Genomic DNA, 72,089 nt, shown 5'->3' on the forward strand with positions numbered 1-72,089 from the left:
ATGCATTTAGATGAACAAAACAAGAGTGCCTGCTCAGGATTTCTTAACAGATAAGACATAAATTATCTGTTTTAAATGATTCCCAAGAATGGCTTGCTGGATCATATCAATGTCATCCGAGTCAAGAATTTGTAGAAAAATCCAAGCAACCGGCAGATGCTGGGTTACTAGTCACTGATTTACCATGAGTCTAACATTTCCACACCACTGTTCCTTAACATCATAATCTTGTGAACTATAATGAAAGCATTTTGTTTCCAAACACACTACAGCTTCATGAGGTTGTAGACATGTAGACATGTTGGCTGTGACCCAGGCTTTGCAAGGACACACTTTCTCCGGCTTTCTGGCTGCAGGTTCTTGACCATGGTGGCTGGTGCCCACTGAGACTGGCAGGGCAGAAGGCAGAGAGACCAATGTGGGTGGAGGCAGAACCAATGATAGGCAGAGCCACCTCCCAATTGGTTGTAAGTAAGAAGGCAGACATGCGGGGACAGGCTGAGGGCAGGCTGAGGTTGGTGCACAGTGCCCCATTTGCCCTTATGAACCAGCCCCCACTGGTTCTTGTCCATTGGAGGCTGCTTTCTCAAGCTCCTGAGATAGCCTGTCAGTTAGGCTTATTTTGGTCAGCAATGACTCAAAAACTCAATTGCATATGCTCAACAAATTGTGTGGCCCTCTTGATCAGAGGCTTTGCCCTCACCATATCCTGTATATTTGAAACTGTGGTCTGGCAACTATACATTTGGCATTGGTAGCTTCTTAGATGAATGAGGAGTGTAGCCTGTTAAAATGCACTTTCCTTGCATATGCATAAAAAAAGAAATTGGAATTAGGTCCACATTTCCAATGACTGCCAACACATTCTGTGGATTAATTCCCACTAAACCTAATTGTTGGGCTGTTTCAAACTCATCTAGCACCATTCACACAAAGTACAATACGAGAACCTTTGCCAAGACCCTTTCAAATTTGGGCCGTTCCCCAAAAAATATCTATTGTGGTGCCTTGGACAGCAAAGTATATCCAACATCCATCCCCCTGAGCTATTTTGGCTTATTTTGTTTGGCTTGGCAAGGCTAAAGTATAAATCATGAATCAGGAGAAAACTTGCCAATCTGTATTTGGAGGAAGCCATAATGGTAGGCAGTAAAACTTGTTGTTTGTCACTGCTCGTTCACTGAAAATGAATTTGTTCCTATGGTAACTGGTATTCCCATGTCCAATAGGATTAAGGTGCTGATGCAACATGACAATTAAGGACGTGAACAATGTTAAGGACATAAAACCAAGTGTGTATGTTACAGGATGGGACATAAAAAAGAAGATGTTATTACAATAATGGGAGACAAAGTAGACACCTTAATATTTTCTCTGTAAAAGTAGCAGCGACTGGTATACTCAAAATTTGTTCCCTGGGAAGATCAAGAATACATTTTACTTGGCCTGTCAACACACAGAACATTGTTTCAAAATGATGACAACTGACTGTCCCTTTGCATAATAACAGCCAAGTTATTTTAGGACAGCTTTCCCCAGTCTGGTGTCCTTCCAAACCGCCTGGTGTTTCTGGACTATGACTGACATCAATCCTGACCAATGGCAATGCTGGGTGGGAATAATGGGGACCTGGGAGTCCAAAATATATGGAGCATTCCAGGTGGAGAAAGACTGTTCAAAGCAGAGTTCCTGCAACTCATTTCATGTCACTTATGAAACAATTGTTGACAAGATGCAGTTTTCAGGTGGTGTCGTGCACATTAGTAATGAGATCCCTATTAAAAGACTTTAAACATTTCTCACTTTCAGTTGCGCCAATGGTAAAAAGCAGGCCTAGGTAAGCACGGCCACCCCAGGCATGAATTGGCAACGTGTTTAGTCACACTTTTTCAAGAGAGTGCCATTTTGGCACTACATATATGTTGCTGCCTTCTCAAGGACTACCTTGAGTGTGGGGTGGTGGTAACACCATCTACAGTGGTACCTCGGGTTGCAGACACTTCAGGTTACAGATGCTTCAGGTTACAGACTCCCCAGAAATAGTACCTCGAGTTAAGAACTTTGCTTCAGGATGAGAACAGAAATTGTGTGGTGGCAGCGGGAGGCCCCATTAGCTAAAGTGGCCCTTCAGGTTAAGAACAGTTTCAGGTTAAGAACGGACCTCCAGAACGAATTAAGTTCTTAACCTGAGGTACCACTGTATAAGATCTCTTTAAGATTCTACATATGTGGCAATTAGGAAAGGAACTGGCTCACATTTCCATGCTTTCAAAAAGGTGGTTTACACATGCCCATGCCCTTCACACCCAACGCAAAACACATAGACATTGTACTCGGGTATCTTTGTGGCGTGAGAAACTGCCCACAATCTCTGGAAAACTCATTAAAATGGTTGCTCATGTTCCTCTCCAACTAAAAAGGAAAACTCTGTTTACTGCCAAGATTAGGTTGTTAGAAATGTCAGTGTTTTTGATTACTTGTAAGTTTTTGTAGTGTAAAAGTAAATTGCAGTAACTGCATAAATTCAAGGAGCTTTTCGTTTGGAGCACTGAAATTTTATCACAGGCCATTTACCTTCCTATCATCATTCCTGTATATGGAAATGGTTGAAAAAGATACAGTATGTTAATGAATCCTGCCAACTTTCAGCTCTTCTCTTTGTTTGTCCCAGCCTTCGCTATGCCAGCTTTACAATCACCTCCTGCCAGATTTGAGCTTTGAAAATTAACATATTTTGTATATGACATATGTTTGAAATTAGCAGGAAATGCAGCCAAGAGCTAGAAATTAACCACAAAAAAGTTTTTATCAAACATTTGGGAGACAGAAAAGAATTTTGTTGGCTTCAAACATTAGGACACACTATTGTCTATTAAATTAATTCAATATGTATCACTTAGAAACTGACAGCATAATGTTGCCTGCCTGCCCGCCTGCATCTGTTCCTCTATTTAAGATAAAATTATACATTTGTGTGCATGAGAGCTCTCTGTGGGTGTACACACACACACACACACACACACACACACACACACACACCATGCCTGGTGCATCTTTTCCATTTCTCTAATTACACGTGCCACATCTTAGGAACTGTCTCTTCTTGGTATAAAGTCGTTTTGCAATAGTGATTCAGGTCTTGCTGCCCACCATGGTTGGATCATTCATGAGGCAAGCTGAGACAATTGTCTTCAGCAGTGGGTGGGGGAGAGAATGGTGAGTTGAGCCTTGCACCTCCTTGCCTGGGATTTGTCCACAGATCTTCATGGTATTCAATTCATAGTTCATAATCAAATTTTCAAATGAATGTTAATGCATCATCCTAAGCCTGCACTATTGACAATGGGGAGAAAATAAGTGCCAAGTGGAAAGGATTTTTGTTTTTTCCCCCTAAAACGAATATTAAAATGCAACATCCTTTTTAATAATATTGGGGGTGAGGGTGCAAACCCCTTACACATCCAGACTTGGAAGACGGGAACCGTCCTTTGTGGAAAGATCAGAGCACAATTTAGTGTGTGATACTGGCACGAATAAGTGCTGACAAGGGAATTCTCTGAATCCTCCTAGCACCTGAAATTTAAGCAGCATGTTTAGCAACAAATATATTTCTTTCCCTCCCAGAAGTATATAGCCACTCACTTTTCATTTTTGCTAATGTATCGCAGTGCTTGCTAATACATTATGCAAACTGTAGTTTACTTCCTGAACTTAAATGGCAAACTGATTTTTTGGCTTCCATTCATTCAGCTCCCTTTGCAGCTTAGGGAAACTCATCTTTTCACACGGAGCCTCAGTCTGGGCAAATGCGACCACAACAGTTGCGACACACGTGCTGTGCATGATTCATTCGCCCAGAGCCTACTTCAAATCGTTATAATTTCAGCATTACATCACGCCTGTCATTTCTGAAGCCTGTTTTCCTTTCTGGTTTTTCCTGCTCTTACCCTCAGCCAGCCTGCTCAAATATGCTGGGATGCCTATGTTTTGATGCTCTGATTCCTGTCTTGCTATTACAGTAGATTCAAGATGGGTCTTGGGCAAGGTATGAAAAGCAGAATAAAATTACAGCTGATGATGGCCCAGATTCATAAACAAGAATATTATTTACTCCTGCCCCAATATAGTTCATACTGAAATTATTTAAATTTCTGATTCAGATGCTGCACTAAAATAGTGACAACCAGCTGAGGTTTTGCCAGAAATGAATAGTTATGTGCTCATTCTATGCTATGTCAGCCATGGAACGTCTCCAGCAGCTTACAGTGAGGTCCATAAAACTGCAAAGTGTAAGTATGTGCAGATCTACATCAAATATCATTGAGTCTCACAGTCTGAAATTCAGTAAAAACGGACTTTCTTTTCCAGCATAGCTGTGAGGAGTCAACTGGAAGCTTTCAATTTAACCACAAGTTATTATTTTGACCCAAGCCGGAACTGTTGTTAATATTCACTATGGTTTAAGAAAATAAGCCAAGACAAACCATAGTTTGAAGCTGGCTTGCATCCCTAAACCATAATTGAGACTGACCACAGTTTGTCTGGTTTGGGGTATAATGAGGCCAGTTGACATGCCTGAGGCTCATTCACATATTGCAAAGCCATAGTTTAGTGTTATACCTAAATGAAGCCAATCTGGTGATTTCCTTCAGCTAAAGGAGATTTACAGAGTCTCACACATAGGAGTCAATTCATTAGAGTAATTTAATTGTTGCTATTATAAAGGACACATGAAGAGGTAAAAAATTATGGGACCATATGGCTTAACACAGCCCGTATCACTGATGTGTCTCGCAGCCACACCCTCCCACAGTTCATCCATTTGGTGTGCATGAGAAGGGTCTCCACATGTATAGTAATGCACATGTGCAAAGCTCTTCCACACAGAGGGGATCCTGAGCCAGTCAGGTATGTGGATAGAGCCCCTTCTCATGTGCATTGACTGCATGGGTGGTGGGGAACATGAGTGTCTGGTGTGTTGGTGGGAGATGGGCCCCTCTCACACATTATTTGATTGCATGAGAGGATCATCTGCACTGGCTTTCACTGAACAAAATTCAAAATGTCCTAAACATGGACACCACTGAGAATGAGCTATAGACTATGGTGCAAGCCACACCAAAGCCTCCTTCATTTGTGAGACATTGCTGTGCTGGTATTTTCCTCAAATGCAATCGCCGCTTCGGGGAGCTACAAGACTGTATCTCAGGCATAGGCAAACTCGGCCCTCCAGATATTTTGGGACTACGACTCCCATCATCCTTAGCTAACAGGCCAGTGGTCAGGGATGATGGGAGTTGAAGTCTCAAAACATCTGGAGGGCCGAGTTTGCCTATGCCTGCTATATCTCCTTGTTTATAATGCAGTTTCATACTGCAAGCCATTGGGAAATGCAGTAAAGAGTGGGAGGTTCTTAAATCATATGTGTTGTCTTATCTTTCTTGATCTTGCAATGCTGTGCTACACATCCCTGCAATTAGTTGCAAATTGGGATGCTGGTGGGGGGATGTTTGAATGGTCAATTCCTTTCTTTGATTTAAGTGAACATATGCCCACCTGCGCAGTCATTTGCAGGTTAGTGTGCCTTCACCCCCTTTTTCCTTAAAACTGAACACATAACTATTATATAGTAAATACACATTAAATAAAGCTAATTGAAATCTCTGCCTTGTACTTAATAGTAGGGTATTGGTTGGAGTTGGACAGAGAGTGGTGTGTTACAGTGTTCTTTTACTCACTTTTTGCAACTGCACCAGCTAGATGATGCATGGTCAAAGACTGTTGCACATTAATCGCGACTCACCACAATTTGCAGAGCAGGCAGTATTTTCAATGTGTGATGTATGACCATACAGAACTGTGCAGAATAGGATGCATTTTAAAGGGGACACACATTGCCCAAACAAGGAAGGAAGAAATCACCGATATCCCTCCAGCTCCATTTTGAAAAATGAAGGTTTCAGGGAAAGAACCCTCCTGCTAGGTGGCTATCCAGTTGTTGACAATAAAATGGAGGATCAAACTTCATTCCCACAGACTCACTCCCACTCATAACAATATGCCATAGTTATTATAGCACATGGTTGGTTCACATGAAAATCACAACAGTGCAAGGACAATAAAATAAATAAAATGAGACCAAAAAAACCAAGCGCTAAAGGGCTAGAACTAGTAGCATTACTACATGTTGGGACCTGCACCATGTGACTCATGTTTGCCTTTAAAGAACAGTCTACCTAATTCACATTTCCCCAAACAATACGAGAACTAAAACAGTAATCCTTTAAAATTTGCACTTCTCCGAATTTTTCAATGCACTTTTCTAGCATTTTGTCTACAAAAATGCATATACAGGGATAAAGTTGGCATAAAAATGCATAAATTAGTGAAAACAACATACAAAAATGCATTATATTACGGGAAATTCCTTTGCAAAAATGTATAATTAGACCAAATAACATACAAAACATAAGAAACTCATATTAATATCCTGGTGAATTTTCATGAGGACTTTTTTAAAAATTGCAAACTGATGTGAAAATGTGGAGAACTGACCTTAAGATTGGAAAGATGAGAAACAGAGAAAAACCAAAATGGGCAGATTCTCTCATCCTTACTGATGAGCAAGAAATAGGCTGCAGTACCATAAAATAATGCTAATGTTGATCAGTATCATCAGCTTGTCCCAGAATGTCTTGGCTAAGGAGCAAATCTTGGCCAAGAAAGAGAAGCCAAGGAAACATTTTCTGCTGTACAGGTTACCGTAGCTCACAGAATCAAACCATAGGTGAATTGTCTATAGTTAAATGCATTGTGGTCTAGGATAAATGGCAATAATAGGGAGGTGCAATGGAAAAATTACAGCTGAGGAAGTCAAAGTGATTAGTAATTTAAGCAGTTTGGGAAGAGGAGTGGCATCTTCCAGGAAAAGCATTTTCAGCAGAATCATTCACTCACTGGCAGAGGTAGCTCCTTCTTAGAAATACCTTTCTTCCTAAAAAAGTGACATTTCTTGGAACAGTTTCAAAATGTGATGGATCAACACCAGTGCAATGGTAGAGCATGCTGATATTTAATGGCTACAGAGATTCTTTTTAGTGCCACCACTTCCCTAGCCAGAGAATCCTTTAGCCTGAGTGGAAGAATTTCTAATAAAATTAAGTTACAGATAGCTTACATGAATGTAGAGGCTTCTTTCTTTTATAAACCATTGACATTAGTGCCCTCTAATCTGGCATTTTTCCCAGCTCGAAAGCTGCTAATAGCACTTTATTTCTTTTGCTATTCCATTTTTTTTTTGTTCATAATATCTAGCACACTGATGTGTGGGGAAAACATTGTCCTATAAAAATGTCCTGATCTTATCTTAGCTAATGAATTAAATCTAGGGGTCACTGTGAGAATGCCATATTTAATAGAGGTCTTAAAGCACTGCACTAAATAAATACCTTTCATCTTGGTAACCCTATGACCTAAATTTTTAATTGCTGGAATAAGCGGCTTCTGCTTTAAATGGATTCGGCAGAGATGTGAAGCTGTTGTTAGGTTACTTAGTACAAACGCTCACTGATGTGCAGACTGGAAGATCCTGGGTGCATGCATAATCAATAATGCATCTTGCAAGTCTGGCAGAGTTCAATTGCCATATCTATTAGACCTTGACTTCTAGTATCGTCCTTTAAAATAATTAGCCAGCCTTTCTGGGGCAAAATGTATGGTACATTAACAAAGTGGTGGCATAGCATGTAAAAGCTGTTTACCACCGCGCCTCCAGAACCGTGACCCAATGGTCCATTGTTACTCATTGCTACTTGTAATTCCATGTTCGGGGTGGGGGCAGGATGAAGAAATTGCAAAGTTTTCACTGCTAGTATTTTCTCCATATTATATTATTATTCATTTCATTTTATGAATCACTTCCCATGGAGCATCCCAAAGCAATTTCACAATACAATAAAAAGTAAAACAGTTGCATATATAAAAACAATTGAAAATCGCTGCATATATAGAAGCAATTAAAAGAATTACTTATATACAAACAACATCAGTTACTCAAGAGTTGTGGTGTGATATTTTATTTCCTTAAAATGTTTATCTCCCATCAATGGTTACCAGCAACTGTTCAGCAAACTTGAGCAGGCCCATAAATCATCAGGTGTCTTCCCAATATGGTGGGATTATTGTCTTTCAATAGTAATCATTTGAAGATTTTCAGCACAAATCTAAAATCACCATATGCAAATGTTATATAAATCAATGCCCACCTTTGTCCTCCCTTCCGGTGTTGAAAATTCTCTATTTGTGACACTGGCCACCCAGTATCTAAATCCCAAACAGTACTATACTACTAATTAGCCTGGGATTGTGACGATCTAGAACAGCTCACTAACGGGGAAAGGGACTGCGCATGCCTGATATACACATGACCATTAGCTATGCTCCAGCTTGCACACATTTAGTAAGGCCCTGAACCTGTACAGTTGGATGTGCTTAGGAGCACTTTGCACAACTGGGAACCTCAGCACAAACAGGGTTCCACTGGAACACAGAGACCTGATGTTGAAGTGATGAAGCATGGCCTACAAATTAGAGGAATAAAATAACACAACTAAAAAAATAAATATAAAAAGCAATGTAAAACAATTAAGCAAAAAGGAACCAATATAAAACCAGAGTGAAACATTGATGCAGAAACCCATTTAAACCAGCAGCAAGTTGAGTACTCAGTAATGAGTCTCAGCTTGACAGCACAGCTAAACACAGATAAAAATAATTAACTTTCAAGCCGTTAATGATGGAGCCAAATATTTACATACGTTCCACAAATATGAGGCCACCAACAAGAAGACCCTGCCTCTAGTGCCTGACAATATCATGGATCTTCATTCTGGGCTGTGTACAGGGCCTCTGAGTGAGGCTGACCTTAAGGCGCAGACAGGTTCATATTGCTGCAAGCAGTTCTTCAAATAACCTGCCCCCAAACCATTTTGCTTTTTAGCCCATGGAAGGTCTGTGGTTTGTATTAAACTTAATTTGATGCCCAGAGTAGATACACTGAAATTAGTTCATTTCCATTCATTTCAGTTCTGGAAATTAATGGAAATTATGTAATTTGTGTGCACACCGAAGAGCGTGTACATACTTCAAATTATTTTGAACCTTTTCAGCACCAAAGATGTCTTGCTGTAACCTCTGAGTCTTGCACAAACAGAAATCAAGGCAGAAGTTTCTTTGTGGAACAGAAAGGTAATTTTCCAACTGGACTTATATGGTGTACCACCAACAGCATTATCAAACCAGCTGTAGTGTGTGCAGAGCTTCTCATTTTTATTCATGTACGCCAACCTCCTGAAAATATAGCAGAAACAGAATGTAAAAATAAGTTAATGCTCAAAGCCAAACCTGCTAAAATTAGTTAACCAAATTACATTAAACTCTCCATCTGCTTGTTACAGTATCCTGACAACGACAGCAGCAAAGCAAATTTGCTGACTGGTTTATTGAGTGTGCCACTTGTTCAAAATAGAAAATTAAAACAAAGTTCTCCCCTGCAGTACATATTATTTGTACCCTAATGCTACATTTATACAAATACTGTTTTCTTGGAATGGCTGCATATTTATTCATCGTGTTTTTTCCCCCAAGCTGACTTCTAAAGCTTCCCCTACTCCCCACAGTAATGCAGCAATTATCATTTTAATCATAATAATTTATGTTGTTTATCGTGAACAACTATGAAACACAGCTTTCTTTCTATTTTACCTTTGGGCCCCATCAACTGATGCTGAGAAATTTCATTTCCCAAGCTGAATAGACCATCGCACCTTTATTTGTACTAAAAGCTCTGGCAAAAAAAGGGGGGGAGCATTTCCTCATATACCTACAGAAAAATCTTACAAGAGTGAAACCATGAGAGAGAGAGCAGCATTCTTAGAGATTCTGCTAGCTTTATATTTAAGCATTAAGGCTGTAAATCTAGTCAAACTGAGCTGGCGGTTTGAAGTTAATGGGACTTACTTTTGAGTAGGCCTGCACATGCGACACTGTAATGTTGAATACATTAATCCTCATATTGTTTAAATAACCCTGGAAGACAATAGCCTGGATCCAGAAATGATCAAACACAATACGTGGTTGCGTGCAACTAGTGTCATGCTCTGCACCAGGCCTGGCCAAACTTGGCCTCCAGCTGTTTTGGGACTACAATTCCCATCATCCCTGACCACTGGTCCTGTTAGCTAGGGATGATGGGAGTTGTATTCCCAAAACAGCTAGAGGGCCAAGTTTGGCCATGCCTGCTCTACACAATTACTCATTGTCACTTATATAAATTGATATTCCTGTTTGTACAGAGGTGCTTCCACATTTATCCAGTGTAGGGTTGCTGTAGGTTACATTGCATTCGTCTTTGCTTGCCTGGACTGTAGATGGTTTGCTGAACTTATCCACAGGCAGCGACAGCCAATGCTGGAATGCATGCAGTCAAGGTAGAACTTAAGATTTGCTCCTTTCCTCCTAGTATATAAGGGCAGGTGGAAATAAGCATGCACACAAAGTCCTTAGCACTTGGGCAAAGCAGGTACTGGATTGAGAAATCTCTCCTGGCTTCATGATCCACAGTCTGCTAGTAATAATAATAATTTATATACTTCCATTCATTCAAAGATCTCAGGGCGGTTCACAGGATAAAAATACAGGATAAAAGCAAAAAACAAATATTTAAACCTGGGAAAAACAAAAAACCCCTCTTCCATAAACACTTTTAAAAGGCCGTAGAATATTAATCAGCCAAAGGCCTGGCTGAGGAAGAACATTTTTGCCTGGCTCCTAAAGATGTATAATGAAGATGCCAGGGAACCCTCCCCAGGGAGAGCATTCCCCAAACAGGGAGCCACTGCAGAAAAGGCCCATTCTCATTTTTGCCACCCTCCGGACCTTACATGGAGGAGGCCCATGAAGAAGGGCCTCAGATTATGATCACAGGCTATGGTTCAGTTTATTTGGGGAGAGGTAGTCCTTGAGGTATTGTGGCACACTAATAAATACATGCCAACAAAGGTCTATATAGTTAAACCTATGGTTTTCCCAATAGTGATGTATGAAAGTGAGAGGTGGACCATAAAGAAGGCTGATCACTGAAGAATTGATGCTTTTGAATTATGGTCTGGAGGAGACTCTTGAGAGTCCCATGGACTGCAAGAAGATCAAACTTATCCATTCTGAAGGAAAGCAGCCCTGAATGCTGACTGGAAGGACAGATCCTGAAGCTGAGGCTTCAATACTTTGGCCACCTCATGAGAAGAGAAGACTCCCTGGAAAAGACCCTGATGTTGGGAAAGATGGAGGGCACAAGGAGAAGGGGACGACAGAGGACGAGATGGTTGGATAGCGTTCTTAAAGCTACCAGCATGAGTTTGACCAAACTGCGGGAGGCAGTGGAAGACAGAAGTGCCTGGAGTGCTCTGGTTCATGGGGTCATGAAGAGTCGGACACAACTAAATGATTAAACAACAACAACAACAAACAAACAAACAAATACATATTTTCAATTATTTCTGCTGGATTTGGGTTCATTGGGCATGTGAAGTGGCTCTATATGCAAGTTGTTGTTGTTTAGTCGTTTAGTCGTGTCCGACTCTTCTTGACCCCATGGACCAGAGAACGCCAGGCACCTCTGTCCTCCACTGCCTCCCGCAGTTTGGTCAAACTCATGCTGGTAACCTCGAAAACACTATCCAACCATCTCGTCCTCTGTCGCCCCCTTCTCCTTGTGCCCTCCATCTTTCCCAACATCAGGGTCTTCTCCAGGGAGTCTTCTCTTCTCATGAGGTGGCCAAAGTACTGGAGCCTCAGCTTCACAATCTGTCCTTCCAGTGAGCACTCAGGGTTGATTTCCTTCAGTATGGAGAGGTTTGATCTTCTTGCAGTCCATGGGACTCTCAAGAGTCTCTTCCAGCACCATAATTCAAAAGCATCAATTCTTCGGCGATCAGCCTTCTTTATGGCTCTCACTTCCATACATCACTACTGGGAAAACCATAGCTTTAACTATACAAACCTTTGTTGGCAAGGTGATGTCTCTACTTCTCAAGATGCTGTCTAGGCCTGTCATTGCTCTTCTCCCAAGAAGCAGGCGTCTTTTAATTTCGTGGCTGCTGTCACCATCTGCAGTGATCATTGAGCCCAAGAAAGTGAAATCTCTCACTACCTCCATTTCTTCCCCTTCTATTTGCCAGGAGGTGATGGGACCAGTGGCCATGATCTTCGTTTTTTTGATGTTGAGCTTCAGACCATATTTTGCGCTCTCCTCTTTCACCCTCATTAAAAGGTTCTTTAATTCCTCCTCACTTTCTGCCATCAAGGTTGTGTCATCTGCATATCTGAGGTTGTTGATATTTCTTCCGGCAATCTTAATTCCGGCTAGGGATTTATCCAGCCCAGCCTTTCGCATGATGAATTCTGCATATAAGTTAAGTAAGCAGGGAGACAAAATACAGCCTTGTCGTACTCCTTTCCCAATTTTGAACCAATCAGTTGTTCTATATCCAGTTCTAACTGTAGCTTCTTGTCCCACATAGAGATTTCTCAGGAGACAGATGAGGTGATCTGGCACTCCCATTTCTTTAAGAACTTGCCATAGTTTGCCGTGGTCGACACAGTCAAAGGCTTTTGCATAGTCAATGAAGCAGAAGTAGATGTCTTTCTGGAACTCTCTAGCTTTCTCCATAATCCAGCGCATGTTTGCAATTTGGTCTCTGGTTCCTCTGCCTCTTCTAAATCCAGCTTGCACTTCTGGGAGTTCTCGCTCCACATACTGCTTGAGCCTTCCTTGTAGAATTTTAAGCATAACCTTGCTAGCGTGTGAAGTGAGTGCAATTGTGCGGTAGTTGGAGCATTCTTTGGCACTGCCCTTCTTTGGGATTGGGATGTAGACTGACCTTCTCCAATCTTCTGGCCACTGCTGAGTTTTCCAAACTTGCTGGCATATTGAGTGTAGCACCTTAATAGCATCATCTTTTAAAATTTTAAATAGTTCAGCTGGAATACCATCACTTCCACTGGCCTTGTTATTTGCAGTGCTTTCTAAGGCCCATTTGACTTCACTCTCCAGGATGTCTGGCTCAAGGTCAGCAACCCCACTACCTGGGGTATACGGGACATCCATTTCTTTCTGGTATAATTCCTCTGTGTATTCTTGCCACCTCTTCTTGATGTCTTCTGCTTCTGTTAGGTCCTTTCCACTTTTGTTCTTTATTATGGAAATCTTTGTACGAAATGTTCCTTTCATATCTCCAATTTTCTTGAACAGATCTCTGGTTCTTCCCATTCTATTGCTTTCTTCTATTTCTTTGCATTGCTCGTTTAAGAAGGTCTTCTTTTCTCTCCTTGCTATTCTTTGGAAATCTGCATTCAATTTCCTGTATCTTTCACCATCTCCCTCGCATTTTGCTTGCCTTCTCTCCCCTGCTATTTGTAAGGCCTCATTGGACAGCCACTTTGCTTTCTTGCATTTCCTTTTCATTGGGATGGTTTTCGTTGCTGCCTCCTGTATAATTTACGAGCCTCCATCCATAGATCTTCAGGCACTCTGTCCACCAAATCTAAATCCTTAAACCTGTTCCTCACTTTCACTGTGAATTCATAAGGGATTTGACTTAGATTGTATCTTACCGGCCCAGTGGTTTTTCCTACTTTCTTCAGTTTAAGCTTGAATTTTGCTATAAGAAGCTGATGATCTGAGCCACAGTCAGCTCCAGGTCTTGTTTCTGCTGACTGTATAGAGCTTCTCCATCTTTGGCTGCAGAGAATATAATCAATCTGATTTCAATGCTGCCCATCTGGTGATGTCCATGTGTAGAGTCGTCTTTTGTGTTGTTGGAAAAGCGTGTTTGTGATGACCAGCTTGTTCTCTTGACAGAACTCTATTAGCCTTTGCCCTGCTTCGTTTTGATCTCCAAGGCCAAATGTGCCAGTTGTTCCTTTTATCTCTTGCCTCCCTACTTTAGCATTCCAATCCCCTATGATGAGAAGAACATCCTTCTTTGGTGTCACTTCTATAAGGTGTTGTAAGTCTTCATAGAATTGGTCAATTTCAGTTTCTTCAGCACCAGTAGTTGGTGCATAAACTTGGATTACTGTGATGTTAAAAGGTCTGCCTTGGATTCGTATCGAGATCATTCTATCATTTTTGAGATTGCATCCCAGTACAGCCTTTGCCACTCTTTTGTTGACTATGAGGGCCACTCCATTTCTTTTACGGGTTTCTTGCCCACAGTAGTAGATACGATGGTCATCCGAACTGAATTCACCCATTCCCGTCCATTTTAGTTCACTGATGCCCAGGATGTCAATATTTATTCTTGCGATCTCATTTTTGACCACCTCCAACTTACCCAGGTTCATGGTTCTTACATTCCAGGTTCCTATGCAATATTTTTCTTTACAGCATTGGACTTTCCTTTCGCTTCCAGGCATATCCGCAACTGAGCGTCCTTTCGGCTTTGGCCCAGCTGCTTCATCAGCTCTGGATCTACTTGTACTTGCCCTCCGCTCTTCCTCAGTAGCATGTTGGACGCCTTCCGACCTGAGGGGCTCATCTTCCAGCGTCATAACTTTTATATGCCTGTTGTCTTTGTCCATGGAGTTTTCTTGGCAGGGATACTGGAGTGGCTTGCCCGTTCCTCCTCCAGGTGGATCACGTTTGGTCAAAACTCTCCACTATGACCTGTTCATCTTGGGTGCCCTGCTCGGCATAGTTCATAGCTTCTCTGAGTTCTTCAAGCCCCTTCGCCATGGCAAGGCAGTGATCCATGAAGGGGCTATATGCAAGTAGATACATGCATATGGGCACTTCTATTGGGGGTGGGGGGAATCCTGGCCGCATCATACACATAAGATGTCAAAGAGAAAAATAACTATCAAACTTTTAAAGGCAGCCCTGTTTAGGGAAGCTTTTAATGTTTAATAGGTTATTGTATTTTAGTGTTTTGTTGGAAGCCGCCCAGAGTGGCTGGGGGGACCCAGCCATATGGGCGGGGTATAAATGATAAATTATTATTATTATTATTATTATTATTATTATTTAAGAGCACTTCACAGAACCGACACAATTACAGTGGGGTGGTGGTAGTTAGGGATATACACAATAGGGTTTGTGTGGACCTCTCAGTTAATTGCCTGTTTATCAGTCAATGGCTAAGCCAATTCTTTCAGCAACATATACTTCCATGGGAGTATATTATAGAGCAGCTTTTTGTAACCTAGTGCTCTCCAGATGTTTTGGACTACAACTCCCATAAGACCAAACCAGAATGGCTGTGCTGACTGGAGCTGAAGACTTAAACACAGAAATTGTAAGAGTTCCATTTCTATTGTGTAACCCTGAAGACAACAACAAAGTATTGAGTAGATGAGTTTAATATAATATATAATAAGTGCACCCTGAGAATCTTGTTGAAGAGGATTAGTCTTCAGGAGGGAAGAGGACCCTGATCTCTTCCCCTCTCTTACCTCAGCACATAATGATCAGCTACAGACCACTAATGAAGTTTATGAGGATTATTGCCTATAATCCCTAGTGTAAAATTAGTTTGGTAAGCAGTTATCAATTTCCTTTGGAAAAGACCCATAGCTTTGTGGTAAAGTCTCACACACCAAAGGTTGGTTTCTCCAGACAGGGATGGTGGGGAAAAACCTCTCTTCTGAAACCACAGAGATTTGCTGCCTATCAGTGCAGACATGAACAAGCTAGGTGGTTCTTTGGTCTGACTTGGCATAAGGCCAGAGTTCCAAAACTGTGGGTTTCATGGTTTGCCTGTTAAGAACAGTGGCTGTCAACAGTGGGCTCAGGATATTAAATGTTCATGTTGATTTTTTCAGGGCTTCTCTTAATTTTTATTGCTTCTTTTATTTCTTGTATGGTATTTATTCATGATTGTGTTCAATATTGTATTTTATGGAATTCAAATTGTAAAGCAAAAAATTACAATATTAAAAAATAAAAGAAGCACTAAATATATAATTAAAAACCATACAGCATTTACCCATTACAATTGCTACAACAGGCAGAAAAATCATGAAGTCTTGGCCCTCCAAGACTCTTGACAATTTTCAAGTGGTCCATGGTGGATGGGAGTTTGGGAACCACTGGCGTAAGTTATCTTCCTATAATGTTCCTAATTGTCTAGCTAGCTTTCCATAGCAGGATGTTGCATTGACATGAAACTACAAATTGGTGCTGATATGGTACTCCTTGTATATAATTTGGTAGGGGGGGAAATCCAGTATGCATCTGCACAAGGGGTTTATTTTGCTCATATGGGATCTGTTTTGACTCAAGACTGCAATTATCCCTTGCTTATTTGGATGACAGCATTGGGAATGGAAGCAGAAGATAAAGACATTTTCCAGAGGAAGGTAGTTTCTAGCTGCAAAGGCAAAGAATTTTGTGGTACTGCACCAAATTGATTACGGCGTTAAGCTTTTGTGGGCTGCAGTCCACTTTATCAGATGCATGAAGTGGCCTCCTCAGTTGCAGGTGTGTGTGAATCTTCTGCTGAAAATAGCCTCATCCCACTAAAGCTGGCATTTACCCTCCCTGGTAAAACTTATGGACATATAGAGCTATTCTGGGAACTGTTGGGAGGATCAAGAGAAAAAACCATGAAGTTCCAAGAATCATATGTGGTTTCCCTTGTCTGTTGGAGAAGTATGCTGAAAGAGCCACAAATTATTATTCCAAAACCAAAGTGGGATTGCAAGTTACATTACGGGCTTCCACAAAATAATATACAATTCCATCTTAGTGCTTGTCAGAAAGCATACACACATACAAAATGGTTTCTAAAATGTTTTTAAATACCTTGCTCAGATTTTGGTTGGGTAACAGGCAATTTCATACATAATTGCGTATTATAAGGTATTGGCCAAAATCCAAAGATTCACAAAACAAAATCTGAATGCCCTTATGGTTTCTTGAACAAGCTCTATGACATAAAGCAAACTGCTTTTGAAACTTTCAAAAGTTGCCATTCAAAGGGGATTGGGGAATCCATAATTCTACTGGGCATGTCCTAGCTGACCTCAAGCAACTCTTTGGATCTCTGCCATTGATTATAATCTAGATGGAGTTACTGTAGGTATAACTAAAACCACCGAGACCAATGCACTTAGTGAGCTGAATTCTGTGCAGTGATTGTGATGACTGAATATATATCAACAGTCATAAAATCCTCATTCCTTGCAAACCATGGGAAATGTGCTTTTGTAAGAAAATGTCTTCATACAACCTGTATATTTTATGTACAAACAAGGTTTTGAGGGTATGTGTGTGGCTATATTCTGTTTCAATTTCAAACTGAGTGCAGCTGCAGTAAATTTAGTTGTGTTAGAATATGCAGTGGGCCTCTTTCCTTCTAAAGAAAAGTACTGCCTGATCCTAACCATATTTAGTTGGAAGCAACTTGTATTAATTTCAGCAACATTTAAATCCCAATTAAGTACAGTCAGAACTGTAGCCTTAATTTTACATTTGGACAGAGTTCTTTTTGGAGTAGCTTTATGGCAAAACAGGTCGTGTCCAACGTCATGCCACCTGCATAAACAACTTTCTCCGTACGGCTTGCCCTGAAAGATCTTTCCCAGGCTCCACAGAGGAGAACAATGTTGCTGTTTCCTGTCCAGTACAATAAAAACCAATACAGAACCAAGGAGTAAAACTCAAGGTGATAGTTTAAGCTGGACACTTATTACAAAATCTTGGAAAGATTTTTTTGCAGAAAACAAGTTTGTGGATATGCATTTAATATTGGCAAGCTAATAATATAGAAATCCCTGCACTGCTATTTCTGCTTCAAATTGTATCAACAATTACATAGAACATAGAAACGAACAATTGCCATCCAGTAATACTTAAACAACAGCCAGTACTTCCTGTCTTACATTGTCTTGCAGTTATTTCCTACCAAAATAGAACTAAGCATTGCCATTGTTCCAAAAATGACAAACCCTCAACTGTTTGAGAAGACCTAAATCTTTTTTTTGTTTAGTGTAAATTTCTTCCTCTACAGTAGTCACCAAATTTCCCTCATCCATTATCCCATCACTGAAGCTGCCAATTATTCCAATAGTTTAGAAAAAGTATATAAGTAGCAGTTAATATGTTTCATACTAAGTTCTAGTGCTTTAAATTTTTTTTGAAAAATCAGAAAAGAAATAGTTTTTGGTTTAATATAATGTACTAATGGCTTGTATCAAATGTAGCACTAAATCACTCATTTTGTCACTCATTTCTACTAGCACAATGCAACTTTCCCCATCTCTCCTCTTCTCCCTCCCACCTCTAAATCTGTTCTGGGGTTTCTCCCAGCCCTTTGGAGCATATATGGGGAGGGGGAAAGTTCCTTTGTGCAAGCATAAATCCTCATGGAACAAGAGCAGTGGATGGCACCTGTATACAGGTAACTCTCAGCTTACATGGGTTATTTTCCGGATATAATGCCTAAAGCCATGATTGTGTATAGTCAAAATACACTGGGTTCAATGGTGGGTGAGATTACCAGAGTCTTTTTTCCTGGATGCCTACCTCCTTTCTGCTCCCTATGTAATGTTTTAAAAAACTTGTTTGCCAAGCACGTAAAGCTGAATGTACACAAGTTACATGTACATAAGACGCGAGCTACCTGTATTTTAGAAATTGGACCTACAACAAAATGTTGTGCTGTGCCTCCTATGTGCTGCAACGCTCATGTTCTCCATACCCTAGTCTCCTTTCTGCATTGCTCCTCCTTACACCACCTTCTCCTGCCTCTTTGCTTCCTCTTCCCACATAAACAACTGTTTTCTCATTAATTGTTGGCAAAGTGTTTCATAGAATCATAGACTTGGAACGGACCATGAGCGTCATCTAGTCCAACCCCCTGCCCTGCAGGAACCTTTTGCCCAATGTGGGGCATGAACCCACCACCCTGAAAGTCTCATGCTTTACCGACTGAGCTATGTTGAGCAGGATACGCATGCTACTTAACATGGATAACTAACTCACTTCCACATATGCACTGAGCTACTTTCCTCTCAAATGTTGCTCTACTTCTGTATTCCTGTATTAACACAGCTCCTTGCAGGCCTTGCACATCTATTTTGAGTTCTGAGTAGGTAACTCCTGGGCCCCACTGGGCAAAGCAGGTTCTTCTTATACTGTAAGGTATTTGTTCATGCCTAAATCAGTTTCAGATCTATTTGAGCCCTCGGAGCAATTTGATCCAAGTGTGTTTTGTGGTCACTGACCAGGGCTAGAAAAGTGATGCCATCCTCTTCAGTGTTGGTGCTTGGATTGGGGTTAAAACACCTGCTTATTTATGATTCTTAAAAAATCCCAACAGGGTGTTTTTTTTTTACATGTATTAAAGGACTGTATTGGGCAAAATAAGCTGGGCTCCTGAGATCGTTGGTAAGATCATTTACCCCAAACCTCTGCAGCTATTGTTGTTGCACTTGGAACCATTAATAATAAGTGGGGAAAGTTGTGTTTCTGATTACGTTTCATCGTATGCCAAGGCAGCTGCTGGTGCGGTAGCAATCTGCAGCAAATTAGATGGCAGTTAAAGTGAGATTTTCCACAATCAAGAACAAAGCAGGGCCAGTTAGTATAAGGACAGCTTGTTCTTGTTGCTAATGTGCTTAAAAACTTGCTGTGCATAATTTGAAACAGCTCCTGTGCAAGGATGCTGACTTTGGTTTCTGTGGTCTAGAGCTAAATCAAAACCAAATGGAGGAGGTTGAAGAAGAAGATGACAAATTAGATACTGACATCTTCTGCTCTGGCTACAGGGATTATTCTTCTTTTTCATTCTGACTATTGATTTAAAAGTTAATTTCCCACAATATTAAAATACTTAATGGAAGACAGATGACTGAAACCTGGAATCCCCAGCCAGCTAGTTGCTGAAGGAAAGCTCAGACAAACTACTCTGTACATCCAATACAAATTATTTAAAGATGTAATAAACTGTTATGGAAAAAGTTGTTGAGCGCCTCCTTAATGCTTGGTTGAATGAAACACTGAGAGCTTCAAGCAAAACATTTCTCCATCCACCAACTGGACAAAATGAAAGCAATATGCAGCCCAAAGACTGGCACTCTTTTGACCTGATACTTTTCTCACTCAGCAAGGCAGTAGAGTCAATGTCAATGATATGGAAGCATGGCTCTTTTCTGCAGGACCTACAGCTCTGTGCTGTCCTTAACTTCAAAGGTATAAGAGGAGAGATGGAGAACCTATGGTCCTCCAGATGTTGTTGGACTTCACCTCTCATCAGCCCTGGCCACCATAGTCAGGAAAAATGGAAGTTGCACTTCAACATATTCTGCATCTTTTGTGTACAGAAAGACTACACAAACAAACAAATGCACACGAACAGTCCTTCAGATGCAAGCTGAAGCTGTTGGGAGTCAATTTTCTATTATACACTCCCATGCCACCATGTTACTAGACTGCTGATTGTATAAGAGTCTTATTACTGTCGTTGCATATATTGGCAATAACTTCTTGGGTCGATGGTTGTGTTTGAGTCTACGAAGGGCTGCCTTTTAAGCTGGTCTAGAAAATCTCATCTGAATGCACCAGGTTAGCAGTTTGACCCTCAAAATAAAAGAGTTGATTTTCAACTTATCAGTCTTGTACACACAGGTTTAAAACTGTAGTTTGCATGCAAAAACAATATTGCCCAACTCATGATACTCCAATAAAGCTTCATTGCTCAAAGGCAGCCTTTGCATTTCTCATCCTGATGCTTACCAGATATTTTGGCCTATGATTCCCATTGGCTCCAGCCAGCATGACCAGGAACCTCATTGGTCATCTGCCCAGGCAGGATATCCACTGCTGCAGCATCACTGTTAGGTTTCTAGCCACCCCCTATGTAAAACCACTAATGAATGGAAGTCCACTGTCTTCTAAAGCACTCTGCTGCTCCACTCTTAAGCAGTTTGAAACAGTTTTCATATTCCTTGTAATTTGAACCACTGGCTCTGGTCCTACCTCTGGAGAAACAGGAAACACCACCTCCCCACCCACATCTATGTGACAACTTTTCAAATATTTGAAGATGGCTAGTGTATCACCTTTTACTCATTTGCTCTTCAGGCCAAACTCCCTCCTCTCACAAGAAAGTTCACAAGAACTTCCTTGTCCTTCTCTTATGGACACACCCCAATTTGCCAATATCTTTCTTAAGGTGAACACAGCACTCAAGCTGAGTTCTGAATAACGTAATCGAGCTTGAAAGCAGCACAGAAGACCATAATCCTTTTACTGATGCTTTTGCAATTTTGGTCACATGTTTCACTTCCCTTTTCAGAAATACACAAACCACCAACCACAAAATCTACACTTGCCTGATACAAATAACAATTTTGATGGGATCCGCTTCTTTTTTATGAAGAGGACCCAAGATCACAGATCTTTTCTCTCCTCAGTGAAATGCTGCCCCTTTTTGATATATTGGACAAACCTGACAGCATCAGCTATGGAATCTGTGGCACCTGTCATCTAGAATGGAAGAAATTTCAATGCAAGTATTATTGGTAGTCTGGTGCTTGAATTTTCACTTTCCCTAAGACAAAGAACTTTTTCAAGTTTGGATAAGCCGAATGAAGTCAGAGACTTAACCACAGTATACACTTTCTTCTTCCCGTTGTGGATTATCTGTCCACAGCTGTGCCACAATAATGCATCTTTTTCACTCACGAGACCTTCAGAGCAACATAACATTTGCTGGTATCGTGTCTCAAGGACCAAATTAGCAAAAACGAATTCTCTGAACCACCATTAATCATTCATAAATAAAATTTACGAGAGACTCATTACAACAGGAGTGAGGAAACATTTTCATCCCAGTGACCACATTCCCTTCTAGGCAGCCCCCCCTCAAGGCCCACATGCTAATGGCAGGCAGAACCAGAGGCCAAAATGGGTGGGGGAACAAATGTTACCTTTGTACAGTGGAATAGTTTCAACATTTGTTCACGCACCTCTTTCTACACCCCACAGAGAGGCAAGCGGGAAGTCTCACCATGGTCCAAGGACACATTCTAGTCAAGCGAAAACACTTGTGCTGCAAAGCCAAGCCAGGGAAGGTTTTGGCCAGATGCTTTGGGGGCCACATTCACCCCCAAGTCTGATGTTCCTCACCCCCGATTTAGGAACAAAAATGGGACCTGAAGGAAAATGTTTCTGTGTTCAGTTCTCCTGCATTCCCCATCCCGCCCTTTCCCCCTTCTTAACAGTCAATTAGCAACCTGTAAGCACTGAACATTCTCAGTGTTTTTAAGGTTTTAGGGTTCTCCCTGAGCATAGTCAAGCTTCAAATTAGCTCCTAATTGATTCATTTACTGTAAGCGTTTCTCCCTCTCTCCTAACACTAGAGCTCATGCTCTTTAAAGAAGAGCAATTTGCCATTACTCTAAAGTGATGGTCACTTTGGTGTCAGATATAAAAAGTGTCATGGCTATGGTGGGAGCTGAGATTACACATGCAGAATCAATTTCCAAAAAGCTCTTGTTCGTGGTTCTTCCTGTTTTAGCCATGTGCTTATGAAAGATAACAGCTTCTAAAGAAGTGTGACACTTTAGTACAGTTCCTAATACTTCATAAATATTATGGTGCAATTAGCTGGCATTTAAAAGACTGTATGGTGTCAAGTTGGATCTCAATGAAGTCTAGTGTTAAGCATATGTGATACAACTTAACTTTTCACTCTTTGAATTCTTTCTCAGTCCAGGATGAGCGGTTGGCTGAAAGTGCTTTCATCATATTATTACTGCAGTGCTGTGGCATAAAACATTAATTGTGTAATAGCACTATAAATTATTGAAAACTGACCCCCTTTCCCCCAAACCTGAAAAACTATGAATGAATACTGAATGACGGCAGTGTCTCCAAAACCAAGGGAGAGGAGAGACTTAGGGATTGAATGTCTCGCCGAGTGAAATTGACTTTGCCAGCGTGAGTCTTAAGAGCCACACCAGCCAAACTAAGCAAAATCAACCCATTAACATTGAGAGAGACCTTGGAGTGGATACAAAAGAGCACCACATTTATTCCACCTCTCAAAAGATTAGCACAGCAGTCGCTGTAGTTACAGTGTGGTTTTGTGGTTACGCTTGGCCTGCACTCCAGTACACAGCAGGGTGTTCAAAGAACTCCTGCCCACCCTGGTTTTTAACATACCAACTTCTACCCTATTTCTGACATCTTGGTAACCTTATGTCAAGTTCAGTGTGGAACGGCCTATGACTGAGAGTGTAGATCCATGGAGCAGTTAGAGAGCTGAGGAGAGAAGGGTTCGGTGTCCTGGCAGTCAAAGCTACTTGTCATTTACCTGTTCCAGAAACTTTCTAAAATCTCAGTACAGTGGTACCTCGGGTTAAGAAGTTAATTTGTTCTGAAGGTCCATTCTGAACCTGAAACTGTTCTTAACCTGAAGCACCACTTTAGCTAATGGGGCCTCCCGCTGCTGCCACACGATTTCTGTCCTCATCCTGAAGCAAAGTTCTTAACCTGAGGTACTATTTCTGGGTTAGTGGAGTCTTTAACCTGAAGCGTCTGTAACCTGAAGCGTATGTAATCCGAGGTAACACTGTAATTGTGTGTGTGTGTGTGTGTGTGAGAGAGAGAGAGAGAGAGAGAGAGAGAGACAGACAGACAGACAGAGAGGGAGGGAGGGAGGGAGGGAGGGAGGGAGAAGGCAAGTTTAAATGAAATGTCCCACAAATTCAGAATTTAAATGGGAATTAGCTTTCCAATATTTGTTGTGGAGCTAAAGGTACAAAAATGACAATTACATTGCCTAGGGTGAAATGTATAGGAGCCCCAAGTTATTGGGAATGGGAAGGCAGATTCCTGGGTGTTCAGCTTAGCAGCAATGCAGTGAGCATGGGCAGATGGGAGGAGAAAGATCTTGCCCACTAACTTCTGCAAAGGTCATGGGGCATGTCAAGATATTATTGACCTTCTCAACAAATTATTATATGCGAATCCAACCTCATGCACTAGCGGAATGGGTCTTTCCTGTCCTCTCCTTTTTCCCAACTACCAGAATATATTGGGGGGGGGGTATGTGGAGTGGCCAAGGGAAGATGTGGTCCCAATCCATGGGCACATACTATGTTTCCCTCCCCCCCCCTCCAAAAAAAAAAAATCCTTTCACTGTCACTAATGATAGGACCAATGTTGGAAAGTCCTGTGAGAAGCTGTTTATATGATCACTTTTGTCCATGAGATTTTCTCATGTCTGAGATAGGAAGGGGTGCTATGAAGCAGAAAGTAGCAAGCAGACTTCTCCAGCTCTGGTTATGCTCACCATGTGGAGAAGTATGTGGCCTGCTCAGCTGAACTGAGGCTACAGAAATGACGTTCCTGCAATCATTTCAAGCCCAGCATGATGGCCTCTTCCAGGAGTCAGAAACTGCCCCCCTCTCCTGGACCCCCCCTTCCCTTCTATGGAAACTTCTATGGGTACATACACTCCAACATTCCTCAGATGAAAAATAGGGACTTTTCTCACCCCCAGTAGGGCTGCCCTACGTCCATATTTTCACGGACATTACTGGGATCTCAAAGGCGGAATAGGCACCTGGGGAGACAAAGGTGGCATCTTTGTCGAGTCAGTTGGAAAATCACGGGTTTTGGGGCATTTTTGAAGAAGAGAAAAAGGCTCAACAACTTTCGGTTTTCCTAAAAAAGAAAAAGAAAAAGCTCAACCACCTTTAGGCTGTCCTGGCAACAAATAAGTGAAAATCCCCAGCCATTGGATGGGGCTGAGGTTTAATATGCCAATTATTGTGGCGGAAGCAGGAGGGAGCTAGAAGAAACTCTGATGCTTGGGCTAAATGGAGAATAAGGCACTAAGTGGGGTATCAAAAGCCATCTAATTACAAGTTATTAAATTGCAGTTAAATCAGAAAGTAATTATTCTTTTTTAAAAAAAAATAATAATCTGAGCTTCATTATATTTGTGACATAGCTGTATCGTGTTCCCAGTCTTTGCAAGTCCTTCATCTTCCTACTTTGCATTGGCCCTTTAATGAAACCCACATCAGTTGCATTTGAAACATGAAATGTAAAAGAAGCATCCAAATTAATTATGCAGCTCTCGGCTCTGTACCAGACAGTGAGCTGCAATCATTCTTTGACTTCTAGAAAGGACAGGGACATATAATACCTTTTAAAATGCTTTCCAAAGAAAAAAGAGAGAGAAGTCCTGTTACAAAACATTATTGTACCTTAGCAGATGGTTTGAAGAGATGCCTTTTTTATTTAAAAATGGGGGGGGCAGAGGGAGACTGTTTCCTTTCATATGCTGACTTGAGTGATTTTAGTTCTTATTACTGTCATCTGTTAGCGGCAGGGGGAAAAATTGAAAGCATGTGATTTTCCATACGGCAGGAACATCAGCACGAAGCCAATCTCAGAGGCTCACAAGTTTAATTTACTGTGTAAAAATATGCAGTAGAATGAAGCCCGCTGACTCTTAGGCTCGTCATTTCAAACAACTTCATTTCTGTGCTGAAATCCTCTATGGCTCTTAGTCATATTGTGCCTCAAATAAATAAAGCCACGAATTGAAGGGTTGATCAAAGGTGGGCTGATTGAAAGGCCTGCCTGGAAAGTCAGATGTAGCACCGGTGCTCCGCTAGATCCACTTGAAGGTTCAAAAGGCTCTTCCTTCCTCGCAGGGCGGCAGTAATATTTTGCTTCTGTCCTAGGGCATGGACATTTATCTCAGTGGGTGGGAACTAGCAAATTGTCTTCATTCGCCGCTTGAAAGGTGTGCTGAAGCTTGATGAAGAACCAATGCCCTTTTGCCCCAAAGATTTTGTTCCAGCTGTCTCGGCCTTATTTAGGACCCTAGTACACACTCACTCACTTGGCAGAGCCAGTTAACCACATTCTTTTGATCTGCAAAATTGGCACCTACAGATCTAAAGCAGTGTGGATCCAAATTCTGAAACAACGAAACAAAACCAGATACTTGCAAATCTATGGGCAGAGCTGTCGAAGGTGCAAGTGCTGAATTTGATTTGGTTTAATATTAACAATAACAACAAATATCACCAGTCCAGCCATGAGGCAGGTGAGACTACTGTTTTAGGTAGCAGAAGCTCCTCAGGCAGCACCCCCATTGTCCCACCTGCCCCGACACCTCCACCAACAACGTAGAAGCACTGCTGCTGTTGGTGCCGATTTTGGGCACCCCAAATTGGTGTGATCTTTCCCCAAACAGGCACTGATGGGAGTGCTGCTTCTCCACCAGTGGAGAACAGAACCTACGTATCCAACAGATCACAGAGTTCTGCAGGGGAGGGCATCCTGCAGATACCATCATCATCAGATCACAGATCACATTTGTTTCCAATGACTGAACTCCAAAACTTATGTAAGCCATGATTTCCAGACTCCCTGAGGTTCATAGTTTTGCCTCATGGAAGTTTGGAATGCACAGGATTCATTATTTTTTGCTGTTCAGTTAGCAGATCCCTTCAAAAACCATGATCAAATTGGTGTACACAGATGTACTCTCTGATTTTTTAATTGTTTTGTTGTCATTCCATTTTAAAATCATCAAGATCCACAAGGATCTATGACTGGGATCAATGTTTCCATGTTGCTGGTAAGTCCCAATTATTTGATTTTGTGCAGCCTATCAACATAAACTTTACTTTGATGATAGGTAGCCGTGTTGGTCTGCCATAGTCAAAACAAAAAAAATTCCTTCCAGTAGCACCTTAAAGACCAACTAAGTCAGTTCTTGGTATGAGCTTTCGTGTGCATGCACACTTCTTCAGATGGTGTATCTGAAGAAGTGTGCATGCACACGAAAGCTCATACCAAGAACTGACTTAGTTGGTCTTTAAGGTGCTACTGGAAGGAATTTTTTTTGTTTTTACTTTGATGCTTATTTTGCAGGAGCCCATGCAAAATCATGCAACTTGAGAATGAAACATTTTAATTTGACTGAATTTGACTTTTGCACAGGCACCATGGGAAAAGAAAGTGTGAGTGTGTGCATCTGAACCACAGGCTGAAAGAGGTTGACCAAGGATCTTACATCCAGCAAAGCTGAATGTTGGAAGATTCAGGGCAGAGAAAAGAAACTACTTCTTTACGCAGTGCATAGTTAAACTATGGAACTCCCTCACACGAGAAAGCAGTGGGGGCCACAATCCTGGATGGCTTTAAAAGAGGATTAGACAAATACTGTGCAGGGAGGAGAAGGCTAACAGTGGCTATCAGCCATGAAAAGGTCTGCCTCCCGTCACCGTAGGCAGAAATGTTTCTGAATACCAGTTTCTGGAAGCTGCAGGAGAGGAAAGTGCTTTTGCACTCCAGTACGTCTTACAGACTTCCCACAGGCCGCTTAGAGAACAAGATGCTGGACTAAATTAAGGTCACCAGATTTTTAAAAAAGAATCCAGGGACACTTCTTTTTGTTTTTGAAAAGAGAAAAGAAAAGTTATTTAATTTAAAAAAAAAAAAAAATTAAGAAATAATGTCTTCTCTTTTGTGGTCTCCTCTGTTGCATGGCCTTCCTCTGGGCCTGCTCTCTTGGAGCGCTGGCTGCCGTGGAGTAGGCTCGGATCAGGCCTGGGCTCAGCCATGTGTCCTTGCCCTCCCAGTGCTCTTCTCCCTCTCGTATTCAAATGGCACGGCAAGGTCAGGGCTCCCCTCTTTTTTCTCCTTCCTCTTTCTCTCTCTTCCTTCTCGTCTCCTCCTCCCTGCGTTGGCCCCGGAGCGCCACTGGGCAGTCAGCTGGATGGCCGGGTGCTCTTGCTCCCAGCTCGATTTGGGTCACAGGGGGGTCAGCGGTTCCCCCAGTTGACACGGTGGGTGTCCCCAGTTCCCCCTTGGCAGTGGCAGCAGCAGCAGCAGTCTCAGCAGCCCAGAGCCAGCCTGGTAGCGCAGTTGTCTCTGGCTGGCTTGAGGAGCTGCTCGCTGCCATGGCATCCGCCATTTTGCCTCACCAGTAGTCCCCATACGATGTGTCTTGTACCGTTGAACCAATCACACAACATTCATTCCCTACTGATAAATCTACAGCACTTAAAATATACATCCGGGGACATTAAATGAAATCCGGGGACATTCCGGGGACAGATTTGTAAATCTGGGGACTGTCCTGGGGAAATGGGGACGTCTGGTAACCATAGAGTAAATGGGCCATTGACTTAGTCCAGCACAATCATCTTATGTTCTATTTTGTCATACTCTGATTGTTGACTTCCTGTATGCATCTTTTTGGCTACTGTGGGAAAGATGCTGGTCTGACCCAGCACAGCAATTACAAAGCAGAGTTAAAGGGAAGAGCGTATTTTCATTTACACTGCAATAGGCTAGCTGTATGTTGGAACTAACATGAGCCAACAAAGGTGGAAGAACTCTAGAGCTGCCAACTGGACACTGGCAAAATAAGGAACACGCTGTTAGAGGATGCAAAAGGGTCTTGCAATTAAATCAGATCTTTTGAAGGCACTTGCCTTTTATTACTCAAGCACTTAAGCTTTCCTTTCAGGGATTAATTTTTTCCCCTGGTTTTAGTAGAGCCAAATTAATTATTTTACTGCTTATCTTCAATCTACACCTCAAGGTCAGTGAATGTCTGTCAGCATTCAGCTGGGTAAATGATCCTTTATTCATAAGGCTGCAACCCTGCTGAAGCCTTTTCTTAGGATGTCTAGTCTATTAATCCGGTTGCTAATTGACTCTTTAATGATGCAGTGAGAAAGCAAAGAAAATCTGAAGTTCTAAAAGGACACTGAGAAAAGCACGGCGGCTAAGCCAGCCTCACTACACAGTGATGAAATAGATTTCTATAAAAAGAAAATCAAGAGGCTCAAAGGGGATGGAAAGCTCCTGAGCAAGTGTGCATTCTTCTCAGCTCTCAGAGCCAGTTTCCACATCTGATTTTTGGAGACTCAGGGAAATGTTCTGTGTTTACAGGGTTAAATGCGATGTGATCAAATGGTAACACTTTTTGTCACCTCTTATGGAACTAGACAAGAGAATTAGAGCTGCACATTACTCAGTTACTCAATGCATGGACCAGGGTATGCAAAGTCAGAAACAGCATCGGTCTGCAAAATGTACCATGTGGCCCAACCTCAACCCAGCTCTTAAAACTATAATAGCAAAATGACCTTTTTTCTTCAATTAAGTATTTGAAACATACAGCACGCAGACATGAACACAGTTTATAGGGGACACATTTGATGGGACACGGGTGGCACTGTGGGTTAAACCACAGAGCCTAGGACTTGCCAATCAGAAGGTTGGCGGTTCGAATCCCCGTGACGGGGTGAGCTCCTGTTGCTCGGTCCCAGCTCCTGCCAACCTTGCAGTTTGAAAGCATGTCAAAGTGCAAGTAGATAAATAGGTACCGCTGTGACGAGAAGGTAAACGGCGTTTCTGTGCGCTGCTCTGGTTTGCCAGAAGCAGCTTAGTCATGCTGCCCACATGACCCGGAAGCTGTACGCCAGCTCCCTCTGCCAATAAAGCGAGATGAGCGCCACAACCCCAGAATCGGCCACGAATGGACCTAATGGTCAGGGCTCCCTTTACCTTTACTTTAATACATTTGATACTGATGAACCCTCAAGAATATAAGCAACAATGTGAGCCATAGTTTTAATTGCAGAGATGTATAACCAATATGGGACGCGGGTGGCGCTGTGGGTAAAACCTCAGCGCCTAGGGCTTGCCGATCGCATTGTCGGCGGTTTGAATCCCCGTGGCGGGGTGAGCTCCCGTCTTTCGGTCCCAGCTCCTGCCCACCTAGCAGTTCGAAAGGACCCCTAAGTGCAAGTAGATAAATAGGTACCGCTTTATAGCGGGAAGGTAAACGGTGTTTCCGTGTGCTGTGCTGGTGCTGGCTCGCCAGAGCAGCTTCGTCACGATGGCCACGTGACCCAGAAGTGTCTCCGGACAGCGCTGGCTCCCGGCCTCTTAAGCGAGATGGGCGCGCAACCCCAGAGTCGGACACGACTGGCCCGTACGGGCAGGGGTACCTTTACCTTTATAACCAATATAGCTTTCTGGATCAGGCTAATGGTCCAATTTACTCCTCCATCCTCTTCTCACAGTTGCCAACCAGATGCCTGTGGAAGACCCTCAGGCAGGATTCAAGGTCAAGAATAGTTCCCCCTGCAGTGGCCTCGAGCAACTGCTTTTCAGAAGCATTACTGCTTCCATCTGGTGGGGCAGAGCTGAGTCATCATGGCTAGCAGATGTTGATCGCCTTTTCCTCCCTAACTTTGCCCAAGCATCTTTGAAAGCCATCTGAGTTGGTGATCATCCCTGGATCCTGTGGGAGCGAGTTCATAGTTTAACTATGTGCTGTGTGAAGAAGTTCTTTCTTTAATTTCTTCCAACATTAGATGCCCATGAGTTCTCTATTCACTTTTTTCATGCCACACATAATTTTATAAGCTTCTCTCGTGCTGCCTCTTTTCTCTAAATTAAAAAGTCTCAAAAGCTGTGACCTTTCTTCATACGGGAGTCACTTCATCTCCTCTATCATTTTGGTGGCCCTTTTCTGAATCTTTCCCAGCTCTTCAAAATCCTTTTTGAGGTGAGGCAGTATCACTAGAATATGCCTAACTTATTCCATACATTAAGAGTAGTGCCTTTGGCTTCTTGAACTACATGATTTGTTCAGTTAAAGGGTTGAGCTGACATGCTTCTGTTTGAAAACACAATTAATTCAGAGCAACAAGTTGGATATTCCGGTTGCTTTTGACTACTTTTATAGAAGTGCTATCTAAATTATTCCTCCACTTCTGGAAATTTACATTGATTAGAATGCCCATTTGATTTAAAAAGATTCCCCTCTTCTACTTTCTCACTTGCATGAATGACATTCACAAGTGACACATTCCAGGCTTAAAGGAAGTTTTGACAGTCAGTTGGGAGGGGAGGGGCCCTTTTAATGTGACTTAAAACCTGGGAGTGCTAACATGCCATGTAATGCGACAAAGGCATTCTTTGTACAGTTGGCCATTCATTTACTAGAGCTATGACACACTATGAGGATTGTGTTATAAATGATGCTGAAGAATCTATGGAAGGATTAAACAGCGTTCCTTCCATACCACCCACAGTTTCCACCACTCATTGTTGCACAGAAGAAAGGGAAAGGAAACCAACAGAAACCAATTATATGTCTGGGACAGATCAAACTGGTCCTTCCTTTGAATCCAGCTTGCTGGCTTCTACTGCCTACTATTTGTTCCTGTGTCCGCTTCTGTAGTGCCGTTCTATTAAAACCCAGACCGCTGCCACCGCCCCACCCCATAAGTGACTACTATTACTTCCATTTTAAAAGCCAGAACCCACACAGTTGCTTCCCCCCTTTTGCAGGATGCTAGTAACGGTAAGGCACTGACACAGTTAAACCACCCACAAACACTCCACAAATATTTGTTTATTGGAAAGTAAAATGTGGAGAGGGCTCCAGGACTGAAATGTGTCTCATTAACAAGAGGCTTGAAAGTGCTGTGGTTGAACTCTGGCAAAGGCTCCTAGTAGTACAATACTGAAGTGTTTGGGAAGTCATCAACCAGTCCTTTTAAGATCAAAAACACATGATATAACCACAAGCTGCACTTTATGAAATCTGAAACTGTAGCATGAAGAGTGGCCTAATTTAATCCATGTGGTCCTCTGTGTTTGAAGTTAATAGACCTATTCTTGCTGTGTGGGAATGCAATATGGCCTTTAATGAAATGATAGCCATGCCTTGCCAAATCATTTATCCTTGGGGACTAATTCTATTTGTACTTACGCTAGAGATAATTCATGGATTCCATAAGGTCTTCTTGTCTCTCTCACACACATTATGAAGAGATAATGAATTTCAGTCTTCAAAAATTTTCCTACCTTCAGGGGTAATGGTAAGAGCAGAATCTGATTGGGCCCACATGTGTACCACAGTTCTTAGCAGTGAGGGGCAAAACAAAGTCACAGGCCAGGAGAGAACTTTGCATTTCAGCCACACCACCAGCTTTTTGTTCCTCTACTACTATTCAAGTAAGCAACCTCATAAAAGTGTTTATAAATTCTGTTTAATTGGCTGGCTTTATGTTGTTTTCTCATCCCCCCCACCCCCACAATCCCAGTATCTTTCTCCCTTGAGAATCTCATGGCTCAGGAACACAGCAGATAATTAGATTACCAGCTCAGGTATTTGAGCTTTATAGCAGACCTCACAAACCATATACCGTGGCTTTTTAAGAGACCTAATTCAAACAGTAAAAAGCCTCTGCACAGTCTGTTTCTTTTACCCATCCACAACCATACTTTTCTTTAGATAAGCCAGACCTGCATAACATGTGACCCATTGTGCTGAAACACAGTCCTGCATGACAGCTTCTGGCTTCATTGCATCAGAAGCGGTTTAGTCCTGCTGGCCCCATGACCCGGAAAGCTGTCTGTGGACAAATGCCGGCTTCCTTGGCCAGAAAGTGAGATGAGCGCCGCAACCCCATAGTCGCCTTTGACTGGACTTAACTGTCCAGGGGTCCTTTACCTTTACCTTAACTTATGACAGCTCACCATACATGACCTCTCCTTTTTGCTTATTTTCCGAAATATAACCCATGATAATTTGGAATTTCTCAAGAGAAATAGCAGAGAATGATTAATTGTATAAAATAGAGCAGAAAGGGGCATCCTGTTAAAACTAATCAGCAAAACCAAAATTCCTCCCCCAAAATTGCTTCTGGCCTGGCCGTGTCTTCCTGGTCACGTTGCTTCAGCACTTTCAAGATATTTACGTCTCTTTTCAAGCCTTTATTCATGCCCTCTAGACATCATATGGGTACATGTGATTAAAGATGGAATAAAATTTCATACTCCAACAGATGTTCAAAGAAACATAATCAGTGTAATCACTCAAGAAAGATGCAGCTTGAGACTGGCACCTTTCTCCAGCAAATGCAGATCAGGTGCAGAGTTACAGGTGGTGTACATCCATATGGAAAGCATCTGGGGCCTGATTCAAATAAGTTGTGCTAGCAGAAACCAGTGCGACAAGTCCTGCTAGTGTAATGGGACTTCCCCTCCTCTCCTCCCACTGTGTAAATCTGAAATGCTTACACTAATGGGATGAAGGCTTTGTACAACACTGATTTCCACCTCCAGTGTGATCATCCACATTCACTCTTTTGAATTCCTAATCATGCCTAGAGGGTTCTTTAGATGCCTATATCTGGATCATATCCAAGGCAATCACTCTAAGGTATATGAAAGTGAGTTCCTCAAGAAGCAATGGAACTCATTTCTGATTGAATATACTTAGGAACTGATTGTTAATCTCTTACAAAAGGCTTCTCAGACCCGTGACATTTACTCAGAGAATATCCATTGCAATTAATGGACTTGAGTTAATGATGCCCATTAATTTCAATTGGTCTACTCTGGGTAAAAATTCACGGACTACAACTCCAGGTACATTTTTGTTTTGTGGCCCATGTTGCCTTAAAAAGACAAATTTTACTTGCAGCCAAGAGAATTGTTTGCAGAGTTGTTTTGTTCCATCATGCACATAGTATCCTAAGATGGCACTGCATTAAAAAAACGAAAACAAACCCTGATAATATACTGTACAATGCGATCAGTGGTGATGACATACATACCCAGATGCTCAACACTCACAACTTCAATTTCACACTGATTCAGATTGCAGTGTAACATAAGAAAATAAGAGGAACCTGCCTTGGTCAGACCAAAGCCCCACCTAGTCCATTTCCAACAGGCGCCAACCAGATCCACATGAGAAGTTCAGAAGCAGGAGATGAGGGCAATATAGATCCGCCCCCCACAGTTGTTGTCCAGTGACTCCACTACAATTCTATTCAATATTTTCATATGGCTCAAGTGGAAAAATCATACAAAGGAAATCCAAATGCAATAATAATTAGGAAATGTCCAGCAAATAGCAATCTTGAGTCCTTGCTATGTAAATATTCTTGTATGTTTTCTCCACTTTTTCAGAGGGAACAAGTTAAGACTGAGGTTAATTAACACTTCCTCACGTACACTTTCTAGCCTTCTCTACTGAAAACTTCCTGTCATGTTTCCACTAGTTCCTAGGCCATTAATTGGCTGGGGATTTTTTCCCCTTTAGTTAAGTCAAAATCAACATCCTTTCATACTGACTGTCAACATATAACAGCCTTTGGCCTGCAGTGAATCCAACCTGAGGGACACAAATGCAAATATTTCTGGTAGGGTGTTACCTAAAGTCCACTCTCAGCTAATATAATAAATAAAACCAGGATTTTCTACATCCTTGTTCCCTTCCTAAAGCCACATTTCTTTGAAATCTTGTAAATATTAGAACATATGAAATCACTAAATTCAGCTTTCAGTGCAGGAAATCTACCCTTCATTAGATATTATGGCCTCTACATAATGACTTGCCCCCATCACAGCCAAGAGAGCATTGTGGGACCCAGAACACAGTGTTTTCATGCCAGTACACGAACTCTTCCAGGAACAAACTGATGCTAGCATGAAAGTTGTCTATACTGGCACCCGAGTGTGATGTCTGGCACAAGATAAAATTGTTCTAATTTTGACATAGTTGTGCACAAGCCAGTCTTGTTGGCTTCAAGTAAAACCTCTCTGAAAGTAATTGTGCATAAGATTGCTGTAGTTACCCTGTACCCTGAGAAAAAAATTGGGGACAAACTATGTACTTCCACATACACACTCCCTTTGTGTGTGTATGTGAACACATGTGGTTCGTTTTTAAACATAATTCAAACCTTGTATTTGATACACTGCATGCATACAACTGAATTTGTGTTTTGGATCATTATTCCTTACACAGGGAGTCCTCAACTTATGTGGGTGTTACGTTCTCGGGATCATGCCTAAAGCCAAAATTGCATATAGACAAAACACATTAGGTGCAATGGTGAGTAGGATTGCAAAATATTTTCTCCCAGTTGCCCACCCACTTTCTGCCTCCTTTCTTTTTAATTTTTGCTGAGTGCGCACAATTTAAATGCACACAAATTGTGGGCTTATTGCACAGATTTATGGCGTGACCACATTTTGGGACAATTTGTACTGTTCTGGTCACCACACTTCAAAAAAGAGCTGAAATGGTGTAGAAAAGGGCAAACAAATTTGCCAAAGAGCTAGACCAACTCCTCTATGAGGAAAAGTTACATTGTTTTGGGCTTTATAGTTTAGAAAAATGGTAAAGGGGAACATGACAGGAGTGAATACAATTAAGTTTAGTGTGGAGAAGAGATGGGGAAGTTTTTCTCCTTTTCTCTCATAATCCTAGAACCTGAAGTCATCCAATGAAATGGAATGGTGGGAGATTTTGGACAGGTGAGAAGAAGAGCCTCTCTGTGCAGTGCATAGCTAAATTATGGAATTCTCCACCACAAGGAGAAGTGATGGTCTCCACTTTGGATGGTTTAAGAATGAGATTAGACCAATTCATGGAAGATAAACTACTAGTCATAAAGGATATAGCTGTGAACAGGAGCAGAGTAGTTGTTGTTGCTTTCATGTCCCGCTTGTGGCAGGCATCTTGTTTGGCCACTGTGAAATCGCAATGTTGGACTAGATAGGCCCTTGATCTCAACCAGCGGGGCTTTTCTTGTGTCCTTATGCTAGCAGTTTCCCATTAGGAGCTGTGCAAGTACTGCATAGCCAATCTAGCAGCTTCTGCTAGTTCAGGCATGTCCAAAGTCCATTTTGGGGGCCTAATCTGGCCCGTCAGTCAGTTTAATCCAGCCCCTAGAAGAAGAAGAAGAGTTTGGATTTGATATCCCGCCTTTCACTCCCTTTAAGGAGTCTCAAAGCGGCTAACATTCTCCTTTCCCTTCCTCCCCCACAACAAACACTCTGTGAGGTGAGTGGGGCTGAGAGACTTCAAGGAAGTGTGACTGGCCCAAGGTCACCCAGCAGCTGCATGTGGAGGAGCGGAGACGCGAACCCGGTTACCCAGGATTACGAGACTACCGCTCTTAACCACTACACCACCAGGCAGTTCCTTCCTGGGGTAAAATCCTAAAAAAAGGTCAACAACTTCAATCCATAAAAAAGATCAGCAACTTTGGTCGGCCCTCACACATGTTCACTTCATCAAATCTGGCCCTCTTTGAAAAAAGTTTTGGCACCCCTGTGCCAGTAAGTTAATTAGCAGCAGCATTTTTTACCCCGCATTTCCTCCAAGGACTGCAAGGTTCTCAATCTTTACATTTTACCATCACAGCCATCTTCAGAAGTAGGCTAGGATGAGAGACAATGATTTGCCCAAAGTTACTCAGTGAACTGGGTACACACACTGGCTTCCACAATTTTATTTCTGAGCCAATTTTATACTGGGTGGGGGTGGCCTGAATAACAAATACAATAAAGCTAGAGAAAATTCCCAAGGCAGCAAATCTATACAGTCCTACACCCCATGGAAGTCAGTGGGACTTTCTTCTGAGTGGACAGCTATAGATCACACTATTATTCCCTCAAGCAATGTGTCTTCAAACAGCCTAGCTGTATGTATAAATTGCTTTGAAGAGGGGCTTGAAAGTGAGGTGGCAAAGAGTAGTACTGAGTGCCCAGCATTCTACTACTTGAGAACAATTCGACATTGAAAATAGGCTCTTGTGTTCCTCCAGGTCCCTTAATATGTCTGCAATACATAATCAGCTGGAGTTGTTAAATGGAACCAAGGTAATGACAACATGACTTTAAAAAAAGAAGAGGTATTGGTCATTTTATAGAGCAACTGTAGACCTCTTCAGTTAATAGGAGGTTTTTTAAATAGTAATATGGGAAAGAGACTACAGATGTTTAAGAGGAAGAAATTTAGAATCAAAGGAAGTAAACTGTAATGAGATATTCTGCATTTCACTTAAACATCTGTAAAATTGCCTAAAGGAATGGATTGAGCTGAAAAAGAAACTTTAACTGATGTTAAATCTAGGAAACCAGTGGCCCTCCAGATATTGTTGAACTACAACTCCCTTAACCCCTCACCCTTTGGCCTGCTGGCTGGGACTGATGGATCCCTCAACATCTCAAGGGCATCAAAATGGTGATTCTTCCTCTACACCATGAGACAATTGTTACCAACCCATAAAGCACTATTTAGCTGGTGGCCATGTTGTTTTTAGCAGGAATGAGAGCCATTATTGCCTCTGGGCAACTCTTTTCTTGAGTCTCGATATAATGGGCAGTATAAGATGACATGCCCAATGGTTTCGATTTTGTTGCTGTTACAGGGACATAATCTTTGTTTGATCGGTATTTTATTGTATCTTCCCTCTAGAAGAGCTGAAGGGAGAGCATTAAAGCGGGCCCTGGAAAATGCCCATCGGTGTTTAGCATTGTCTAGAACTTTGAGATAGTTTGCTAGATGGGGCCTTTGGGGATTGTATAGAAGTTTATAAGTTATCGGAAGTTGGTTAAAGTCATTTTGGGCTTCAATGTCCCTGAGTCTTTATTTGATTATGTTATTGGCCCTTCCCCTTTCTAAACTTAATAAATACTCTGGGGAGAGACCATATGTGGCCAGTTTTCTGAGAGTGCCCTTCAACCAACTAGATTGGAATTTGTCAAGAAGCATCAGGGAAAGTAGTCCAACCGGCGAGTTGTTAAGTCTTAGCCAAGTGCATAAGGTTCTTATCCATACTTTGGCTTTAATGCTGTATAAGCCCGCTTCCAGTCGTAGGGCGGCATTTGGGACACATTTAGGTGTTAGCAGGAGTGATCTAAGGAAACCTGATTGTATCTTTTCATATGGGTCTAGATTAGAGAGGGAGACGAGTGGTGCGCCGTGTAGTATTTGTGCTGTTGGTTTTGCAACAAATAGTTTAATTGTAGCAGGAATGAAATTTCCTCCCGTTGTACGATGGTATCTTAGGATTGCTGTTGTACTTTTTTGTGCTGTAGAGGAGCTGTAATTTATGTGGGCAGTCTTCTTCCTTGATGCTTGGAATATAACTCCTTGGAATATTTCTACTGTTATTTGTAGTACAATACTACTTTTAATGTCATATTTTTTATAAATTGCTTTCTGGTCACTGACTTTCTGACCGTATTAAAGATATTTGACCATTTTGGCCTCTGGGCAACATCCAGGGAGGCATGAGCCCACTTACCCTTCTCTCCTCTGCAGCCCCTGTATGACCCACCCAAATTTGCTCCAGAAAGGCTGCAGAGTGGAGGGGGAATCCCTTCCACCAAAGTGCTTATTCCAGTGCTGGATTTTACCCTCTGTTATGAGAATGTGGAAGTGGGACCTAAATGGCAAATCGTAAACGTACAGGAGATGTCAAAGCTGGCCCTGATCCATCTCATGTGAGGTGCCCTTTATTTCCTCCTGGCTTCTCATAATAAGAGAGTCCTGTTGGCAGTGGCAGCTTCAAAAGTTCAAGCCAGTTTTAAACCTTTTCAGTTGTATGATGAATCATTTTGATTTTATTGTTATTGTGTATATATCTTACTTTGCTGCTGCTGTTGTTGTTTATATCCAACTTTCCCCCCCTGGCAGTAACTCAAGGCAGATTACAGATAAAAATATGCGATATATATAAAAATATGTGACAGATAAAAATATAGAAAAAATTCCAATAATTAAAAAGAACAATTAAATCAAACAATTAAATATTGATTAAATTAAAAGTACACGTGTATCTATTAAAAGCATATAGATAATTACAATAAAAGCAGCACAGTACCCCAAAGCAAAAAAACCAAAACTATTACCACTCCTTTAATTATTTGTTCTCCATTGTGACCCATGGTTGAAACAGTAAAGATTAATTGACAGACTGACTTTGCTCACTTACACAAGAGTAAGCTTGATCGATCTCAGCTGGAGCTATTTCAAGGTAAACATTAGATAACCAATTACAAAGCATGATTACACTTTAGGCTTCCACGGTCCTATGAACCTGGTGCTACTGTGCTATTATCACCCATGCATATCACAAATCAATCCTGCAAATGATTTCCCATCATACACAGAAACGGCATTCTAATTGAAGAAGAAGGTATGATTTTGTGCTCTTTTCAGATGAAATTTTGCTGAGATTCCTGCATTGCAAGGGGTTGGACTAGAATTCAGTGTTTCCCAATGTTGTGTCTTCAGCTGTTTTTGGACAACAACTCCCATCATCCCTAGCTAGCAAGATCAGTGGTCAGGGATGATGGGAATTATAGTCTGAAAACAGCTGGAGAACCAAGGTTGGGAAGCACTGGACTAGATGATCCTCGGGGTGCCTTGCAACTCCACAACTCTATGATTCTATTATATTATTAGAGTTTCTGCAAATGAACTGCATGATCTGGACCTTGTGTAGAGTAGAAATGAATTTGCTCTCCACCACAAGAATGAGTTTCAATGCTTTACTGCAAAACAGTCTAGAAATAGTTACAAATAAACATTACAGAATGTTTGTTTGGCTCCCTTCTGGACACTTAACAGTGAATCACAAAATACAAAGTAAGACATTGCTCTCAGACAGCAATAGGGTTCCCATATTTCAAAAAGTAAAAACCAGGACACCCCAAAGTTGTTGAGCTTTGCTTTTTCTTACAAAAAACGTCCAGATTTCTTATGGAAACATATGGAGCTTCAAGGACTGTCAAAGATTCTGAGTTCCTGCTTGGGTTTCTGGGATGAGTCATCAATTAGTCGAAACCCTCAAATGGAAGCACCCAGCATTTCTTTGCCACGATTGCTAGAGACAAACCTCTCTTGCCTAATGCAAACATAACTGCATAGCATTTTAAATACAATGCAACCTAACCAAATCATGTTATGGATATTAAACATATATCTTTATCACATTATAGCACATTATTTCAAACTGACTCCTTGTGGGTCATCATTCAGTGTTAAGTGTCAAGAGGTGAACCAAACAAACATATGACCAGAATTATGTATCAGAGGCAATCTAGAGCTTTATTTGATGGTGGAGACGTGTGTGCGTGCATATTAAAATAAAATGTAAATAAAACTGGAAGCTAATTTTCTAAGTATTCCAATCATTTTCTGTTCACCCACACAAATAAAAGCTTAACTACGGGGACCCCAAGATTATAATAACTGCATGCCACAGGAGCTGCTTTTAAAATAAGTATGTAGAGCAAAACTGCTGGCCCCATCTCCAGATTTCACTCTGGAATCAGAAAAAGGCACAATAAGGCAAACTCAGCCTGCAGCAAAGGATACCATTCTAGTAACAACAACAAAACCCAATAAGCACTATAACTGTGCCAACACTTATTTCTGGAATAGTGCTTTCTCTTAGCATGCATTGGAATAGGGTACAGACATTTTAAATGGAGTTATCAAAGGCGGCTTGGGCTGCTAACAGACATTGGCCTCATGTTGATTAATGGAACACACTCAATTAACACTGTGCCCATAAAAGCAGTTTCGCATGGCCGTTGACAGAGTGTTCATTTTTAATTTTAATTTTACTTCAGCTAGAGTGCTCCAGTGTGACTGATTTGAGGATTACCATTTAAAGTAGGACCGGCCCTATCATGGGCCATGATGAACCACACCACTTAGGTGGGGACTAGGGAGGTGCACCAGATTGTGTAGGGACGCGGGTGGCACTGTGGTCTAAACCACTGAGCCTCTTGGGCTTGCCAATCAGAGGTTCAGCTGTTTGAATCCCTGTAATGGGGTGAGCTCCTGTCGCTCTGTCCCAGCTCCTGCCAACCTAGCAGGTCGAAACCACGCTAGTGTAAGTAGATAAATAGGTACCACAGTGACGGGAAGGTACAGCATTTTTCACTCCACGAGACGCACCTTTTCCCTCCTAAAAAGTAAGGGGACATGTCTGTGTGTCTTATGGAGCAAATGCGTGGTCCCTGGAGCCGAATTGCCCATGGGCAAAAAGCAGGTCGTGCTCTCTTTTTTTGAAAGAGAGAAGGGGGTGTTGAAACAAAGCCGCTGAGCAGCTTATCAGCAATCGATCAGGAGGGGAGATAAGGGACTCCAGCGATAAAGGAGGCTGCCTGGGAGTGGGGAGGTAAAAGCACATGGTTCCTCAGGATTTTTGCACTGGGTTACCCCAAATACACCATCAGATCACATAGCATATCCATGGCTACAGCCTGCACCAAAAAATCACGCACCCACTGTTTTGTGGAGCTGCAGTGGCACAAAAAAGTGGTTACAAAGCAAGTATCCACATGGATCCTCAGGATTTTTGCATTGGGCTACCCCAAACTCACGGTCAAATCACATATCATGTCTGTGGCCACAGCATGAACCACAAAAATCATACATCCACTGTTTCGTTCAGATTTTTTCTTCTTCTTGTTTTCCTCCTCTAAAAACTAGGTGCGTCTTATGGAGCGAAAAATATGGTAAGCGTTGTTTCCATGCACTCTGGCTTCTGTCATGGTGTCCCATTGCGCCAGAAGCGGTTTAGTCCTGCTGGCCACATGACCCGGAAAGCTGTCTATGGACAAACGCCGGCTTCCTTGGCCTGAAAGCGAGACGAGTACTGCAACCCCACAGTCACCTTTGCCTGGACTTAACCGTCTAGGGGTCCTTTACCATTACCTTTTACCAGATTGTGTGCCACCTTTACATATGCCGCTCGCAGGGCTGGCAGACCACCCAATGCTGCTCGTGGCTCCCATTTGCCTGATTGTGGCAGCAATGGATGTTGTCCAGAAAGTGCATGTGCTGTGGTCAATTGATTTTAAAATATAATACAGTTCAAAATTCCCTTGAAGTCTGAGGGAAAGTTGCGCTGTGCAGAGTGGCACAGGCAATCTCTAGGCGACCTCACTGACCACGGTGCCAGTGTGAAGCTGAGAGTGCCCACAACATTGTTGCTTGGCCAATGACCAGCTAGCCTGCAGAATGGAGGAATGTGGAGAGAGCCTGAGGGTGAAGAAAGCAGCAGGAGGAGAAGGAGGAGGAAGGGTCGAAGAAGAAGAGGAGGAGGAGGAGTTTGGACTTGATATCCCGTCTTTCACTCCCCTTAAGGAATCTCAAAATGGCTAACAAGAAGGATAAAACATTTTTTATGTATGCATCTACAGCAGCAAGAATACTTATAGCAAAATATTGGAAGACACAAGATCTTCCCACGCTGGAAGAGTGGCAGACGCAGTTGATGGACTATATGGAACTGGCTGAAATGACTGGCAGAATCCGAGATTTGGGTGAAGAGACAACGGAAGAAGATTGGAAAAAATTTAAGGACTATTTGCAAAAACAATATAAGTTGTATGAATGTTAAGAATCTGCATGTTTTGGAATTTAGCTCCTGCAACAAGATTGGGAAAATAGGAAGACAAGTTATAATTAAGAAAAAGTCGAAATTTAAGGTTATTATATTTTTTTATTTTAAGGCATAAACACTGGATAAAAGGTACTTTAAATTCAGAAGTAAAACATTTTGAAAGATATAAATAAGATACGAAACAAGGTAATAATTTGCTGATATGTTTTATTGTAAAGAACGCAGGGGGAGGGAGGTGTGGGGAAGTCCAGCTAACAATTTTAAAATGTATTTTAGAAGTTGGAGTACTATTCTTTTTTCTTCTTTTTTCTTCTGTAACTGAAAATGCAATAAAAATTTTTTTAAAAAATGGCTAACAATCTCCTTTCCCTTCATCCCCCACAACAAACACTCTTTGAGATGAGTGAGGCTGAGAGACTTCAGAGAAGTGTGACTAGCCCATGGTCACCCAGCAGCTGCATGTGGAGGAGCGGGGAAGTGAACCCAGTTCACCAGATTACGAGTCTATTGCTCTTAACCACTACACCATGCTGACAGAGGAAGGAGGGAGAGGAGGATGGAGGGGGTTTCTGGACCAATCCAGGCAGCACAATGCTTTGGACAAGCCATGGTCAAAGTGATTAGAAATACAGCTTAAGAGAATGAAATGAGCCACCAGTAATGAATACTTATAAAAGGCCCAACATAATGTAATTTGGGCTGTTTTGCAATGCTATGACAGCAGGGTTTATAGGCCCTGCTTGGCCCAAGTGCCTAGAAGCTTCTGCCCTCTCAGAATTCATCAGTGGTCAGCAGTACTAAAATATGTTTTGTTTGTTTTATTTGTAATTTCTATTTAAAAAAATTTAAAAAATCAGTAAAGGAAGCATTTTATTAAAAAACACCTATAACCCCAAAATGTCATTTCCTTCCTTTTTACACAACATTTCTACCCCAACCTCAGCTTACTTAAAGGGCATGGTAGCAGGAATCTGCCTTTGATTCTACTTTTGGGTGTTCCTGCCGCTTGCTTTTGTGAGAGCTATGGGGGGGGGGGGGTCAGAACTTGCAATCTATTTCAATTTGTACAGATTTGCTAAAATGCCTTTAAAGGTTTCCATGAACAAGTAGATTGTCTGGACTTTGTTCTATACGCCTGCTTTAACATTCACTTCTATATCTGAGTATTTTCTTTCTTACTTTTCAGTCCAATTTCCGCGACTCAAAACCTTGAAAATGGTAATAGTGGCAATTATGTCATTGAGAATGTGGCTCAGCTCTCAGGTTAAGGTTTCACACCTGGACGTCATTATTCTCTTCCATATCAATTCATTATTTAAGGACTTATTATTTGAAAGGACTCACCATGCTTTGGCAATTAGAGTCACAGAGATTCAGTCTGCATTAAGTATATTTATTTTGCTTTCCTAGCTTATCATGCCAGAATCATTAATGCCATTTAGTGTAATGGTCGCCGGCCACTTCTAAACTGCCAATACTGTCCACTTTCCATATAAACCACAATTTTAAAAAGCATATGATTAAGTGCATATGTGTTTCTCACAGGTACCAAACACAAAAGGTGCAATACAGGTCAATTGAAATGCATGGGACTTATGCCATTGTCCTCAATGGGATGCAGATTGCATCAGGAAAAGGTTGTGTAGGAACAATGTAATAAAAGAGTTCTAAAGAATATTGCCTTATTAATATGTGGCACATATTTTCCTTCCTTTCTTTCCTTTCTTCCTTATTGAAGTAAACATGGTGCAATCTGGAAATGGATGGGCTTTCATTGTTGTAAGAAGCATTGGAAAGAGATCCATGCTGTTTTTAAAAAAGGAATCATGTTCTTTCAGCCTTCATAAAACAGAATAAAGTAATTTAATTAGGATAGCGGTATATCCTCTCAAACCATAGATATCCTAATAAGGACTGGACAAAATTGACAAGGGTCGTTTCTCAGGCATTCCAGTCAACTTGAAATTAGCTGTTTCATTTCAGAAATATTTATCTTTGGTAAGGTAAAATGATTTTAGGACCCCAAGAACTGGGGTGGCCACCATTTTGCTTCTCAAAGAAAGTCCTCTTCTACAGTGCCTTTTGAGTTTTGAGGAATTGGCTGCTTCCTTTGCCATTGACTGGAGAGACTGCTGCTATTTTGGACAGCAGTTGAATGTCTACAGGGGGGAAAAAACACTTTTACAGAGTGGGTGGATCATTCCTGCGCCAGCTCATTTTATTTGAGAAGCACGGCACTTAATCACCCTTACAAAAGAAAAGTAGTGACTGATGGAGGCTTGTACAAAACGTAAAGAACCAAAGTTCCATTTTATGCAACCCCATTTTCGATTATTTTAAACAAATATTTAACAATGTCTTGAAAAAATCCTTCAAATTATATATTCAAAAGTTTAAAAAACATCCCACACAGGTGTGTTTTCTTTGGGGATGGGGACATTGAGTGCAGTCCTTGCATATCTAATCAAACATAAGCCCCATAGCTACAGTGGCACTTACATCCAAATAAACCCATTGCAAAATTGGTGGAAAGGTCTGGAGAAACGAAGTCAGGATAAGGTGATTTCACAGAATGATTTATTCTTGAATTACCGAGTCAATTTCTTGATTTATTTATTGGTCATGTCACTAATGCTAATCCTAATTAGAGAAGTTAGTTCACAAATTATTTAGTACTTATGCCAGCAGCACGGAGCAATGACACAGCTTCTGGGAGCCAGAACTACGCCTAGGCTGAGTACACAAAGTTTTGCAGGACCTACCTGGAAACCCTGCCATTGTGTACCTGGTCTGCTGCCTGATGCAACCATCTCATCTCACTTGCTGAGATAATGTTGATGGGAGTGGCAGGCAGATGGTACATGCTGTGACTCTGACCTGCATATGTCAGAGCATTCCAGCTCCTGAGCTGAGCTGGGGCCAAGCAGTGACCATTTCACTTCCATCATTCTATTTTCCCAGAAATGATTTCTTGTTCCCACAGACATTCAATCCAGAAATTGCTGGTTTGTACAACAGGTGGGAGAGGGAGAGGTTAGCTGTCAGATGTCATTCAATAGGAAAATAGAAAAGTAAATCAATGGTAGAGTACCAGCTTTGCATCTTGGGACACGGGTGGCGCTGTGGGTTAAACCACAGAGCCTAGGACTTGCTGATCAGAAGGTCGGCGGTTCGAATCCCCGCGACGGAGTGAGCTCACGTTGCTCGGTCCCTGCTCCTGCCAACCTAGCAGTTCGAAAGCACGTCAAAGTGCAAGTAGATAAATAGGTACCGCTTTGGTGGGAAGGTAAACGGCGTTTCCGTGTGCTGCTCTGGTTCGCCAGAAGTGGCTTAGTCATGCTGGCCACATGACCTGGAAGCTGTATGCCGGCTCCCTCGGCCAATAAAGCGAGATGACTGCCGCAACCCCAGAGTCGGTCACAACTGGACCTAATGGTCAGGGGTCCCTTTACCTTTACCTTTACCTTTACCAGCTTTGCATGCAGGAAAAAATGTCCTTTTTAAAAATTAGCCCTGCACTCTGACAAGAAGAACCACTCTTCTTCAGCTTCTATTCCAGAATACCTCAGGCCATGGCATACGTATGCTGCTTTTGGGCCTAGAAACATAAAGATGGAGGCTACAGCTGCTTTTCTCAGTACTTCTCTGATTTGTTGAGTGTCACCCACCCCTTGGCTATGCCATTGACCCTGCTACTGCTGTTGCCTGGCCTATTAAAACTCATGGGGGGGGGGTTTAGGGTTACAGACAGTGAAGATGGGGTGCAACACTTAGAGATGGGAGGAAAAATTGATTCAGGTAGCATTTAAAGGCAAATCTACTTAAAAAACAGTGCAGTTTCAGACCCTACAGATCGTGGACAAGGTGGAATGCTTTGGAAGGTGGCAGAAGGATATCTCTAAGTTTGTTTGGCAGGGCAAAAAGCCCCGAATAAAGTTTAAGATATTAAGTGATGCGAAAGAAAGAGGGGGATTTGCCCTGCCAGACTTGAGGTTATATTATGAATCCGCAGCCTTCTGCTGGTTGAAAGATTGGATCTTACTGGAAAACACTGATGTCCTAGATCTGGAAGGGTTTGACAACGCTTTTGGGTGGCATGCATATTTGTGGTATGACAAGGTTAAAGTGCACAAACTGTTTAAAAACCACATTGTCAGGAGAGCAATTTTAATGGTCTGGACAAAATATAAAGACTTATTGGAGAGTAAGACTCCGAGGTGGCTCTCACCGGTGGAGGCCAAGGCACGTAAGAGACCTAATATGGAAGCCAATTGGCCTAAATATGAGGAAATTACTGAAAAGATTGGAGACAATTGGAGGTTGCAGAGCTTGGAAAAACTAAAAAACAAGGTGCGAGATTGGTTGCATTATGCACAAATTCAAGAGGTCTTTAAAGTAGACAAGAAGGTTGGATTCCAGGTGGAAAAATCGAAACTAGAGACAGAACTGTTAGAACCAAAAAGTAAACTACTTTCGAGAATGTATAACCTGCTGCTTAAATGGAATACTCAGGATGAGACAGTCAAATCCGCCATGATAAAGTGGGCGCAGGATTTGGGGCATAACATTATGTTTGAAGACTGGGAAAGGTTATGGAACACCGGAATGAAATTTACGGCATGTAGTGCCTTGAAGGAAAACATTATGAAAATGATATACCGGTGGTACATGACCCCAGTCAAGCTTGCTAAGATATACCACCTGTCTGATAATAAATGCTGGAAATGTAAAGAGGCGGAAGGGACATTTTTTCACCTCTGGTGGACCTGCCCGAAAGTGAAGGCCTTTTGGGAAATGATTCATAATGAACTAAAAAAGGTACTTAGATTTACCTTACCTAAGAAACCAGAGGCCTTCCTCCTGGGCATGGTGGACCAGAGAGTGCTTAAGAAGGACAGAACCTTTTTTATGTATGCTACTACAGCAGCAAGGATCCTGATTGCAAAACATTGGAAGACACAAGATTTACCCACACTGGAGGAATGGCACACGCAGTTGATGGACTACATGGAACTGGCCGAAATGACTGGCAGAATCCGAGACTTGGGAGAAGAAACAATCGAGGAGGACTGGAAAAAATTTAAAGACTATTTGGAAAAACATTATAAGTTGTATGAATGTTAAAAAACGCACCTTTTAGGAAATTCTAGCTTCAGTAATGTTAAATTAAAGAAACGGAAATTAAGGTACAAGAAGTCAGAGATAGAATAATGAAACAACTTTATTGTGTTAAAATGAAAACGTATATGATTTGGGTCATAATATATTTGAAATTGGGTAACATGATAAAATGGAAGATACAATAAGTATTGAAACAAGTTAACAAATTGCAGATGTTATGTATCACAGAGAATGCAGGGTTGGGAGGACGCGGGGAAGTCCAGTAGATTTGGAAAAAAGAATAAGAAAAATTTGTAACTTTCTTTTTCTACTTTTATAATATGCTCTTTATTCTTTTTTCTGTATTTCATAAAAGTAATAAAAAATATTATAAAAAAAACAGTGCAAACCGAAACACAGCCATCCACAGAAATTTGCACTTCTCTTGATTTTGCAGTGCAGTTCTACAGTCAAATAATGTATACTGTGATGTGTGCATAAAAAAAGTACTGTATATATAAGTGATAAACTACCAAAATGCCTTACATTGAGGAAACTTGATTTACAAAAATGTGTGTGTTGGTCCAAATTGCATAAATTAGTGTGTATATCAGGAGAAATTTGCACTAGAATGCGGGTGGGTTTTTCTAAGGACTTAAAAAAATCACAAACTGATGTGAAAATGTGGAGAACTGACCTGAAGATTTTAATATTTTTTTTAAAAAAATAATATTTATTGAAGCTTCCAGAAAAAATCCAAAATATAAAAGAAAAAAAGAAAAAAAGACATTTGCATTTAAACCTTGCTTTCATTGACATCTTTCCAGGACTTCCCCACCCCACCCCCTCTTGTATCCCATTTCCATTAAATTAGCTCCACAAGTTTTTACCCTAAATTTTAAGCTTATTATCATTGTTATCTTAACCCAATGTTCAGTTTAATTCATCTTATATAACCACTTTCCCTTTATATTCCACCATCCTTCAACTTAAAAATATTTTTTCCCTCTAAGATCGATCCCTGTTCACTTCCACGAATTCCCCTCTTTAATACACAGGACAGAATGAAATAACAAAATAAAGAACAGAATATAATTTTACACCCTTTGGATTCCAAATTTTCCTCCCCCCTTTCCCGGTTTCGATCCCCAATGTCCATCAATCTATCTGTTGTCAGCCTGGAGACCCCACACCATGTCCAAATCTCAATCAGCTCCACTTTGCCGTCTTTTTGGTAGTCTTTGCCGTCTTTTTGGTAGTCTTTAGTTTCAAACCCCCAGTCTTTGGGAAAACTCTATCTCAAGAAGGTCCATTTTTTCTTTCATCCAGATCTCTGTATTTACGAGTAAAACTCAAATTTTGTTTCTTAATCCTTTTAAATCTGAATGTCCCAAATGCTCCCACTTCCAGCTCTGTCCACTTCTTGTTGTTCTCTTTCCTCACTTTCCTCAGGTTTCTTTTCCTGTTTCACTGCAAAAACATTCTAATTCCAAAATCTTCTAGTTCCTCTACAGAGGCTTTATTTGTTCAGGAACAAAAACTTGCGTCAAGTCCCTTCTGTTCTTCAATAGATATATCTATTGTCTCCTTTAGTGTAGAGACCTCTGTAGACAAAATAGTGTTTCATTTTTGCAGCTTTCCCAGGAGATAAAAAGTCCTGTTCACATCCATGAGTATTTTTCCACTTGCAACAATTCTTGTAGTGTCCCAAAGTCCCCTCTAGAGGGATTATAGTAACTTAGTTTCCTTCCAGATCACACCCAAAAGTCAAACTGAACTTATTGTCCCTTGTTTTCAACAATTTATATCCACATTGTAACGAATCTAACCAGCAAAGTCCTAGTAACAAAGTTCTCTTTTTATTCTCCAACTTTGACAGCTACTTTGACAGCTGTCAAAATCTTTATATCTCCTCACCAGGCTCTCTCACGGATCTCTCCCGGTTCCCGGGGGGGGGGGGGGTTGCACTTTAGCTCAAACAATCCACTTTTCTCCTCCAGCACAATCTTGTAATTTTCCAATCGTGAAATTAATAACTTTTATCACTAAAAAAAAACAGACCCTTCTCTCGATCTTAGTTGTCAGGTCCTTGCTTTAAATCCCCTACAACAGGGGGGAGACGGACTTCCTCTTTGCATCTCCCCCGCTCGTTCCGAATTTTAAAAAATTAGTTCCTTTTAGATCTGATTCCCCAATTACTCACGGGTTGTTGTTTATAGTCCAAATTTTCAATGGAAGAAGTCAGCGCTCTCCGTCGAATGGCATGCGGCTTCGCTCGGCAGGGGAAGCAGAGGACTCATAGCACCACACCACCCCCCATCCCCCGCTCCGTAGCCTTTAAAAAGGCTCTTTTGCGGGTCGGGGGCACAAACGGTGCCTGCCGAGTCACCAAGTCCATGGGCATCTGCGCCCATGGTTTTTGAGGGTCCCCGCGTCGCCGCCGCGGCGGGACCCAACCCCTGCCGAGCAGGCTCCCTCCAGAGCTCGGAGGGAGTCCGCCATTCGGCGATGGCGCCAACCCGGAAGTCCTGACCTGAAGATTTTAAAAATGTGAAACTGAGTAAAACCAAAATAGACAGATTCACTCTTCCCTAACAACACTCTCCCTAGTGCTTAGCAGAAAGTATATTTTAGAGAGGTGTCTTATCATGTGTTGTTGTTGTTGCTGCTGCTGCTGCTGCTAATTGAATTTACACACCACCCTATACTCAGAGGTCTCAGGGCAGTTCACAGAACAAAATCAAAATATAAAACCACAAAATATATAATCAAAATAAAAACAACCCCTCAATAACTTCCCTCCCAGAAAAAGCTACCAACATTTTAAAAGGGCATAGTATGTTGTTGTTTGAATAATTGTGTACAACTTATAAAAGAAATGGCTAGAAAAATGTCTAAATCTTCACATTTCAAGTGGGAAGCTACGTTTATTCACTAAAGATATTCAAGAATCCCCCCCCCCGGATGTGTTGTTGTTTTTTTGTAATTTGTTTGTTTTGCCCATAATTATTTGAAGTATTTAGATTAAGTTAATTGCTCTTGAACATCCAGCTGAATTTTGTGGGATTTCTTTCTGTAAAAAAACATGGTTTCATTAATTAAATATAAGCAGCTGTCTTTAATTTTCAAACCAAAAACTGAGTACTACTTTAAAAATTAGGAATACATGATAGCTACAGTTACAGTGGTTCAATTCCATTTATTATTATAATTCAATCATCTCCAATACATTTTTTTCTAAAGAAAATATGTGTGATTCCACAGGCTCAATAAGTAAGTTGGAGAAGAATGTATCAAATCATCTCTGCCAGGTAAGGTACAATGCCCTTCTTTCACCATGGTAGGCAGAGAACCCAAAAATCTTGCAGGTAATACCCGTGTATCTTGACTTCAGTAAGGCATTTGACAAAGTCCCCCATGATATTCTTGCGAGGAACTGATAAAATGTGCACTGAACAAGGTAACTGTTAGGTGGATTTGTAGTTGGTTGGTTGGTTGACTGACTGAACCCAAAGAGTACTCATTAATGGTTCCTCGTCATCCTGGGGGAAAAGTGACAAATGGGGTGCTGCAGGGTTCCGTCCTGGCCCCATTGTTGTTCAACGTCTTTATAAATTACTTGGACAAAGGAACTGAGGGGATGCACATCAAATTTGCAGATGACACTAAACTGGGAGGGGTAGCTAATGCTGCAGACGATAGAATTGGGACTCATGATGACCTTAACAGATTGGAGAACTGGGCATAAAATCACAAAATGAATTTTAATAGGGAGAAATATAAGGTTCTGCACTTAGGCAGGAAGAACCAGATGCACTAATATAAGATGGAGGGCATCTGGCTTACTAGTAAAGGTAAAGGTAAAGGGACCATTAGGTCCAGTCGCGGACGACTCTGGGGTTGCAGTGCTCATCTCGCTTTATTGGCCGAGGGAGCCAGCATACAGCTTCCGGGTCATGTGGCCAGCATGACTAAGCCGCTTCTGGCGAACCAGAGCAGCGCACGGAAACGCCGTTTACCTTCCCACCAGAGTGGTACCTATTTATCTACTTGCACTTTGACGTGCTTTCAAACTGCTAGGTTGGCAGGAGGCTTACTAGTAGTACATGCAAAAGGGATCTAGGGGTCTTAGCGGACCGCAAGCTTAACATGAGTAACGCAGCAGCAAAAATAGCTAACGCAACAGAAGTATAGTGTCAAGATCAAGGGAAGCTATTTCACAGTGGAACAGACTCCCTCGGGAGGTGGGGGACTCTCCTTCATTGGAGGGTTTTAAGCAGAGGTTGAGTCACCATCTGTCATGGATACTTTAGTTGAGATTCCTGCATTGCAGGAGGTTGAAGACCTTTTGGGGTCCATTCCAACTCTCCGATTCTATGATAAAAGAGGATTCGGGTCCTGACAACAATGCAGCATGTTTGGCTGTGACCCACCCACCTCGTCTAATAAGCAGAACCTAGGACATGGGTGGTGCTGTGGTCTAAATCACAGAGCCTAGGGCTTGCCGATCAGAAGGTCGACAGTTTGAATTCCTGTGACGGCGTGAGCTCCCGTTGCTCGATCCCAGCTCCTGCCAACCTAGCAGTTCAAAAGCACGTCAAGGTGCAAGTAGAAAAATAGGTACTGCTCCAGCGGGAAAGTAAACGGCATTTCCGCGTGCTGCTCTGGTTCACCAGAAGCGGCTTAGTCATGCTGGCCACATGACCTGGAAACTGTACGCCGGCTTCCTCGGCCAATAAAGCGAGATGAGCGCCACAACCCCAGAGTCATCTGCGACTGGACCTATTGGTCAGGGGTTCCTTTACCTTTACCTAGGACCAGCTGGTGCAGGGTTCCACTTATTAGATGAGGTGGGTAGCCATAGAAAGACCCACCTCCTTCCATGCCCTAGGAAGAGCAAGGCAATAAGCTGATGCTGTCTGTATTCTTATGATGGCAGAATGTAAATCCAGTCATTTGTCAAAGGATTTGTGCTATTTTGCAAGCCATTCCACCTGCTGAACTATTGCTAATTGTGACACAGATCACTGAAAGCACCAAATCCTTATTATTTATTGTTGTTTGTCGCTTGTTGTCTAGTCTTGAGAAGGAAAAGAAATGAAAAAGATGGTATAAATGAAGTTATCTAAAACTAGCAAATCTTACCTAGCTGAATGGGTTTTGCTGTTCTGAAAGGGATTAAATGTTAGCTGATTTGGGCGCACTCTTCTGAATGATTGTTCAATGGCAACTGAGATCAAAGTATCTTGAAAACAAGGCTGCTTCTTTTAAATCAAGCAGTAAACATGGGAGAGATGGAGAGAGAGACCACGTGTTTTGACGCAAGGAAAGCACAGACTCCAAGCTATTAATAAAACATTGGACAGCACCTATAAATAATTGACAGTTGTCATCTAGCTGTTTCTTGGTTATTCGTTGGTTGAGAGTTGGTCTTTTATATTGGTGCTATCTAATCTTGTTACATCACTTGCACTTCTCAACTCAAACATTAATATGTTTGCTTCTGACATGTGATACAGCCTGACTTCTCAGAGATATCACACACCGCTGAACTGCTCCAGTCAAGAGCAATGTAATTGTCATTGGCAGACAGAAATATTACAGCCAGACAGAAGAGTGTAAATAATGAAAAGGCGAATCTTCAATACAGCACAAAGAAATCACCATAATTAGAGAGAGATCTTTTCAACCACAGCCACTGTACATCATTCCTGAATTAGAACAGCGAATACACTAAATGGAAAGGCTCTGTTCATCATGCCAGCACCTGCACTCTTTTGATTATATATCGCAAAGCTCCAGAGCAGGTGTGTGGGTCACCGAGAAGAAATTTGGTAGATTACATATACGCATTTTAGTATTCTCCTTTTAATGCTAGTTTTAAACACCTGTAGAGGTGGGTGGCACTGCAATTTAGCTGAGAGTATAATACAGTCATATATAGCAAGACTAAGCACACCTAATTGCCATATTTTAATGATGTACAGACAATCTAAGGGCACAATTAACCAGCAGGATGCAGTCATAAAAAGGAAAGCTGAAAAGGGGTGATGAAATATAAATGCTTGGAGATTAAACCTACAATAAATTTGTGATAAAAAATGATTGTGCATCAACTGACAACACAAGCATATATAACACTAACAAGCCTTAATAGCAGGGAAATTAAAATCTCAAATGCTACATTCGCTGGTCTCTCAAAGCATACAGCAGCAAAAGGCATACAATCTATCATTGGTAATGGTTTGGAACCATTTATAACTAGCATTCGGGAGAATATACCCAACTTCTAACATCTAACCACTCAGCTGATTGCAAGTTTTCAGCATGACTTGTAAATTGGCAAGGGGCCGAAAGTGACAAACGAAAATACTTGTTAAAAAAGGCAATGGTAAAATATAAAAAAGAGGAGGTGAGGGAGGAGTAAGGAAAAGGTTATTACTAGCAGGGGGTGGTTCATATTCTTGCTCTTTGGTTGCTCAATCCACCAATTATGACTGAGGAAGTCCTGCCATTTTAAATTATTATTTCTAGAGATTATAGCTTTACTTTCAAACTTGCCTCTTGGATAAAAACAACAACAAAAAAGCCTCTTTCACATTCTCAATGAAAGGCAAGTGAGCTCTCTCTCTCTGAGGATTAGTTTGAAGAAGCATTTGAGGAGATGCCATAGGAATGAAAAGGGGGGCATTGTTAATTTCACCTGTCTTAAATGTTGCTAATCTCTGTCTTGGCTGGAGGGCAGGGTATGGTTGTCTGATAAAAGAATCTTGCCTGAGAAAAAGTTGACCACAAATAAGTCAATTCTGCCATGAAGGGTTTGGAGGAGATGGAAGACCCAGAAGAGCTTTGAGGAGAGGGTCTGGGAATCAGCAGCCTGGGGTGCATTGATCAGTTTGGTAAGTACATATTGCTTACACTGGTCTCAAGTCTTCCCACTCATCTCTCAAAAGACAATTCTCAGACATCATTGTATTGTAATCTATCTTGTTGTTGAGAATAATCTGTGAGTGGATCAACTGTCAAATCAAGTGGAACTTGAAATGGTGCTTCCAGAACTTTCCAGGTGTTAAAATGCTATGGATGGAGATTGTTGAAAGGGATGTATAGGAAGAACCAATAGGTCACACAGAAAGAGCCAGCAAGACATTGTAGTTTTCCATGGATACAGCTGGGAATGCATGTGTCTAATACATCGCCATCACAAGCAACTAATCAGAGCTGTATTAGAATCATAGAGTTGGAAGAGACCACAAGGGCCATCGAGTCCAACCCCCTGCCAAGGAGGATTTCACTTCTCCAAGCTGGAAGTGACGAGGGGACCCTTTTGGCTACAGGTCATTAAAGCCACTTTGAAGGTGCACTTGAACACCCTTCCAGGTTGTCAATAGTGCTGGACGATCCTCGTGCTGTCACTTTTGCATTTGGTAAGGAATTGGGTTTAGAAGAGATGAGTAGTCAGAAGGGGTTCCAGTGCTCCTGAAAAATGGAAGAGTTTCAGAAGAGCTTATTTGCTGGCTTTGCACATCCAAAACAAGTCCTGCAATGGGCAAAGAGAGCTTGCAATGCTGTGGCTGGGCAGATTTTGCCGACATTTGTGCTGTTATCACCTGGAAAATCAAGATCATCTGAGTAAGTGATCAAATTGACAGTCAGTGCTTATGCTATAGAGCATGCGTCAGCAAACTAAGGCCTGCGGGCTGGATCAGGCCGAATTGCCTTTGGGATCCGCCCCACGGACGGTCCAGGAATCACCACGTGGATCACCAGCACGCATGTTCACTCCCTCCCTCCTCCTGGCTTCTCCCCGCCCCGCCTAGAGGAGGAAGGGGGCTGGGCTTTGTTGGTGCCAGCAGCAGCGCTCAAGCGGCCGCCATTTTAAGCAGCCCCTCTCTGGAGCCCTTTCGCGTGCCACTCATCGTTCCTCCTCTGCCGCCGCCAGCCACTACTGCTCACAAAACACAGGTAAGCAGCCATCAGGGCTCCTAGTGCTCTTGCATCATTCTCTCCCCCCCCAAAAAAAAATATAGTCCAGCCCCCCACAAGGTCTGAGGCACAGTGGACCGGCCCCCTCCTGAAAATGTTTGCTGACCTCTGCTATAGAGGAACTGTTTCAAAGGATCCCAGTTTGGTGAATTCAGGGGAAATCCCTGGTGCTTTCTGGAGTAGAAATTCCTAGCAGGGACATAAAAAGTTATAAGGAAACAAAGCCTGAGGAACTCAGGGGAAATTTACATGGCAGGAGTGAATGGGGAAAGCATGCAAATCAGGAGAATTCTGATTACCCACATGCTCAGATCTTTGAAAAGCAAACCCTTTCCCTCCCTAAATCCCTCAAAGATGGATTCCCAAACTCAATTTCATATTAGCCTCTTATACCATGTGGCGGATGAAGCACAAGAACTTATGGGTGGGTAGGATGATACTGAGGTAGAGTGTCGGTGTGCATTCAGTGGGGAGAAATATGCACCCTGGCTCTAGATTTAAAAAAGAACTGCTTTCCTACAATATGCAACATGCTTTACACTGGAAGTTGCTATATTTGTTGTTGTTGTTGTTTAGTCGTTTAGTCGTTTAGTCGTGCCCGACTCTTCGTGACCCCATGGACCAGAGCACGCCAGGCACTTCTGTCTTCCACTGCCTCCCGCAGTTTGGTCACACTCATCCTGGTAGCCTTGAGAACACTGTCCAGCCATCTCGTCCTCTGTCGTCCCCTTCTTCTTGTGTCCTCAATCTTTCCCATCATCTTTCCCATCCACCTGGAGCAGGAACCAGCAAGCCACTCCAGTATCCCTGCCAAGAAAACTCCATGGACAAAGACAACAGGCATATTTGTTGTTACACCAGTCTAATTATCAAATGTTTTACCAGGGTTCCTGGGCACAGTCCCAGAATGTCCCCACATTTGCAAATCTGTCCCCAGGAAACATGGCGGCGGCAGCCTCAGCAGCCCGGAGCCAGCCTGGTAGCACAGTTGGCTCTGGCTGGCTTCAGGAGCTGCTCGCTGCCGTGGCGCCCGCCATTTTCCTCGCCGAAAGGCCCCATATGATGTCTCTTGTGTGCATATGATATATCTTGTGTGATCTCCTGCCCCCTTCCCCCTTTGTTTTGACTGATCAGGGGAGGCTCAGGAGTCGTGGGCAGGCGGCCGTTGCCCAGTTTTTAAAAAACTCTGTGCCTTTATGTTTCACAGGGTGCGAAAGAAGGGCTTTGTACCTTTATACAATATGTATGTGTGCTTGGGCCCAGGGTTTTTTGCCTCACCACCACCACTACTACTGACTACCTGTTGCTACTCAGCTTCAAAAAAAAAAAGAAGAAGAAGAAGAAGGGGGGGAGGTGTCCCCGGATCCAGATTCATTGAAAAAAATCTGGTAACCATATTTTAACTCCCACCTTTCCCCAACATACTCAAGAGTGGCATTCAACATTTCCCTGTTTCTGTCACAAGAGTCATGTAAAGTAGGTTAAAATGAGAGACACAAGTTACCCGGTGAGCTTCACAAGGGTTCCAACTTGGGGATTTGAATCTGGGTCCCAGATGAACTCTTTTAGCTAAAAACACCATGGAACTCTTAAGTATTGCCACCACGTCACAAGGCTCACCTGTCAAATGTGAGCTGTCCCTACAACCTGTCAGGATGCTGTCAGCGGCTCCCGGCTGGTTGCCCAGGAAAGTATAAAGACAAGGAAAAAAATTTTTACTGTCCTTTTTTTATTTCATTATTTACAGAGAGAGACTATAGAACCCAGCCTCTTTGATAATGGCATTGTCCCGAGTGAATCTCCACCCCGCGCCTGTCTCTCTCACTTCCTCAATTGCCACTTCTATGGATGTTACTACGTGCCCTTTCTGTCTTTGAGTTCTTTGCTCTCCTACTTTTAAGGCTTGCCAGGTTCTGGGAGATGGAGGGTCTGGGATGCTTTCTAATGACAACGTGGCAGCTGGGTGTTGTCCTGGCTCTCCCATGATTTCCCAGCTTTCCCCCTCATCTACCGCTGAGCTGCAACCTCCCTCAAAGCCCTGTTGTAAATCTATCCTCTTCCTCCTCCCTGCCCAGTCCCTGACACAGCCTGTGAGTAATGATGGACATGAAAGTGAAATGTAGAATGGCTGTGTGTCAGAAGGTACCTGGAATTTCTCAAGTTGCCCCCCTACGTTATAAAGCTTCTTCTTTTAGTATTTCACTCAGGTCATGGTAAACAGCTACTTACGCCCCTCCAAAAAACTTATCCAGGGGTTCAGGGAGCCCTCGTGAACAAAACTTTCAGTTTGTTCACTTTATTTAAGGACCAAAGCTATGAACCTAACCCAGCATTCTAGGTCATGCACGCTCCCTTTCCCCTCATCAAATGCTTTTGCCTGGCTCTGATGCGTCCTTGAGTTGTAATAATGCCCCCTTGCTTTCCTGGATTTCTCCAGAATGGGAGTGTGTGTGTACTTTTGCATTGCCTGAAAGGTAGGTCTGGACACAACCACTTTTATCTCTGGCCCTGTCCATCAGTGGCATGTGGTCCCCAGAAGAGATTGGATAGCTTGGACTGGAAAAGGTTCCAAATCTTTGCCTTATTACACATTTTTGTTGTTAAATATACAAAAATCCATTTTCAACACTTGGTTAAGAAATTCAGCAAAACAGTACAGTATACTTCGTATTCAATAAACCCAACTTCCTCACTTTTTAAAGCACGCTTTTTAAACAGTAAAGCATTCTTGGCACACTGTATTCGCCTGCACTTTGAATCAAACTAACAGTATCAAACAAGTACTTAGCAGATATTTTTATGGACAAACGATAACCACTAATGGGTTGTACCTGGTGTTACTTTATTTTAATACACTATTGAATCTTTTAGAATATATTATATGGTTGCTGGTCATGATACTACACTCCAGAATACTGCACATCACCCTAAAAGCTCATAACATGTCATGTTTCCAGAGACACCCATATCTTACAGTTTATGCAAAATACTATTTTAATGCAACAGGTTTTTATTTTTTAATAAATCTCTGCCACAACCAGGAAATTGGAATACAATGCAGCCTCAGTAGAAGCTTTTCTGCCTGGCCTTTTACAACTGATTTCATTTTCATTCTGCAAACATAGAAGAGAAGCGCTCTCTCTTCCATACATCTCATGATGTAGAAATTATCTATAGTTTTTAAAGATCTCTTTCAGTACACTGCAACCAGCCATGACCAGCCTATCCAGTTGATGAATGAGATGTTTGTGCTAATAATCAGCCCTGAGGAGGCTTACCCAACAGCCTGCCACTAGTCATTCCCTACATACAGTAGGCACTTTAGCTGTGGCCCCAAAAGTCATTTCCCCAAATCTGAGAAATGTATTGTGGTGGCTAAGTAACAGGAAAATGCTTGGGCAGGGCCAAGACTCATGCACCCTAATGGCTTGGACTGCCTTCAGACAGGGAAAATGGCCACAATCTACAGATGTAATCCATTGCTTCCCAAGTTATCCAACTTATGCAATACAGTCTTAATTCAACTGGATTTGTATTTTCAAAGCTGCAACCCATCCTTGACTTAAGTGCACAGGAGCAGCATTTACATTCCTTAGGATAAAGGTAGAGTGACCCCTAACCGTTAGGTCCCGTCGCAGATGACTCTGGGGTTGCGGCGCTCATCTCACTTTGCTGGCCAAGGGAGCTGGCGTTTGTCCGCAGACAGCTTCTGGGTAATGTGGCGAGCATGACAAAGCCGTTTCTGGCCAACCAGAGCAGTGCATGGAAATGCTGTTTACCTTCCCGCCAGAGCGGTACCTATTTATCTACTTGCACTTTTTGGGTGTGCTTTTGAACTGCTAGGTGGGCAGGAGCCGGGATTGAACAACAGGAGCTCACCCAGTTGTGGGGATTCGAACCGCAGACCTTCTGATCGGCAAGCCCTAGACTCTGTGGTTTAGACCACAGCACCACCTGCATCCCATTCCTTAGGATACTCTGGAGTAAATAGGCTGTTCATTGCAGCCAAGATTTATATGCTTAAATATAACTGACATTTGTTCCTTTATGGCAGGAGTAGCTTACCTGTGATCCTCTAGATGTCACTGGGCTCTGAAGCCCATCAGCCCCAACCAGCATAGCCAATGGTCAGAGTTGATGCGAGTTGTAGCCTGGCAACTTCTCGAGGACCACAGGTTACCCAGTTCTGCTTTTACACACACACACACACACACACACACACACACACGTCTATAAACACAGCACAAGTTTGTGAATTAGATAATGACCACAATCCAGACCATGCAACAAACTCCATATGCCCAATGAAGGATCTGATTTGATTTCTTTCTCGTCAGCAGCTAGGTTTGGGAAGCCAATTTTTGACAAACTTTGAGTGCAATTTCCATTGCAACAAGGAGTGAGGACGAAGGCTCCTTGTTCAAGAAGAAATTTCAAAGTCTCACTGTGTGCCCAAGGAACCACTGTTGTCTCTAAGGTTGCTCTCTGGTTTGTGGCCCAAATCTACAATCCTGCCATAGTGTCATGCCGGTCATAAAACTTTCGTGTAAAATTTCTCACCACGTTTATTCTTACACACAAACATATTGCAAATTTAAAAATGTGAAAACTATTCAGTGAGAAAGAGCAGTTTGCACAAACGCTAAATAGATAACATGCAAATATATGCAAATAATATTTTGGGATGCTGGATCTGACAGCTCAATATGGAAAATATAGCTTGTCACAGCCTCTCTGCATATGCAGCAAGAACAGAGCTTATTATGAACAATATCATCACTAGAATGTTTCCTTGAAGGATTTGATTATACCGTATTACCAATTATCATAGTGATTATCATAGCAAGGACTGCTTCTCATCTTGCTTTTGACAGAAATAGTGTGTTAAAACATGTAGTTCTATATCGAAGAGAAGAGATGTTATCGCCAAAGCCGTATCTTAGATTTTACCCCCCATATGGCCCACAGCCTTAAGACCAATGCTTTCTTCTAGGGGTACTCAAGGGTACATAGTACTGACATATATATTTTTCTAGAAGAAAAGCACTAGTTAAAAGTGTGGCACTTACTCTACCAGCATCTTTTTTTTCTAGAAGAAAAGCACTGCTTCAGACATAAGATAGTCTTCCCCACTCTTCTCCAAACTCCAAATAGCTTCTGCATCCCAATGCCAAATAGTCAAGAGATACCACTGTGCCTGAACTTAAAGGAGAGATGGGGAATTGGGTCCATCCAGCAGACTGAGTCCTTACTCCACAGGCCAACTTTGGCAGGAGAGTGGGGCCGCCCACCTGTCTATCGCCTGACATCATAAGCCTTAAAGAATGGTTGTCCAAAACAGATGGAAATGAGAAGTCTGAAGACATTCAGTGGGGCAAGCAAGCACACCAGAGAGTGCACCAGGCAAGTAAGCCCACAGCTCACAACTACCAGATAGAGTTCCTGCCCAATAGTTACACTATCCAGTAAGAAACGGTATGGGGGCACTTCCTATTCAAGGGGAATTGAGACATATTGAGGCACATCCACACAGCTGGCCATGATTATCTAGGAAATCCTTAACTGGCAGGTCTTCTTTCTTGTGTTCGGCTTAATTAAAATGTCCTCAGTTCTCTTCTCCCAAATCACATGCTCCGAGGTACAAAGTAGCTTCCGATAAAGAGTACAGAGTAGCTTCAGAGCAGTATAGCATGCTTTTAAAGTCTTCTGCATTGCCACATCCCTATCACAGACTTAGAATTAGGAACTGAGGCACAGAAAAAGACACACAAACACACGCACACAAAAGCAAAGACAGCCTGCTGTCAGCATTTCCCAGGAAGACGTACATTCACAAGGGTCCTGGTCCTGGAACAGTCTCAAAAGTAGACACCAAGGCTCAGTATAAACATACTTCTGGGGTGAAGCTGAACATGCCTACCAATGGGGCATTTGAAGCCCTGGTTTCATGTTTCAACTGAGCCCCAGGTGTTACACACATTAGGATACCAGCAGGTAGCTCCCCAGGCCCACAGTTCTTTGCCCTGCTATTAGTGTAGTTAGCACCCAAGAGCCCCATTTAAATGGGCAGTCAGCCACATGGTGCAGCCTGTGAGATCGGCATTTTTCACTTCCCCAGGTGGAGCATTGATATGGGGCACCAAAACCTTGACTGGACACATCCAGGTGGTGGACTTGTAAGAAAGCGAGGGTATTTGGGGATATGATATATGGTGAGAAAAAAAAGATGTTCAAAAAACAACAGAAAACACCCATGAAGCTTTTCTCTTAGGGATTGTAGGGACAGAAGTTCTAAAAAAGATGATTAAACAGTTTATGTATGTAATGACAGCAGCTAGGATTCTCTATGCACAAAAATGGAAGGAAGAAGAAGTCCGTACCCCACAAAGAAGAATGGATAAATAAAGTGATGGACTATGTGGAACTGGCAAAACAACAGCAAAAATAAGAGAACCTCACAAGGATTGCTTTGTGAAACAATGTAAACCTTTTTCTAAATATTTAAAGAAATATTATAATATGATGAATTTGTGAGCAGGATTTGAACTATGAGCAATGGAAGGAATTAGAGATTATTGTATAGTGGTTATGATAAAAGAGACAGAAGATAAGGGGGAGAAAATAAAAACACCATGGAAAATGGGGGGGGGGGGCAGTTGAAGAAAACCAAATAAAAAATTATGATGTTTTGCAGTGTACATGTGAAATGTAATAAAATATAATAAATGGAAGATTGGACCATCCAGGTTCTCTGGATGCCAGAGTAAGGGGCCAAGGGCTTCCTCTATTTAGGGGGATATTCTTTCTAAAGCTGTTGACTTTTCAATTTCTCAGGGCTGATTAAGTTTCCCAGTCAGCAACTGTTCATCCAGCAGCTTTGTGCAATGCGAGCAGAAGCATGGAGTCTTCTAAAAACACCTGGGATGCTATCACCCATAGGCCATTGCATTTTGCAGTGTGGAGCGGGGTGGAGAGAGAGAGAGAGAGCTCTTGCTTCTCGTTTTTCTCTCTTCTTTATGTTCCATCTTCCCCTTTTGACCTCTACCTTTTCTAAAGATCACAGCTCTTGTTACCTTTTTATAGCATGTGAACACTCCCCCGCTCCTCCAAAGCAAACCCAAGAGAGGAAACACAACTTGACCCCGGAGCTGATTTAGAGGCTGTGCTTCAGGCATCACAGCTGGCTTGGTCCTCCAGCTTCAGACACAGGTCTGGAATACTTTACCCTTTGATAGGCTCTTTGCTTTTGACTTCACAGAACAAAGGGAGCACAACTGAAAGCTTCCCTTTACCCATAAGCCCTGCTACTACCCTGACAATGTTCAATGGGAAATAAGTTTCTTTCTTTTTTTCTTTCTTTCTTGATAAAGAGGGGGAATAGGAAATGTCCCACGAGGCAGCGGGTGGTGGTAGGGAGGTTTCAGGTAACAATGATATTGTTTCTATGCTAAACTAAGATAATAACAGGCTGTAACACAGCTTAAAACCAACAGTTTCCTGGCAATTTACTGGGTTAATCAGGTCAAAGTAGCCCATCACCCAGAACTTCATTAAATAGCATCTTTACCATTAAAAAACAAATCCAAACTCAATTGGAGGCAGGGAGGATGACTGTGGCACAGGCAAGCAGCCACAGCAACCTACTTTGTGTGTTGACTTTCTGTTTGCGAGATATATAGTCAGCATTTCTAATGAATCTGCTGGAAGCGGCTGGAATATTATGATTTATAGCACCTTCCCACTCTCTATCATAGCATTTTATTAGATGGATGGGAAGCCAGTAGTAATGAGGTTAGGAATGAGAAAACATCCATCAAGCTCAGCTACGTCTTCTCTGGAAAGGCAACACGCTATCTCGTATGTCACAGGCAGTGATCTGGGTCACGATGATATAAAATGCGTGATTAAAACCAAGCATTTGACACCAGATAATAGGCATCTAGTTAAAAAATAGCTCCAGTGTTCCCGACTTTTAATTAAGCCCCACTCGTAAATATGCGCCATGGTAAATATACAGCAGAATGGGGCTTGTTTATATTCCCCCACATAACAATTACCTCCAGAACGGACCCTTTATTTTACTACATGATGTTATTAGGCAGGAGAGGGTCGAAAATGCAAACGTTAGGTCAGTGATGTCAAGCAAGCACACACAATGATTCCCTGCTCTCCCTCCCACTCCTTAGCCCCATCTTTACAGTTATCAATCTAAAATAAAACACCCTTAATCATCCTCAACAATCCTTCACTTTGCTTCTGATTGCATCTGTAATGACAAGAACAACGCAGGCCTCTTAAAGGCCTTGCAGTCGAGTGCTATAAATATATTCATGTAATATGTGGTTCTGTTTCCCTCTCCCCCTTTTTCCACGGGATTCATTTTCATGTTTCTTTTAAAAGGGTTAACACTCTGTACGTGTTTGCAGAAATGTCAAGGCCTCAGTCTGTAGTAGAATTATTTCTAAGTGGGCTTCGTTGCTTTCAATAGGATTTACTCACAGATGAGATTTTGAGGTTGGGTTCCACCAGTTTCCATTGCCTTCAATGGGCTGGTATAGAGGTGTGGTTGAGAGTGTGTGCTAGAAACCAGAGTGTCCCCAATTAAATCACACTTTAGCCACAAACTTGCTGGCTGGCCATTATTTATGTATTAGCTCCTTTTCCTCTTCGTCCCCCGGTTGCTTTACTGCAGGACTATTATATGATCACCTAACTAAGATTACTCAGACAATATAGGGAATGTTTTGAGCACTCAGGAAAAAAGTGGTGGGTGGGTGGGTATAGCAAGTGCTTCAGAGTGTAAATAATTTCTCTGCCCTCTGCCCAGTTGTCTCATTTTAGCTATTCTCTGCTATTCAATTTTAAAAAATAAAAATTATTTCCCTCCAAAACTCTCCTCAAAAATGCACCAATATTTGGAAGCCAGTGTCCAGATTTGGAATTTAGTGAATGTGCCATGGGTCCCACTCAGAAAATGCCTGTTGTGGGGGGCAAGCCATAAATCAAAATAGTTGCCATTCCCAAAGAGCAGAAAAAGAGATAGGACCACAAAAAGGTGCAAACATGTCCCCAGGACCATATCAGTGGAAGCAAAATGCCATAGCTTGCAAGTGTCCTGGAAAAACTAGGTCATCCCATTTTTATTGTGAGAGAACAGTGGCCATTTTGGTTGCTGTGATCTTGTGCTATTTCATGGCATGATTTCCCCCCGAAAAGCACTTTTTTCAGGGCCGCGATCTTGCACAGAGCCCCCAAAACATGCATTTTGGGGCACTGTGCCTAAAAAAAAAAGCATGGGGGATGGGGAACCATGATGTGAAATTGTATGAGATCATGGCAGCCCAAATGGCCTCCCTCTCACGATGAAAAATTGGAAGGTGGTTTCCAGGAAGATAGCTTTCCATATTTTGGCTTCAAAGTGTTGCAGGGTATGAAATGCACCAACCCTTTAGCAGCTCTCCTCTGTTCAGAATGAACTGGTCCTGGCAGCCAATGAAATGTGGACATACCTGAGGGTTCAATCAGGGCCAGATTTAGGTTTGATGAGGCCCTCAGGTACTGAAGGTAATGGGGCCCTTTATATGTCCAGCTGTCCTTTGTCAACAACAAATTGTCGCTGTTTTTTGTGTTGAATATATGCTATATGAGGGACGCAGGTGGCACTGTGAGTAAAACCTCAGCACCTAGGACTTGCCAATCATCAGGTCGGTGGTTCGAATCCCCGTGGCGGGGTGTGCTCCCGTTGCTCAGTCCCAGCGCCTGCCAACATAACAGTTCGAAAGCACCCCCGGGTGCAAGTAGATAAATAGGGACCGCTTACTAGTGGGAAGGTAAACGCCGTTTCCGTGTGCTGCACTGGCTCGCCAGATGCAGCTTGTCACACTGGCCACATGACCCAGAAGTGTCCTCGGACAGCGCTGGCCCCCGGCCTCTTAAGTGAGATGGGCGCACATCCCTAGAGTCGGACACGACTGGCCCGTATGGGCAGGGGTACCTTTAACTTTATATGCTATATGGTAATTTATGGACCTAATAGGTATCTCAAGCCATTTGCACATGTTGCCATGCAACCAGTCCATGCAGAATGTATTACGTACTGCTCTGGATACGTAACTTTCTGGTTATGAACGTGGCAAACCCGGAAGTGTATACTTCTGGGCTTTGCCATGCGCATATGCGCAGAAGAGCTCAGTCGCATGCACAGAAGCGGTGCCTCTGCCTACCGACTTTTCAGGGTGCAGATGGCCCTCTGGAACGAATTTAATTCATATCTGGAGGGTCCACTGTACATAGAAATGACCAAACCAGTGATATTTTAGGGAGCAGGCTAGCAGGTGGAGCCTACACATCATAGGAGCCTACACAACACAAAACACTGTTGCTGTATGTTGGTTTTGTTTTATTTGTTTTTTTATCTTATATTTTGGAAATGTACATCCAGGTTTTTTCCTTAACATTTTTTTTGGGGGGGGGGGGGCAAGAGAGTGGGGCCGTAAGCTATAGCTTGTTTAGCTTATAAGTAAATCTGGCACTGGGTTCAATGTAAGAGAGGGCAAGTCAGTGTAAACAGGAACTGAGGAGGAAAAACAGTCTCTTGTGCACTGAGGATTTTGAGGAGACCTTTTGAGGGCACCACGGGAGGCACACCGGCACCAAGGTGATCACAGTGATGACTCCAAGGCTTCAGATGGAACCCAAGCACTAAAAGCAGCAAAGATGGCGCCTTCTTAGGCCTCACTCCCTAACAAACTACTGATGCTAATTACTGATTTTATTGGCCATAAGGAATAAATTTTGACTAAGTGTTGCCAAATTGCATATAGTAGCTGTCTCTGTGTATTTTTAAATTGCTTTGGTGTTATCCAGTTTGTTATTTTTAAAGTGCTTTTCTCCAGCAGAAAAGGAGGGAAGTGGTGAGAAGATATCTGTTAGAGAAAATGTACTTTAAAAAAACAACTAGAGAAGACTATACACACATACACACACACTCACATGTTATATTGTAATTTAATGATGATAGACTAACAAAAATGAAATCCACCGGCAAGCATATATTTGTGGTGTTGCCAGGTGCTAGTTGCAAGTCCTTCAGTGCAATTATTTTAAATACCTATTTTAAATTATAGTAATAACTGTAACTGACAACTGAACAGTTGAACAAGTTACAGCAGTGCCTGATTATTATGCTTTCCGTTGCTTAGACAAGAGGCAAAAGCAGCCGCTGGCCTGATGGATATGTTACAGTGGGTGAATACTCTGACCTCGTCTCATCAGTCATTTCCAGGGTAAACTAGGCTGTGTTTATCATGTCAGACTCACAGGAGTCCTCAATGTCACTTCCAACAGCCACGCAAAAGGAAATGCTGCTGTCTGTGAAACAGGAGGTGGGGAGGAATCAAGAAGAAAGCCAATGTCATCATGGACTTATTAGCTCTGCAGAAAAGGAATCTGATTCAGAAATACAAGGAAACCTCATAGGGAGTTTCACAGAGCAACCTCCACATCCAGTGCCCTGTGCCAAATTGCTGTGGCCGGAACATAACATGGGAGGAGCAGCTTTTAATAAAAACCTCCCTGCCCCTCCCATTGACTATGACAGCTACAGGGCTGGAGTAGCTTCAGGCCTATTTGGGGAAGGTTATGCGGGACTGAGGCATTTAGCATCTCGCAGATCCACAGCCTCCCACAACGAACCACTGACATACCCCATTTCTACCTCCACTGCCAGGCCAGCTGTGGTGGCAGAACTTGCCAACGATGAACTTGTTTACTATTTACTTGTTAAGAAGTAACTCAGCTGAGGCAAATAAGATTGCTATTTGGTCCAACAACACTTCTGAGATATGGACATTTGCCCCATGTATATCTCAAGGTATGCATGACATTCACAAGTGCAACATTATGCCTAATAACACTAGACTTAGCTCTTCTTCCGCAGTTCTACTGTTAAACCATAGGTTTTGCAGATTAAATACTGTGATTTACGGTATTAAAAACTGTGACTTACAGTTTTCTAGGTGTCTTATTAGAATTAGATTACATTCATATTGGTCTAGGGTTTATAGATTTACTGAAGGGCTTTTCTCCAGCCAGTTAGCCAAATAAATCACTGACCTTCTAAGAGGAGCTAGATATACAATCTCTATGCATGTTAAAACCAACTAACCTGTTCATAATACAACTTGGGCAGGGGGATTTCTTCATTCATCTAAGGAGGAGGCCTCTAGCCCAGGACATCACTCTGTTCCCATGGATGTCTGCCTGGCCACTGTGGGAACAGAATGGTGAACTAAATAGGCCTTTGGTTGAATCCAGCTGAGCTATTGTGTCTCCCATGCTACTTAAACATCCATAGTGAAAGAGGTCACTTGGAAATTTGGAATGTGTTGTCACTACCATGTGGATGACAGGGAGTTGTATTTCTCTATTTCATCCCAGTCCAAGGAGGCTGGGGATATTCTCAGCTGATGATTTGAATCACTAAAGCACTGAATATACAGTACTAGCATGGGAGGCATTGCTGTACTTAATCTGGAGTAGGGGCTGCACTCCTCCAATGGCTGCATGTGTGCAGGGGCTCCATGCATTCAAGACACTCAGCTGCAACCAGGGCACTCAGTGGCATAAGTGTCGTGGTCGTATGGTGTCCCTACACATGAGCAGCTGCTCATACATTGAAAGTGTGGGCGTGCCTGCAAAAAAACAAACACATATAACAGAGAAGCTGGAAGAAGGAGACACGAAACTGGGGACTAGGTAAAAGCATGGTCCTGTTTCAATGGCCTACATAAGAATATTCAGTGCTTTTTTTCCTAAAAAAAATGTTTAGGGATACTCTCAATTTTCCTACTCATATTAAAACACTGCCCCTCAATGAGGCCAAACTTAGATTCACAAAATGTTTAGGGGTATACGTATCCCAGCGACCCCCCAGAAAAAAGCACTGGGGATATTGAATGAATAGGGTTTCATAATTGGTTTGATGTGGTCAAGTAAAAGGAAGTTTAGACAAGACCAAAGTATTTTTAGTCAGCAATGGTGATCTGTCAATGGAAATACAATGTTTTGGGCAGGACTGCACTCCTACGATGCAGGGGCTCCTGGAACCAGCTCTGCTCCTGAGTTTTCAGGGTCAGCTGTGGTCAAGAGTGCCTTTGCCAGTTGTGGCTGCTGTGCCAAGTGCCTGAAGAAAGCAAATCTGGCCATGGTTACCCATCCCTTAATTACATCAAGCTGAGACCCTAGGATTGCATTGTTTGCACTGGCTTTTAGTGCGTTTCTGGGCTCAATTCAAAGTGCTGGTTGTTCTGAATAGCTTAGGATCAGGATGTCTAAAGAACTGCCTCCTATTCCTACCACATGAGTCTGCTTTTGATCTAAGGTCATCTGGAGAGGTCCTGTTATGTGGCTGGCAGGAGCAACTGGACTCTGAAGGGCCTCCCAAGCAGCTGGCCCTTTGGCTGCTTCACAGATGTAGTTCCAAGTAAGGCTAAAAACACTTCTGCCCTGAGAACCTTTTTGGTTTGGGTGATATGTGAGGGCAAATCTTGGTGTTTTAAAAATTGCTGCTTTGCATGTCTTAGATAAACAGATTTCTTTTAGTTGTGTTTTACTTATTTGTTGTGTGTTGGTTGTTGACTTGAACAGTTTGTGAGGGACTCATGTGCAGTCAGAAAGGCAAGATATAAAATAGTTTAAATAAATAAATAATTCAAATGGATGGCCCATTTATAACAAACGATAATTGCCCTTTTATTATCACCTCATTTCCTGCAGTTACACCTCCCTGAGGAGAAAATTACTTTTCATCTCCCATTTATTTTCCAGAACAAAATTTGCTTACAAGAATGGACAACTGAAGAGCCCAAGAAATTTTCCACTGAGAAAGCAGAACAAGAGCCATCATTGACTGTTGCCTTTAATTCAATACTACCAGAAAGCAAGATATGTATTTTTTATACTCAGGACTTAATTTTATACAGTGGGTTTTGTGAGCTGCTGTATATTAAATTATGGTTATTTTTTACCAAATAAAACATGTTCCAAGACATATAAAACTTTTTTTGCTGTAATGTAAGAGATTCATTTTTGATTATCTAAAAGTTTCCAGTCCAGCTCTCAGAACTGGAGAAGTGTGTTAAGATTTGTAATTATTACTTTTTATGTAATTGTGTGATTTCTGTAAGTATAGTCAACACAGCTGCTTGCATTTTGGGGCCCTCTTTGAGAATAACTCTTGGAAGCTGCTAAGATGAGCTCCTGCACATCAACATTTATTTCTGTTATGATGGCAATTGCTGCAAATAAAGACTAATCAGCCATTTATTTTTATTTTTTGGGAAAGTTGAACAGGAAGATCTATCTTTTTCCACAAAGAGGTTTGGATACCAGAGGGAGATTGGTTTAATGGCTTCAGGCATTTCTGTGGAATGAGAATAGTTTCTCTTGGGTTGCAATATAAGACTGCATACTTGCGGTCACCTTGACCCTTGAAATGAGTGATTTACTATGTTGGCGTTTATTACACAACCACTTCAGGGGAATAAATTACAGGCTCCTATGCTGTATTAATATTATTGTGACATAGCTACTGTTGCAGCCCTTTTGTCAACATCTTCTGCACAATGCCTGCCAGGCTAGATATGGGGATACTGGCTAAATGCGCACTGATGCCATCATGAAAGGTCATCACCACCAGCAGCACTTTTTACTAGTAATAGGCTGTTTACTTAGCACCAGTGTTAAGCTCAGCTCCTGCTGGGAACATGAATATGTAGGCTTTTGAATGAGAACAGGTGCTAGCAAGGAAAGATCCATATCAGTATTCATGTACAATCAAAAATAGCTATAAAGCATGTCCGTGACCTCATTTCACCGACCAGGTTTGCTTGCCAGGTTTTTCTGGGTGTGAATCTAATCTACTCATATTATGATGGCAAAAGCTGAAAATAAAGACTGACTGACTTCTGGGTGGTGTTAATGCTTTGGCATTTAAGCAAGGATAATTTATAGACAGGCGCTCTGTCATCATCACTGTAGAGTAGACAGTCTATATTCAGCAACCGGTTGGCTTTTCCCTGTTCTAAATTTTTCTAACATGGCAAGAAGGGACCAGTCTAGTAGGGTGGATCAGTTTTAGCTATGAGGACATAGACTCTGCCCATAAACACTTACGAAGGAGCAGCTAACCCACTGTGTTGTCCCTGCACAGCCCTGACCTCGCCACTACCTCACCCTTCGCCCTCCTGGTACGCGGCAGCAATGCCCCAGGCAGGAGACTAGCTGCCTCACTGGGAAAGTGACTTCTGCACTTACACAGCAATAGAATTATTAGCTTTTCTTTCATTTTCTTACAACATTTTTTTTCCACCCAATTACAGTACGCTCCCTGGGAGGTGCAAAACTTTTTTTTTTTTTTTTAGAAAACAGCAACAGTGAACCATAAAATATAAAATATATAATATCCAATTTAAAACCAGCTTAAACAACATCCGAATAAACCAGGCTGCAACCAGCAGTGCCCAAGGTCTAAAACACACTTCGACATATTTTTAAAATCGAAAAGCTGGGGGAAATCACGGAATTGTAGAGTTGGAAGGGGCCAGGCATTGAAAACACCACAAGGTAAACCACTTAGAAGTTTTATTATGATCAAGCAATATCTAGATTTTAATAAATAAATAACTAGGTGCTGTGTGAGCTTCTCAGGAGGGCGTTCCACAACTGGGACACCCATACTTTAAAAGGCTGCTCTTTAATAGCCACCTGCCTCAACAAATCTGGTGGGGCACCTGGAGGAGAGCCTCTGAAGATGACCTTTGGGTTTATCACAGGATTCCTGCTTATTCATATTTGATTTAAAATGTGACAATTACTTTAAAGAGGTATCTACCATACTCCCTTGCCCTAGTTCTCTTCCCGCTTCTAAGCCAATAGCCAGCAACCCTGATCTTATCCTTCCCATTTATTCGAAGGCTTTATAGATGACTTAATCCAAAACCTTCTCTCCTCATCAGGAGCTCCCTACTTCTTGTGGGCAACTACAGAGCTGCTGTGTTCTTTCCATGTCTTCTAGGGCTGTGCTGAAACCTGTCTTCCATTTTCCCAAAACTCTTCTGCCCCTGCTAAAGAAACTTCAGTTTTTCTGCCACTTTCTGTAACAATTTATTTGTAATTTTGGTGGGTGCTGGTTTCAACTTACCTTATTGTTGTGAGGTAGATGTGGGTGGTGTGTCTGTGCAGTTTACTCAGCTGTCTGCACTTCCTGATTTGAAAAGCCCTCATGATGTCTTCCGCTGAAGTGTTTTTTTTTTTAAAAAAAATATTGATTTTCCATATATATAAACAAAAAAACAAACAAATAAACCTAAATCTTAAGTATAATAGTTCCATTTTTCTTTACATTGTTGGGTGACTTCCTCGACTCCCCCAGGCTGAGTTTCAATGTATACCATTGTAACAGTTTTCCAAAACTATTTTCACATGTAATTTACTTAATCCGTTAACATCTTTCTTTCCTTTCATTTTAACTTTAAACATATTATTCTATAACATCACTTATTTAAATCCTAGGCCAATCTGCTACTTGCAAGTATTTCTATTTAAATTATCTTAGCATATTTAGTTAAATAGTCTTTAAATTTCTTCCATTCCTCCTGGTACTCCTCCTCCTTCTGGTCATGGACCAGAAAAAATCCAGCATCTTC

At 42.0% G+C, this 72,089-nt stretch overlaps 2 long non-coding RNA genes across 3 annotated transcripts; one reads left to right on the forward strand and one right to left on the reverse strand.

Annotated features, from left to right (window-relative positions):
- Positions 1 to 6,700: 6,700 nt before the first annotated feature.
- On the reverse strand, positions 6,701 to 20,174 carry LOC310826869. Of its 2 annotated transcripts, none has more exons than XR_014556048.1 (3): positions 20,146 to 20,174; positions 9,143 to 9,348; positions 6,701 to 6,994 (listed from the first exon to the last, which is right to left on the reverse strand). It is a non-coding gene; the product is annotated as an uncharacterized lncRNA (long non-coding RNA). The 2 variants fall into 2 exon arrangements; XR_014556049.1 differs by lacking the exon at positions 6,701 to 6,994 and adding an exon at positions 8,157 to 8,579.
- Positions 20,175 to 26,517: 6,343 nt separating this feature from the next.
- Positions 26,518 to 54,404, forward strand: LOC310826866. Its single transcript, XR_014556045.1, has 3 exons — positions 26,518 to 26,669; positions 34,887 to 34,973; positions 54,198 to 54,404. It is a non-coding gene; the product is annotated as an uncharacterized lncRNA (long non-coding RNA).
- Positions 54,405 to 72,089: the final 17,685 nt, after the last annotated feature.

Source organism: Podarcis gaigeae (assembly GCF_964106915.1).
Source record: "Podarcis gaigeae genome assembly, chromosome: 11".
Lineage (NCBI taxonomy): Eukaryota > Metazoa > Chordata > Lepidosauria > Squamata > Lacertidae > Podarcis > Podarcis gaigeae.